General features: G+C 46.8%; 1 protein-coding gene and 1 long non-coding RNA gene across 6 annotated transcripts; both read right to left on the bottom strand.

The window, feature by feature from the left end:
* Nucleotides 1–20,885: 20,885 nt before the first annotated feature.
* Nucleotides 20,886–38,398, bottom strand: LOC123332636. Its single transcript, XR_006549556.2, has 3 exons — nt 32,309–38,398; nt 25,064–25,149; nt 20,886–22,538 (listed from the first exon to the last, which is right to left on the bottom strand). It is a non-coding gene; the product is annotated as an uncharacterized LOC123332636 (long non-coding RNA).
* A 3,256-nt stretch (nt 38,399–41,654) lies between these two features.
* Nucleotides 41,655–69,671, bottom strand: PMP22 (peripheral myelin protein 22). Of its 5 annotated transcripts, none has more exons than XM_006079433.4 (5): nt 69,522–69,671; nt 65,234–65,350; nt 63,926–64,025; nt 49,538–49,678; nt 41,655–42,974 (listed from the first exon to the last, which is right to left on the bottom strand). In XM_006079433.4, the coding sequence occupies exons 2-5, from the start codon at nt 65,309–65,311 to the stop codon at nt 42,811–42,813; spliced, it is 483 nt and encodes a 160-aa protein (XP_006079495.1). In that variant the 5' UTR covers nt 65,312–65,350; nt 69,522–69,671; the 3' UTR covers nt 41,655–42,810. The 5 variants fall into 5 exon arrangements, with proteins under 5 accessions (XP_006079495.1, XP_044795178.1, XP_044795177.1 ...); XM_044939243.2 differs by lacking the exon at nt 69,522–69,671 and adding an exon at nt 67,270–67,288; XM_044939242.2 differs by lacking the exon at nt 69,522–69,671 and adding an exon at nt 66,894–67,070 and having other exon boundaries at nt 65,234–65,345.
* Between the last annotated feature and the right edge of the window lie 2,418 nt (nt 69,672–72,089).

Genomic DNA, 72,089 nt, shown 5'->3' with positions numbered 1-72,089 from the left:
CCCAGGGATCAAACCTGAGTCTCCTGCATGAGCAGGCAGATTCATTGGCACTAAACCACCTGGGAAGTACACCAGATCCTGATGGCACCCCACTCCAGTACTCTTGCCTGGAAAATCCCAAGGACGGAGAAGCCTGGTAGGCTACAGTCCATGGGGTCACAAAGAGTCGGACATGACTGAGCGACTTCACTTTCAAGCCACCTGGGAAGTCCACCAGATCCTGAATAAATGGGTACAATTAAGTTTCTGAGCCTGGAAATCAGAAGATTTGAGTCTGAACTCATGTATTCATCCAAACAGATGCTTGGAAAAATATCTACCACCCAGAGTTCCTACCTGAGACCACCCACTGGCTCCATCCATCTCTGGACAACATCTCTCAGCAATTGTTGGAAAAAATGTCCCCAGTGTCAAAAATCTATTCTTCCTGAATCCTGAACAAGAGTTCTAGGAGGTCATAAGTCCAGCCAACAGCTGTCCCCCCACAAGTTTTGTGACACCCATGCTGTGTTCTTTTTTCTCAGATGGAAGCCAACCAGCATTTTTGAAGTTGAGAATTTTCCTATCTAAATGCAGTTTTCAGGCCTAGCTTATACCACGAAGCTCACACTCCCTTGTGGCAACAGCGTGCTGGGCTGAGGAGGCATGGCTCTGGGACAGTTCACATGATCTCAGCACCCTGCACTGACTCAATGCTCTAATTCTCTGTGTTCTGTACCTGTCCCGTTCCCAGACCTCCAAGCTTCCTCCGTCCTTCACAGGAGTTTTTGCTGAACAATCTACCTTTCACTCTGTGATGTGAAAATCAGCGGTCAGCAGGTACCAGGAGTAAGACATGACCCCCACTCTGCCCCTCTCCAGAGCCTCACCCATAGCAGCATCCACCCCAGATCAGCCTGTACGAGTCCCTCTTTGTTTACAACACCCATAGGGTCGCATCCCAGCAGCAGTGAAAAACTCCAAAGGCTGAAACTGGTTTTGAAATTGACTTTGAGGAGGCTGACACATGCCACTCGGGGCTGATTTAACACCAGGTCCTGGCATCTAAATGGCCCTTTGTGATTAATACTAGTCATTTGTTCAAAGTTAACAGCCCCAGAGTGACAGCCATAGATAAATGAACCACATTAGAAAAACAGTAAAGCAGGCGTTTATAGAGTTGAGTCATTGAAGAATATGATTGTAATCGAGATCAGCTCTGCCCACCATACGCAATGAATGAATCCGCTCTGTTGAAGTCATTTTTACCCAATACCTTTTCAATTGTCCTGAAGTTGTCCATATTTATCTTGATTAAAAAACAAGCCAACTCCTAGTGACATTAATGGGTTTTATGTTCTTAGAAGTGAGTATTATAAGCAGATGGAGACAGTGGGAGGGGATGGGAAGAAGGCTTTGCATTTCCATCTGCACGGTTTATCACAATGGATCCAAGACAAGGGAGAAGGGGTTGCCATCAATTAGGAGACCAGTTACCCTCTAAGACCTCTAAGGACATGTGATCAAACTTGGCTTTGCCTTCCTCTGCTCACATCTGCCTGCGCCTGGTTAGAGGGTCTCTGTGTGGACAAGTAAATCTGGCCACAGACCATTGCTTTCAATGCCCCTCGTGGTGTTGCCAGGCCACTTACAGGAACAGAGAGTTTAAATCATTGTTGGATTTGTTACCTTAGCATCAAATATTTAAACAGAGAGTGGAGGTGTAGTCTTTGAAGATCACATGCTGATTGGTTCCATGCATCTGGGAGAAGGCACTCGTATCACTTAGAAAGTGACAAGGCAGGGAGGGACCTCACCCCATATTTGATGGGTGAGGAAACTGTGACCTGAGGGGTGAAACTTATTAAGCCAGACAGGTGGGGTGTCAGGGCCACAGTGAAGGGTCGGACCCCCAGCCCCTAACCCATCTCTCCTTTCTCATCCTCCAAGCCCCCTCCCACTACACAGCAAGGAGGAGGAAAATAGTAACCTCAGGGCAGCCATTTGAGTGGGACTCACCTGATACGGAAAGTCAGGACAATAAAACTCTCTGTTTTGGGCCAATGTAGGGGCTCGGCCCCTGCTCCTGCTCCTGCTTCTCCTTCGGAAAGGCAGGTCACCTGGATGGTGCTGCACTGCATTTGATGTGATTTTCTGAGTCAGCAGCTTAGACGAATCAGCTCTGAGGTCCCGGGGATCCCTGTGGTCCCCCTTCCAGTGGGCTCCATGGTCTAAGAACAAAGCCAAAGCCAGAATCTCTCGGACAGGAGGCTTCCCCTCTGTCTGGTTTCTGAGATTTCAAACACTGCCTGGCGCATCCTCCAGCGTTTCCTGGCTCGGCAACTTGGAGATGTAAATTCCCCAGTCTGTCTCTCCACCCACAGCCACAGAGTGATGGCTTTCACATAGGAGACCTTGGTGGTGACAGAGGTCTCCCTGTCAGGAGACCACCCATGAACAGGAGTGGCAGCTGTGATGGGAAGAGGACCGTGCAAGTGGTCCCTGGGCCAACAGAGGAGGAGAACCTCCTAAGGAAGACCTTGACCCAAGCCACACCATGTTTTAGCAGAAACAACTCATGCCCCACTCTAATCTGCCCAAATTTTCTGAAGGATTCTGGGAGTATCCCCCTGCCTCTGGGTAAGATGAAGAGGCTGTACTAGATGGTGGCGTTACCCATGGGATGTGAACTTTAATTAGTTAGGGGCTTCCCCAGTAGCTCAGCGGTAAAGAATTCACCTGCAATGAAGGAAACAAAGGAGACACAGGTTTGATCCCTGGATCAGGAAGATCCCCTGGAGGAGGGTATGGCAACCCACTCCAGTATTCTTGCCTGGAGAATCCCATGGACAGAGAAGCAAAGAGTTGGACATGACTGAAGTGACTGAGCAGAGTGGCATGGAGTGTAAACAGGCTGGTGGGAGGCAGCAGATCTGGGGGCCACTTTCAGAAACTGCCAAGCTGAGCTCTGGCTGAGCCGCCTGCCTTCTTGAGCACGGGAGGGTGTCACCAAAGGTTCACAGGGAACACTCAGGAGGCCCCTGTGGGCACTAGCACATGGGCTCTCCTGCAGAGATGGGATGTGAAAGGAGGAGAGGGGTGTGCTGGCTGGTGGGTCTGTGGGCAGAATGAGAGGCAGGTTCCTCATCATGGACAGAGGAGCCTGGTGGGCTACAGTCCATGGGGTTGCCTAGGTATAACCCAGGCAAAGATCAGGGAGCCAGTGGGAGAGGAGATAATTAAAGCCAAAACAAATGCTAGAGCTTAAAAAATAATGAATGGACTTCCAGAAAATGACTCACCAGAACTGAAGCACGTACACACGTGCAGTGCTGCTGGAGCCCCGGAGCCGGAGGCAAGAGAACTCTTTTCTGTATTCAGGCCAGACTAGGGGCTCTGAGCGGAGAAGGCAATGGCACCCCACTCCAGTACTCTTGCCTGGGGAAAACCCCATGGACAGAGGAGCCTGGTAGGTTCCAGTCTCTGGGGTCGCTAAGAGTCGGGCACGACTGAGCGACTTCACTTTCACTTTTCACTTTCATGCATTGGAGAAGGAAATGGCAACCCACTCCAGTGTTCTTGCCTGGAGAATCTCAGGGACGGGGAAGCCTGGTGGGCTGCCATCTATGGGGTCGCACAGAGTCGGACACCACTGAAGCGACTTAGCAGCAGCAGCAGCAGCAGGGGATCTGAGAACCCCTTCTCTGTTCCAGCAGCAATGTCCCTCCTCAGAGACTTTACGTGCTGCCTAGACTTTCAAATTGTGGTGCTGGAGAAGACTCTTGAGAGTCTTTTGGACTGCAAAGAGATCCAACCTGTCCATCCTAAAGGAAATCAACACTGAATATTCATCAGAAGGACAGATGCTGAAGCTGAAGCTCCAATACTTTGGCCACCTGTTTTGAAGAGCCGACTCAATGGAAAAGACTCTGATGCTGGGGAAGACTGAGGGCAGGAGGAGAAGGGGGAGACAGGATGAGCTGGTTAGAGAGCATCACCAACTCAATGGACATGAATTTGAGGAAACACCAGGAGATACTGAAGGAAAGAGGAGCCTGGTGTGCTGCAGTCCATGGGGTTGTAAAGAGTCAGACACAACTTAGCGGCTGAACAGCAACAACAAGGGTGCCAGCATTAAAAACCACCGTCTCAGCTTGTAATTGTGTTGTTTGTTCAGATCTTTCTTGTCTGCTATTGGACTCTTGCCAGTAGACTAAATTCTAGGGTCTGCTTGTCTTGTTCCTGGCTATGGAGACAGTGCTGGACCTCAATGAGCTTCTGTGGGATGATGAGAAGGTTTCACTTAACATCCAATCTCTTTGGGGAATATTTCACTATTTTCACCACTGTTTACTTCCACCTAAGTTCAGGTGCTGGGCTTTGCCTTCTGAACCACCACTGTTCAGCTGAGTGCTAAGGACACCCAGCCCCATTTCGGGGATGTAAACAGTCCTGAATCGTTGAAAGGGACAGCAGGAGAGGAGTTGGCCTCGTAGGGCATTTAGAATGGACTTGACAAAGCCTGGAGGTCCAGGCCAGCATCCTCTTTAGGGTAATGCAGAATAGATATTCAGGCATCTGTTGAAGGAAGGCCTTCATCCCCAGCAATGAAAACTAACAGAACCGTGACTCCTCAACAGGAACGTCGTACAAAGTGGTACTCCCTTTGAAGCTGAGTGGTATTCAGCATCAGTGGATGCTGAGGAGTGGTCCATGAGAGATAGCGCATCTTCCTCTGGGCTCCAAGCCCTGCTCATGGATGTACATCCAGTTGTAGATGCCCCTCCAGCCATGATGACCCCAGTAGGCACTGTGGTCCAAACTTCCCCAGTTTCTTCCAGGGCTAAGTTCCTTACTCCCCCTACCACGTCCTGCCCTGTCCTTGCCCAGGGCCACCTTCCTTTGCCCTCCCAAGGCAGCCCACTCCTTTCAGAGTGTTTTCCTGGCCTGTTGTTAAAGCTTAAATTTCATGCTGTGCTTTTCTCAGGTCTGCCCTTCTGTTTCTCAATTTGAAAGTTTTTTTTAAAAAATGAACATTTGGTCTTCTGTTTACATTCCCATCATAACAACTCCAGTTCTATGCAAGGTGATGTTGATGTACATGATTGATTAGAGAACAAGACGCTTACAAGAGAATGAGGGAAAGAAATACCAAAAGATTAAAACCTTCAGAGTGTCTCAATACAGTCAGACTCATTTGATGTCGTGTGTTTCAAATATATTTTACCAGTTTATTGGGTGGTCTGTGTGTATGATGCTGCATTTTTGTTTGTGGTGCATTTTTTTAATAGAAGTTTTCTCTTTATAGTTTTTTTTAAGAGGATAAAGTGTTTAATATTTTTGGAATCAGATCTGCTTTTTTAAAGTTTCTTATTGTATGCTTACAAAGACATTTCTTTTTCATTTTGAAAAAATTCACAGTGGTACTGAAATTTTTTATGGTAGTGAATTTTTTTTGAATTCACCATTTGCATAGAGAAATAGCCATTCCTCTGTCATTTAATCCCTACAGCTAATCTTTCACTGCAGAAACTAAAAAGGCTAGATTCTCACTTTCCCTACTTCCATTGTTTTGAGAGTGGTCATGTGACCCAGCCTTAACCATTGAGAAGAAATGGAGATTATTCTGGGGGTTTGGGGGAGAGAGTTCCTCTGTGATAACAAGGAAGAAAGCTTCCCCAGGGAGGTGCCTCCCATCATCCTTGCTGCTTCCTTCCTTCTCATTTTTAGAAGCAATTCTGCCTAAAAAATGATGCCTCGTACTATGGCAGCCACATTTCTTCCGTGAGAAGATGTGACTGAACCCAAAAAGCCAATCTGATGAGGATGGATAGAGCCTGATAACCTGTTGGGCCCCTTAACTAGCCTGCGACCCACTTCCTCCAGCATTCTTGTCATGTGACATAGATGAAAACATCTTTGTCCCAAGCCTCTATGACTCAGGCCCCTTGTGATTTTCAGAGTTTGGGGGAAAGACCTGCGCTGGAGATCCATATTTGGGAATCATCAGCATCTAGATGGTGTTTAAGACTATGAGCCTAAGTAGACTCCTACAGGGTTACAGTGCTTCTTCCCAGGTGGCTCAGTGGTAAAGAAACCGCCTGCCAATGCAGGAGATGCAGGGGATGCAGGTGCGAAACCTGGATCTGGAAGATCCCCTGGTGATGGCAACCCGCTCTAGTATTCTTGCCTGGGAAAACCCATGGACAGAGGAGACTGATGAGCTACAGTCCATGGGGTCACAAAGAGTTGGACACAACTGAGCAACTGAGCACACACGTATTTGAGTAACAACAGATCTTTTTTTTCAAGGCACTGGGACATATGGAGACTTCCTTGTTGGTCCAGTGATTAAGACTCCACTCTTCCAATGCAGGGGGCATGGGTTCAATCCCTGGTCTGGGAACTAAGATTCCATATGCCATGTGGCACAGGACTCCCCAAAAAAATTAAATTAAAAAAAAATTTTGATTACAAAAAGGACACTGCGTGTATTAGGAAGGCATGGTACCATTGGCTGCCTGGTTCACAGGTTATTGACCCCTTTCTCCCACCCACAGCTGGAGGGCCGACTTAGCCACAGGACTCTAAGCCCAACCAAGCAGGCACTCAGTTATCATAGGTCTAATTACCAAGATAGGATTTGCATCTTATGCCCCCAGCCGGAGACTCTGATACTTCAGAGTAACCAAGAGTTTAGCATCCACAGTCTAGTACATGCTGCTGGGGCCCTTCCTCCCAGCCCACGTGGAGGACTGTTGCCCACTAGATCCAAATCCTCCTGACCTGCTTCCTCACTGCTTGCTCCCCACCCCCCGGAAGTTATTTCTTCAAGGATTTCCAAAGGCTTGGGCCTTCTCTGGGAGTCCAGTGGTTAAGACTCTGCATTGCCAATTCAGGGTATGTAGGTTCAATCCCTGGTCAGGGAACTAAGATCCTACATGCTGTGTGGCATGGCCAAAAGGTAAAGAAAGAAAGAAATGCCAAAAGCTAAGCCTGTAGAGTAAGTAGATTCCTCTGAGGCACAGAGTATGGGGTGAGATATGAAATGTTCCCTATGTTGGCTTCAGTGAGAGTGTTATGCATGATGAGGTGAAGTCTGAGTGAGGTGAAGTCTGAGTAAGGCAGAAGGGAGAACTCAGCTGGTTTGCCCCCATTCATGGCCCATCTAGCTTGCTCTTCCTTCTAATCTTGGGTTGTTAATGATGCTTATTTTTAATCTCACTCTGTCTGCAAAACAAAGAATGTCTTCTAACGCATATATACCGAATTTAGAAAAATGGTACTGAAGAATTTATTTACAGGGCAGCAATGGAGAAACAGACATAGAGAATAGATTTATGGACATGGGGAGAGGAGAGGAGAGGGTGAGATGTATGGAAAGAGTAACATGGAAACTTATATTATCATATGTAAAATAGATAGCCAATGGGAATTTGCTGTATGGCTCAGGAAACTCAAACAGAGGCTCTGTATCAATCTAGAGGGGTGGGATGGGGAGGGAGGTGGGAGGGAGATTAAATGGGAATGGATATATGTATACCTATGGCTGATTTATGTTGATGTTTGACAGAAAACAACAAAATTCTGTAAAGCAATTATCCTTCAATAAAATAATAATAATAAACCTACCAACAACTACCAAAAAGAAATAAACACAGTTGAAATTTTGGAAAAGAAAAAAACAAACAGCTTGGGTGGGAAGCTCAAAGAAATTCATAAGGAACTGCTTTAAGTTGCCATCTTAAGCCATTTCAAGTACAAAATAGTCATTCGGCAAATAGACAATGTTAATATTTAGGAATGCAAAGTTCTAAACTCTCATCTCCAAGCCAAAGTTCTAAAGTCAACAGAGAAATTCCGGATGGTGGGTATTAAATTTCCTGTCTCAGATCCCTAGACATTTTATAAACTATCTCATTTATCTGTCCAACTACCAAAAAAAAAAAAAAAAAAGTTTTTTCCAGACCCTGTCATGGAGTAGGTACTGAATAATATTTGTTGAATGAATACATTTCAGAGTTTACAAAGACTACATAGATTATGTAGTCATGTTCTATTATCAAGGGGAACTAGAATACAGAGATGCTAAGCAAATGGTCCAAAAATTCAAAGTCAACAAAAACGATGACTCTATCCTGAATTTCTAAGTGTTAGGTCCTGTCTAAGGGTTTTACAAGTGTAACAGGAGTAACTCTGCATGCACAAGGACTGACATGCAGAAAATACCCATTTCCCTATTGTCTTTAAGTCCAATAAAACCCAAGTTTGAGGCCTGAGACCACTAGGCTGGTGGAAAATTCGGTTATCTGGGGATCCTTCTTCCAAGAATTGCAACAGAACCAGGAAGGTCTGTGAAATACTGAAGTTTCAGAAAGGAGGGGCTTCCATTTCATCCTAGCCCTGCTGGAACCCTCGCTGTCTGAGTCCCTAGTGGTTTATTAAGATTTGGAGGCTCTCTGCTTCCGGGCCACCTGCAGGGGGTTTAAGAATCAGTGCCTGGGCTAGGGGCTTCCCTGATGCCTCAGAGGTAAAGAATCCGTCTGCAATGCAGAAGACACAGGAGACGTGGGTTTGATCCCTGGGTCGGGAAGATCCCCTGGAGCAGGAAATGGCCACCCACTCCAGTATTCCTGCCTGGGAAATCCCATGACCAGAGGAGCCTGGCGGGCTACAGTCCAGGGGGTCGCAAAGAGTGGGACACGACTGAGCAACTGAGTACGCACACACACCTGGGCTGGAGGTGGTCTCCCTAAGCATCCTGAGGAGAGCCTCCTGACCTTCACTGTGACTTGACACTTTGGAAGGAAGCTTGTGACCTGGTGCTTTTACCCCATCCTGGCTCTGTCCTCTCCTTTTCCTGTAGAAACAAACTCCGTCTCCTGAGATCCCTCAAAGAAGATTCCTTAAGTGGCTTTCATCGCTGAGCTCAGGCTTTAGTCACACAGAAACTGGGAAGGGAGAAGACCAGTGGGCAACTTCTGCTGTCATTGAAATCCTTTTCCAAAGCCAAGAAGCATGAAAGACGGGTTTCCTTTGGCAGAATGGATGTGGAGGCAGGGGGACACAGGAGGAAAACCAAAACCAAGTATTTCTCAAAAAAATATACTGCCAACACCCAAATGGGAGGGGAGTTGAGGCAAGAATGTATACATATATAAGTACAGCTGAGTCCCTTTGCTGTCTGCCTGAAACTATCACAACATTGTTAATCAACTATACTCCAATATACAATCAAAAGTTTAAAATATATATATACTTCCAGACTCACATTATTTCATTAAACTCCACAACAGATCTGTGACAATTAAGGTCGTGTCTGATTTTCAGATGAAAACTAAGAAGCCCTGCATAACTTACCCAAGTTAAGTCATCTGGTAGGTGGCCAAGAAAAGATTCAAGTTCAAAATCTGCCCGACCTCAAGCCTGCGTGCTTTCTTCTGTAATGGCTTTGGGAAAATGAAGGGACTCTGGAGGGGGAGCCATCAGGACTCGGTGGCAGGAGAAGTGAGCCCATTGTGAGATAGACAGACAGGCATGCTGTGTCTGCACTGGAATTTCCCTGGTGCACAGAAAAGGAGGGTAGAAAGAAGTCTGAGGAGCCCAAACAACAAACATGAGTTATCAAGTGGGGACACTTGGAAAAGATGGTGCCTTGGACCTGGTGCCCTGGCTCTTGGGCTCTCCATCCTGAGCTGTTCAATGTGCCTCAAAAGATGAGACATGTTCTGCAGCCATATTTCAAGCTGGGATTTTTTTAATGGATTCCAAATGAGAATACTGTCCTCTTTGTGGGACAGTCTCTTGTTTTAAAGCCAAAGCTTTACTGTTTGATGGAGGAAATGTTGTCAAAATATGGTTCCCATTCCACATCCATCAGAAAACACATGGGCGGGATATAAAGACTTCCTGCATGTTGCACACACACACACACGAATAACTTTCCTAAATAATTTGATGATGACATTTGGAATTGATCTCATACATATTAAACCCTCTGAAAAGTCCTTGTCTATGAAGAGAGGCTTTAAATATTAAGCTTCCTTGCCTGCAAAGGTCAAATACACCCTCTTGTGGTTAAATGGCATATTTTATTTCCAGATGATTTCTGTAACAGAGCTCAGGATATGAGAGTTTGACGAATAATGAGAAATGGAAAAGAAAGAATGCAACATATCATGCAATTTTTCAAATATCAACGATATCTAACTTAAGGTCCCCCATAATCTCCAATTTTCAGATAGAAAAACTGAGACTCGGGAACCTTGCCTAACCTGTCGGAGCTAAGCCACATCTGGAGATAGAGAAGCAAAGCAAAGACTTCAATTGTCCTGCCTCTCTACTACAACAGTTAAGTCACTAAGAAAACTAATTCCCAATAATTATAGTGTTAAGTATGGAGAAATGATGACATTGCCCTAACGTTAATGCAGTCATGCAATGAGTGACTTGCGATAAACCAAGGAAGCGATTAGCGATCCAAGATGAAAGAATCCTTGTTTCATTACTTATCTTTCCAGCTAGTATTTGCTGTCCATTAGTCAGTCAATCCTGAGCTTCCCCAGGGGCTCCCAGGTAAAGAATCCACCTGCAATGCGGGAGATGTGGGTTTGATCCCTGGATTGGGAAGATCCCCTGGAGGAGGGCATGGCAACCCACCCCTGTGTTCTTGCCTGAAGAATCCCATGGAGCCTGGTGGGCTGCAGTCCATAGGGTCACACAGAGTTGGACATGACTGAAGCAACTTAGCACACGCATGGAGTATAATTGCCTTACTGGAGTAGGTTGTCTACATAAATGAGGAGTTTTCTACCTTTTCTACCGTCTGGAATCATTCAGATAAATACACATATTATTGGTTCCACTGTATTGATCTCAGTTACAAGATCATTTGGACCTCGTTTCTTTTCCACAGTAGCTTCATAATCCCTATTTCTGTCTATTCTGTGATTGTTCCAGCCTTCCTAACTTCTCTTGGGTGCATTTCAGAACTGTATATTTTAAGAGGAGACTTTCTGTGTTCTCAAGATTTTTTATAATAAATTGCCAGATTGTTGTACATTATCATCTCTAATATTTTTAATCTCTTCCACCTTTGTATCTGCATTCTTGTTACTAACATATTATAATGTTGCCTTATTTCTTTTTATTTAATCAGAATCAGCAGGGAAATATCTATTCTATTAGCCTTTTCAGATACCAACTTTTGGTTTCATTTATCTTTTCAATTCTTCCTCTGTTTTCTAGTGAATCAGCATAAGCTTTTATCTTAATACCCACCTCCTGCTTTCATATGGTTTACTTTGTTTTTCTTTTTCTCATGTCTGAGGTTATACACTTTGTTCATTTGTTTTTGGTCTTTTCTCAAAATTAAAGATAATATCGCAGACAGTGATACACTTTTCTAGAAACAAGTCTGATCCCTTAGGTTTCGGGAATGAAATATATTCTTGGTTATTACATTTGAGGAAAAAAATTTTTGGTTATAAATTCTTATTTAGTAAAGGGATTACTTACAAGTGTTCCTATATTTATGAAAAAATCATTTGGGGTCTGTTTTTCATTGTTGATTCTTAGTTTTATTGGATTAGGATGAAAGAATGTAGTTTGTTAACTTTCTACCTTGGTAAATTATTAAAGTTTTTTTGGTCAAGTATATCACTGAATTTTTATGTGTTCCACAGACATTTTTTAAAAAAATCACATTTCCTCAAAGAAAGCATGTTGTCCCTCTATCAGTGTGTATGTATGTGGTGTAAGTGTATGTACCGCACACCCAGGTTTCAATTGTACCTTAGTTTACAAATTGTGGTATTCAAATATCATGAATACCTCCTGATAGCTTGCTATTTGATTTGCCAAATTTTTCATTTCCTACTATAATTACACTTTTATAAATCTCTCCCTGAATCTTCACTTCTTCAGAAATTATAATGTTTAATAAGTGCTGCTTACATAACCTGATCTCCACCCAGAGGGCGGGACTCCACCTTCCAATGCAGGGGGCATGGGTTCAAACCCTGGTCAGGAAACTAAGATCCCACTTGCTGCATGATGTGGCGAAAAAAAAAAAAAAAATTCTTTTTTAACGGGCAAAATTTTCTGCTGTTCCCCCTCACCATATGTTTCAGTGTTTAAAAACCGACACCATAATTCCTCTTTGATGAACTTTTAAAGGATAGATGAGTCTGTTTGGTGACTGTAGCCATGAAATTAAAAGATGTTGCTACTTGGAAGGAAAGCAATGACAAACCTAGACAGCATATTAAAAAGCAGAGACATCACTTTACCTACAAAAGTCCGTATAGTCAAAGCTATAGTTTTTCCAGTAGTCATATATGGATGTGAGAGTTGGACCATAAAGAAGGCTGAGAATTGATGCCTTCAAACCGTAGTGATGGAAAAGACTCTTGAGAGTCCCTTGGACTGCAAAGAGATCCAACCAATCAATCCTAAGGACATCAACCCTGATTATTCATGGAAAGACTGATGCTGAAACTGAAACTCCAATACTTTGGCCACCTGATGGGAAGAGATGACTCACTGGGAAAGACCCTGATGCTGGGAAACATTGAGGGCAGAAGGGAGTGACAGAGGATGAGATGGTTGGATGGCATCACGTCAACTCATCACTGACGTGATTGAGCAAGCTCCAGGAGATGAACACGACTGAACAACTGAACAACAACAACAAAGCATGTTCAACTGTATGTGTGCTAGGTCATGTCCGACCCCACGACCCCATGGACTGCAGCCCGCCAGGCTCCTCTGTCCATGGGATTCTCCAGGCAAGAATACTGGAGTGGGTTGCCATTCCCTCCTCCAGGGGATCTTCCCGACCCAGGGATTAAACTGGCATCTCCTGGGAGTCCTGCACTGGCAGGCAGATTATTTTATCGATAGCACCACCTGGGAAGTCGTTCAACCTGTAACATTGTTTAAAAACTAGAGAAAATAGATTTTCCCACTGAAGTAAAAATTTATGAGAAGACTGAGAAAACCAGAACAGACCCTGTACCAGAGAACAAACTGGACCAGCCACCACAGAGGAACTACTAGAAGAAAGGAACTGGTTTCAAATGATTCACATCTCAGTTCAATATATCCTTTGGGCTTCCCTCGTGGCTCAGATGGTAAAAGCATCTGCCTGCAATGCCGGAGACCCAGGTTCGATCCCTGAGCCTGGTGGGCTCCAGTCCATGGGGACGCAGAGTCAGACACGACTTAGAGACTTCACTTTCACTTACACTTTCAATATATCCTTGAAGAACAGAAAATGCATGTGAATGTTTGAACAATCCAGGCCTTGTGTCTCAGTATTGTCCAAACATTTTACAATGAACATTGTAGATTATTTTTTGTAATCGAATAGAATGGATACTTTATTATACAAAATATATTGAAGAATGCCTCAGTTCAGTTCAGTGTCTCAGTTGTGTCCGACTCTTTGCGACAAGATGAAATGGGATGATAAATGGAATGAAAAGTGGGTTGTCGGAATGGTCTGTTTGGAATAATCCCAAGTCATTATAAACACTTGCATTGAAACAAGCTGGAAAGAAATATAACAAGGTTAACAGAGGTCATTTCTGATGACAGAATGACCTATTTGTTTTTTCCTTTGAGTTGGGCTGTATTCTGCCACTCTTTCCACCATTCACACATAACATGTTTGCAGCTATAAATAAATCAATGATTTGTTAAAGACGCTGATCCCCTGAAACTAAGAGCTGAGGACATGATCGTGTTCATTGTCTCAGAAACCAGCACCTACTGCAGGGTGATCAAGTTTTGTACAGAAAGTTTCAACCATGCTGTTTCTGTCCATCCATTAACTTCATCCAACAGGAAATTTAAAAGGAGAGGAGGAGCAAAGGGTGAATGTATCTGGGGAATTCTGGGCAGTCGTGGGAAGAAAAGGGTCAGCCCAGGTGCCCTGAGGGCAGTCACCAGCAGTGAAGGGCTCCAGCATCTCTGATGAACTCATTTTGCAGGCATTTCTAAGAAAAAGTCAACAATATAAAAGATGCTGCCTCACTGTTGCACTCCAGCCGAACCGTGATGTGGATCGTATGGTGGCAGTCCTCAGATGCAGAAGGGAAATATCGGATTTTTCAAAGAGGTAGAGAGCACATTTCTTCACCCTGGAATTTCATTTAGTCCAGCTACCCACGCATATTAGTTTTGTGCACCATCTGGCCAATGAGTCCCTCTGCCTTCTCCGGACACATCATCACGGAGCGTCCCAGCCCAGTTATGGCAGGGACACACCCCTGCCTCCTACCCCTGCCAGCCCTGCAGAGACAGCAGCCCTTGCTCCCGAGAGGACGCAGAGAGGAACTGCTCATCTGTCTCCATCAGGTTGTTTCTCCCTGATACCCAAACATCATTAACTCAGAGACAAATTCAGTCAAACCAGCTGCATGGCTTCCCATGGACACAGAGGCAAACATCATCCCGGGAGCAGAGGTGCCCGGGGGCATTTGTCCATTACACACATCCTCCTGCTCAGCCCACCTCTGCTTTCCTGTGAATGGAACATCTGGATCGAGTGATGCTCCGGCGCTGATCGATCTTAAGGCTGGAAAAAGCAGGTAAGACCCGCCCATCTTCCCAACGCCCCCCGGCCATTGCAGCCTTCTGTGCAGGGAACAAATGTTCCTTGCCTGTCATTTTCTTTCTCTTTTCTTTTTTTCTTTCTTCTTTTTTATTAAAAAAAAAAAGAATTTAATGGCAGAAGAGGTGTCTGACAATCTCCTTAACTCAATTCAAGAGTCATTTCCACATTGGACCAAAGATCTAAATGTGAGACCAGATATGTGCGGCAACATGGATGGACCTAGAATCTGTCGTGCTGAGTGAAGTACATCAGACAGAGAAGCAGAAATATTGTATGACATCCTGTTATATGTGGCATGTAAAAAGAAATTATACAAAAGAACTTATTCATGAAACAGATACAGACTCAGAGAACAAACTTATGATTTCCCGGGCGGGTAAATGGGAATAAAGGATAGTTACAGGGTTTGGGCGCAGAAGGCAATGGCACCCCACTCCAGTACTCTTGCCTGGAAAATCCCATGGATGGAGGAGCCTGGTGGGCTGCAGTCCATGGGCACGACTGAGCAACTTCACTTTCATCTTTCACTTTCATACATTGGAGAAGGAAATGGCAACCCACTCCAGTATTCTTGCCTGGAGAATCCCAGAGACAGAGGAGCCTGGTGGGCTGCTGTCTGTGGGGTCGCACAGAGTCGGAAACGACTGAAGTGACTTAGTAGCAGCAGCAGTAGGGAGTTTGGGATGGACATGTACACACTGCTATATATAAATGGATGATAAACAAGGACCTACTGTATAGCACAAGGAACTCTGCTCAATGTTATGTAGCAGCCTGGATGGGAGGGGAGTTTAGGGGAGAGTGGATACATGTATATGTAATGGCTGAGTCCCTTTACCGTTCACCTGAAGCTATCAATAATGTTGATCAGCTATACCCCAATACAAAATAAAAGGTTAAAAAAAAGAGTCATTTCCTTTTTCAAAGCTGCCCCAATTCTATTGCAGGTATCCTGCCCTTTTGCACCTATCTCCTCCCCAGAAGTTTGTACAAACACCCTGTCATCAGTTGGCCTCCCCAGTGGATTGTGAGCTCTTGAAAGACTAATAGTTACTGCAAAGGGGAGCCTTTACTGCACTTAATATTTATCATGTCTACTACACTTACATCATTTAAATCATCATACATAGACTTCCCTTGTAGCTCAGTCAGTAAAGAATCTGCCTGCAGTGCAGGAGACCCGGGTTCGATCCCTGGTCTGAAAGACCAGGTTGGGAAGATCCCCTGGAGAAGGAAATGGCAACCCACTCCAATACTCTTGCCTGGAAAATCTCATGGATAGAGGAGCCTGGTGGGCTTCAGTCCATGGGGTCACAAAGAGTTGGGCATGACTGACTAACAGATAGACTAACTATATCATTATACTTACATTATACTTAAAACACAAGTATCATTTCTTGCAATAATCTACAGGTCCATTCTATCACTGTTTCCATCACACAGATGTGTACACTGAGGTTTAAGCAAATGAATTAACTTGCCCAAGGAGCCTAGCTACTGGTGGCAAGTGGTAGACTGCACAGCCCAAGCATGGCCTTAGCTGGTTGCTAAGAGTAGGAAATTCACGGACTCACTCACATGGACCTCGCAGTCTGCCTAAGACAGAGAGAGAGATCCCCAGGATATAATGATGGACTGCATACCTGACACATTTATAATAGCAGCAAAACCAAAGATCTTCTAGGTGAGGAAGCAGAAAAGCTTCAGGAAACTTCAGGGTCAATGTTACACCCTGTTTACTTCTCTGACCACCCTCTTCTTTTTTGTCATTTATTTTATTGAAGTATAGTCTATTTACAATGTTGTGCTAATTTATATTGTACAACAAAGTGGTTCAGTTATCCACACGCACACATATATATACATTCTTTTACATATTCTTTTCCATTATGGTTTATCACAGGACACTGAATATAGTCCCCTGTGCTCTACAGTAGGACCTTGTTGTTTATCCATCCTGTAAAAAATAGTTTGCTAATCCCAAATTCCCAATCCATCCCTCACCCTTCAGTTCACCTCAGTTCAGTTCAGTCACTCAGTTGTGTCTGACTCTTTGCGATCCCATGAACCGCAGCACGCCAGGCCTCCCTGTCCATCACCAACTCCCAGAGTCTACTCAACCCATGTCCATCGAGTCGGTGATGCCATCCAACCATCTCATCCTCTGTCATCCCCTTCTCCTCCTGCCCTCAATCTTTCCCAGCATCACGATCTTTTCAAATGAGTCAGGTCTTCTCATCAGTTGGCTAAAGTCTGGAGTTTCAGCTTCAACATCAGTCCTTCCAATAAACACCCAGGACTGATCTCCTTTAGGATGGACTGATTGAATCTCCTTGCAGTCCAAGGGACTCTCAAGAGTCTTCTCCAACACCACAGTTCAAAAGCATCAATTCTTCGGCTCTCAGCTTTCTTTATAGTCCAACTCTCACATCCATGCATGACCACTGGAAAAACCATAGCCTTGACTAGACAGACCTTTGTTGGCAAAGTAATGTCTCTGCTTTTGAATATGCTGTCTAGGCTGGTCATAACTTTCCTTCCAAGGAGTAAGTGTCTTTTAATTTCATGGCTGCAATCACCATCTGCAGCAATCTTGGAGCCCAGAAAAATAAAGTCAGCCACTGTTTCCACTGCTTCCCCATTTACTTGCCATGAAGTGATGGGACCAGATGCCATGATCTTAGTTTTCTGAATGTTGAGCTTTAAGCCAACTTTTTCACTCTCCTCTTTTACTATCATCAAGAGGCTTTTTAGTTCTTATTTGCTTTCTGCCATAAGGGTGGTGTCATCTGCATTTCTGAGGTTATTGATATTTCTCCTGGCAATCTTGATTCCAGCTTGTGCTTCCTCCAGCCCAGCATTTCTCATGATGTACTCTGCATATAAGTTAAATAAGCAGGGTGACAATATACAGCCTTGACGTACTCCTTTTCCTATTTGGAACCAGTCTGTTGTTCCATGTCCAGTTCTAACTGTTGCTTCCTGACCTGCATACAGCTTTCTCAAGGAGGCAGGTCAGGTGGTCTAGTATTCCCATCTCTTTCAGAATTTTCCACAGTTTATTGTGATCTACACAGTCAAAGGCTTTGGCATAGTCAATAAAGCAGAAATAGATGTTTTTCTGGAATTCTCTTGCTTTTCCTATGATCCAGTGGATGTTGGCAATTTGATCTCTGGTTCCTCTGCCTTTTCTAAAACCAGCTTGAACATCTGGAAGTTCACAGTTCACGTATTGCTGAAGCCTGGGTTGGAGAATTTTAAGCATTACTTTACTAGCATGTGAGATGAGTGCAATTATGTGGTAGTTTGAGCATTCTTTGGCATTGCCTTTCTTTGGGACTGGAATAAAAACTGACCTTTTCCAGGCCTGTGGCCACTGCTGAGCTTTCCAGATTTGTTAACCCTCCCCCTTGGCAACCACAAATCTGTTTTCTGTGTCTGTGAGTCTCTCTTTATTTCATAGATAAGTTCATTGGTGTCCTATTTTAGATTTCACATATTATTGATATCATATGACATTTGTCTTTGTCTAACTTACTTTGCTTAGTAGGACAATCTCCAGGTGCATCCATGTTGCTGCAAATAACATAAATATTTCACTGTATCACATCTTAATCCAGTCATCTGTTGATGGAGATTTAGATTGCTTCCGTGTCTGTGCTGTTGTGAATAGTACGGCTATGAACACTGGATCTGACCACCCTCTGCCTCTTGGCTTACACAGCAGCCCCTAGAGTACCTACTACACAGAGCAATCACATATGTACATATCTGTGTGCTCATTCCTTCAACTGTCTGCCTCCCCATCTTGACTACAAAGTCCTCAAGAAGACCTGCACCCCTGGAGCCTGGCATGTCCTCTCTCGTTTAATAAAAAATGAGGGACTGAATGAATAAAATGCACCCAGTTTCATGCATTGGAGAAGGAAATGGCAACCCACTCCAGTGTTCTTACCTGGAGAATCCCAGGGACGGGGGAGCCTGGCGGGCTGCAGTCTATGGGGTCGCACAGAGTCGGACACGACTGAAGCGACTCAGTAGCAGCAGCAGCAGCAGTTTCTCCCAAATGCTCCCAAATATTTTTTAAACAAATGATGATGCTGGGAAAGATTGAAGGCGGGAGAAGAAGGGGTGACAGAGGAGAGATGGTTGGATGGCATCACAAAATCAGCGGATGTGAGTCTGAGCAAACTCCAGGAGACGGTGAAGGACAGGGAAGCCTGGCCGGCTGCCGTCCATGGGGTCACAGAGTCGGACACGACTGAGCAACTGAACGACAACAATGATGCCAGAAGCCTCCTGCATCACTCTGGCTGGACAGCATCCCCTCGCCAACACCATCCAATTTCCTCTTCCCACTGTGCTGTGTCTCCTTCCTGTGGGGAAGTTCGACACCACCCTTGAGGAAAGTGAAGTGAAAGTCGCTCAGTCGTGTCCAGCTCTTTGTGACCCCTCTTTGTGACTATATAGTCCATGGAATTCTCCAGGCCAGAATACTGGAATGGGTAGCCTTTCCCTTCTCCACGGGATCTTCCCAACCCAGGGATAGATAGAACCCAGATTTCCTGCATTACAGGCGGATTCTTTACCAGCTGAGCCACCAGGGAAGCCCTTGTTTTCACAGGGAGTGGGTCCTCCAGGAAGAAAGGGAGCCTCCATCAATTCCTCTCCTCCCGGGGGTGGGGGCCTTGCTCCTGGAGGTCTGGCCTGATTTGACTTCAGCGAATAAAGACATGTGACTCGTATGTATCCTCCAATATCCCAAAGCAAGCATCCTTCACAGTGTTCTTCTCTTTCCTCCCACCACGATCCTTGTTCAGACCCTGCCTCAGGTTCAGACTGTGCAAAACCCCCTAAGCACACATCAGAGCATCTCCCACAGAAAGGGAGCTGGGAAACGGGTCGATACACACCCCCTCTCCTGACTTCCTCCGAGGCTAGATTTGTAAAGTGACCTGGGGGACGCCAGAGCCTCAAGCTGACCCTAGGCCCCCTGAGTCCTTCAGGCCTTTTGTTCTCAATCTCGCTCTCTCATCTCTTAAGATCACTTTACAGGCTGTCTCTTTGCCATGCTAATAAGCAGAATTAGGCTCAATCAAGAACAGAGGAAACTGCACATTTTTAAAACATCAGGTTGACCATGAGCTGTGTGGAGCTAAACGCTTCCAAGTCCTACAAATGTTTCCACTCAGTCCAGCCAGACGGGGATCCGCGGGGCCAGTCGGTGGCCACCCGCACCACCCAGTGGACACAGCCTGGTACTGCACCCACGAGGTACAAGAACCCAGGCCAACATCCGCCTGCAATTTCCTTAAGGATATTTCCACCAACGGCCTCCCGCCCCCGTTCTACTCTGTGTCCGTGAGCTGAGCAGATCAGCTAGACTGGAGCGGTATTGCTGCTGGGATAGGAGGGAATTTCAACATTCGTGACTGTTCATTTCTCTTTAAAATGTGGAGCAGTGTTTAGAAAAGGCAATTGAGAAGTTGCTTATTATTAACTCCTGGTATTTAGAACCTCCTATGTAGTGATTACCTCCTCACATTCACCTCCAAGTCCCAAACCCTAAGTCCTTCATACAGGTTTCACTGTTTCTCTGAGCCAGGTTTTTACAATACATTCAGCATTCCTAATTCTCAGTAGGATAAAGCAGAGCCAAAAAAAAAAAAAAACAAAACATTTAAAGAAGTCCCTCCCTGACTCCCAATCTCACAGGTGTACAGGGTCGTACACAGGTCCACCTAATGATCTACAGTGGTTGTAGCATCATCTAGAATTTCAAGAAATCTATTTGTAGATGTGAAAGTACAAAAAATGAGGAGTTCCCTGGAGGTCCAGTGGTTAGGACTCAGCTTCCACTGCAGGGAGCACAGGTTTGATCCCTAGATGCTTGCTCCTTGGAAGAAAAGTTGTGACAAACCTGAGAGTCTTCTGAGAGACGCTTGGACAGCAAGGAGACCAAACCAGTCCATCCTAAAGGAAATCAACTTGAATATTCATTGGAAAGACTGATGCCAAAGCTGAAGCTCCAATACTTTGGCCACCTGATGCGAAGAGCCGACTCACTGGAAAAGACCTCAATGCTGGGAAAGATTGAGGGCAGGAGGAGAAGGATGCAACAGAGGATGAGATCGTTGGATGGCATCACAGACTCAACAGGCATGAGTTTGAGCAAACTCTGGGAGATAGTGAAGGACAAGGAAGCTTAGTGTGCTGCAGTCCATGGGGTCACAAAGAGTTGGACACGACTTAGTGACTGAACAACAACAACAAGAAGCTAAGATCCTACAAGCCATGTGGCGAAAAAAAAAGTGTAGAAAATAAAAATACATCTTAAATGACTGTCCTCACCCCTTCTCAAGTTGTAAGCTAAAAATTTTGAAAAATGAACCATAAGTCAGGTGCAGAACCTCTATGGATAAGTTTAAAATTCTCCCCCAAATCATGCAAGTTAGCCTGTATCTACCCACACCTACAATTCTTCTTGTGTTCATCAGAAATGGCCATTTGTTATGTGAATGGTTGTAGTGATCCACCAGCAAGATACTTCCTTCCTGTACCCACTGTTTCTCAAATGCTTTTGGTCAAAAACATTTTGTGTGCCCAGGGGCCATGTTCGGGGCTTGCATGTCCTGAACCTGGCCATGTTTGCCTGCCTGCATGCTAAGTCTCTTCAGTCATGTCCAACTCTTTGCAGCCCTATGGAATTTACAACTCTATGGATCGAACCCATGTCTTCTGCATTGACAGCCGGATTCTTTACCACTAAGCCACCTGGGAAGCCCAAAATCAGCTGTACTTCAATATAGAATTTAAAAATAAAATAAAATGGGGCTACAGATATTCACCTCGTGAGATGGTGTATGTAAGTGCTGAGTCCTTGCTGGGTTACACAAGTGTGTGTGGTGAATGAACCCTTGCAGGTACAAGGTTGGGGGTGGTGGGTTGTGGTCACTGTCGCTCTGAGAGATATCGGACTTTCTTAGCCTTAATACCTCTCCTTTTTTGCTTTTGTCTTCAGCTCTGGCCCTTTCCGAGATTTCTCCTGGGTTTGAAGTCTCTCAGTCCATTAAGGATGACCCTAACCTGTCTTTATGATTCCCTGCAGTTACTAGCCTCATGCTTATCAGTGTTGTCCACACCTCACTGAGCTGTTGCTCCTCTTTCTTAAGGAGGAAATTGGTTTTAAAATTCACCTGGACATGTAAAGGGACAGATTGGACCTCAAGGGAATCCCCGAATTGGCAGCTTGGCGCCTGTCCGCTGCCATCACTCCCAGGGACCACAGCCCCTCTGCCCCCCGTCTTCCTGGGGCTGCTCGAGCAGCTGAGGTTGCAGCCCCATGGCCTGCACTGCTCTGAGCGTACCTGTAGATAGAACGTCTTTCAAAACAGAGATCACCAACTTTCCTCTCTGTGAGAAGCCTCCCTAACTTTTCTGATGAATGAATTCTACTGTGTGTGCATATATGTATAATACCCACTAACATACAGGGCTCCCTAGTTTTTTGATGAATGAATTATATAATATATTACAGCTTTAGAAGACTGCATAATACACAACTATATAATAGGGTTAAGCCTTAAAATGTATTCCAATATATAGTAGATGCAGACAAATACTGTTTGATTCCGCTTATATGAAGTACCTAGAATAGTCAAATTCATAGAGTCAGAAAGTACATCGGTAGATGCCAGTATCTGAATTTTAAAAGCTGGCTGTTTCCAGAGCTCCATGTTCAAGGCATCTGATGAGAATGACTGTGAAATACACAAAATGTCTCTGCCAGTTTTCCTTGAGTCTGATCTGGGCACCCAGACTTAAGACCCGTGACAGATCCATGTTACCTGGTGAAACGCCTGAAAACTGAGAGCTTATCGAGAGGGACCCTTCATCCAGCAGCAGCTCTCCTGATTCACTAGCGAGTCCACATTTGGGCCTTTGAAGGAGAAAAGACAGTAAGAAATGAGGTCAAGCTGGGATTTTTCAAGCTGAGTTAGCGCCTTGGAATGAAGGTATAGGAATGTCTGTCTCTCTGTCCTGTGAAAAATCTGCCAGGGGCTAAACCTTGTTGTTAGACGGACCTCAACAAGCAAGACAGGTTAGCTGGGCTAGGGAAGAGGCCAGGCCGGAGAGAGAGGGAAGAAAAATATGGCTTCCTGTGGTTTTCTGAGGGTCACAGCAGTCTTAGGAAGTAGGGATACTGGGGCCAGCTAAACATATGCTAATAAAATGCAACTTTTCAGAGGGCATTTGTTGAGTTCCTTATTAGCACCAAGGCCAAGGGCAGTCCAGAGCTCACGCAAAGCAGGTCTGAGGGTTTCCTTTTGTTTGCTTCAAGGTCCTCCCAGCAGTGGGAGTAGCCGGGTGAAAAGGCTGGCCTTGAAAAGGAGCGGGACCTGTGAGCGATCCCAAGTCCCTCTGGCTTGAATACCTGCCTTTGTCTCCAAAGGGCCATGGCTGGGCTCCCCGAAGAGAGTCCCAGTAACGAAGCAGTTGATTAAGACCTCATTAAAAGTTCATTGACATTCATCACGACCTGGAGGCATCCCAGCAGCCCAGTGAGAAGGAACAAGTGAGGACCAGACCAGCCAGAAGCTTGAACCCTGGGTCTGAACGCTCTTTCTGCCACCTCACAGCGTTCCTGGGTAAGTGTTTTGATCCGTTCTGGGTGACTCCGATTCAACGCTGCTGGGAGCAAATTCTTTGAAAGGTTTGGTCCTTTTGTGCATCTTTACTCTTAGCATCACCCCCTTCCTGTCTTCATCTGATCATGGTCTTAGCATTACCCCGTCATCTGCTCATGGCAGGCCCTTTAAGAACAGCCAAGACACGCATTTCTTGCATCACAGCACTGCAAAGCTTCCTAAGACACCAGGACCTCTGAGGAATACTACCGGGAAATATGGGGGAAACAAGAGCCTCTGGCCTCTGGCCTCTGGCAGGTGCTGAGAGGACCTACCCGGGCCCCCAGGAGGGAGAAAGTGCAGGCAGAGTTTAGCATCTCTGCCCGAAGGTGTCAGCTATGCCCTTCTGCCCAAATTCAAGCTCCTGGCCTCAGATCCAGGATCTAAGGACAACAGCAAATTGCAAAGTGTCCTCTAGGGACCTCTAACAGACGTCTAGCCTTTCACCACAGGGCTGGGGCAGGGAATTCTGGCTGCTTTCCCCCAAAGAGCCCAGGATTCTTGCAAGACCACCTTATTTTTTTTCAATTTTTAGTAAAATAAAGTTGATTTACTATGTTGTGTCAGTTTCAGGTGAACTGCAAGGTGATTCATATACATACATATATATATATACATATGCACATCATATATGAGTCAGAATTCATCATATGTGAATCCCCAGCTCCTAGGTCCAGGGGATTTCCTAAGCAAGAAGCCTGGAGTGGGTTGCTATTTCCCTCTCCAGAGGATCTTCCCGACCCAGGAATCGAACCCAAGTTTCCCGCATTGCAGGCAGACTCTTTCCCACTGAGCCACCAACGAAGCCCCACAGCAATGTTAGCCAACACGTTTATCAGGGCACATAATTGTCATTTCTTCTTTGTGTTAAGAACAGTTCAAATCTAGTTTCTTAGTAACTTTGAAGTTACAGTGTTTTTGACTATCATCGGTATGCTGTGCATGAGATCTCTCAACTTATTACCAACCAGTTGCCATTTGTATCCTTAAACATCATCTCCCCAAATCCTCCGTCCCCAACCCCTGGTGACCACCAGTCTGCTGTGGTGGACGACCAATCCACAACTCAGTTGTTTTTTTACGTTCCATATGTAAGTGAGATCATACAGTATTTGTGTTTCTCTGTCTGACTTATCTCACTTAGCCTAACACCCTCAAGGTCCTTCCATGCCGTTGCAAATGGCAGGATTTCCTTCTTTTTTATGACCGAATACTATTCCATTTTCTACCTACAGACCACATTGTCTCTATCCAGTCATCAGCTGACAGACACTTCGGTTATTTCTGTGTCTTGACTATTTTGGCTAATGCTGCAGTGAACATGGATCTGCAGATATCTCTTCAAGACAATGGTTTATTCTTTCAGATAATGCACTCAGGAATGGGAATGCTGGATTGCATGGTAGTTCAGTTTTTAAGGAATCACCATACTGTATTCTATCATGGCTGCACCAATTTCCATTCCCATCAACAGTGTATAAGCTTTCCCTTTTCTCCATATCCTTGATGTTGGCATTTTTAAAGGCTAATCAATTAACAGTTTGTCTTCCTCCAATGAATAATAAAATGAATGAATAAAAGATAAGAGGAATTAGATGGAGATAAATATTAGCTTGATTACTGATAAAAAACTGATTGGATGGCACGGCCTAGATGCACAGCTAAATGGTTTTGCTAATTCTTTGCTGCTGAATTCAATAACTCGCCCCCCAGTCACTGGTCCAGCGTGGAGCCCAGAGGCCCCCACTGTGATGCTGGAGAAGCGGGGGAGGCTTACCTTCCACAGAGAAACTCATTCCGAAACCAACCCAGCAGCTTTAGTGTCCTCTTCAACACATCCGTGAAGCCAGTCATTTCTCCTCCCTTGGGAAGAACAGAATAAGGAAGGAAAGAATGGGAATTTTCCTTGAAACATGAAGAACCAAAAACACAGTGTCCTAAAAATATATATGCACTTTGTCACTCAGTCGTTTCCACCTCTTTGTGACCCTTTGGACTGTAGCCCACCAGGATCTTCTGTCCATGGGATTCCCTAGGCCACTGGAGTGGGTGGTCATTTCCTCCTCCAGGAATCTTCCAGACCCAGGAATGGAACCCAGGTCTCCTGTGTCCCCTGTACTCTTGGTGATTCTTTACCCCCTGAGCCATCAGGGAAGCCCAAATACAAATATAGAATTGAAATAACAGCCAGCCCAACTCCACAGCATTATTTGCTAATAGTATCCTTATCGAGTTCTGAATTCAATTTGCTAGTATTTCATTTCAGTGTTATTGCATCTCTCTTCAGAGGTCAGGTTGTTCTCCACCTGTGTGCTTTGTGTAATGCTTATCAGATTGCAGTACCAGGGGTGTGACAGGACTTCCATCGGCCCCTCCAGGGCCACCTCCACCTACCTCCACCCGCTCTCTGCCCTGGGAGGCTGACTCACAAGGACCACATCAATGGACTCCACTGACCTGTGGCTTCCAGTTGCGTTTGGCCAATGGGGAACCAGGAAGGAAATTGGAGGGTGGGAGAAGAAGCGGGTGAGGGCATCTCTTCTCCCAGGCCTGCCCTGCAAGGTGTCAGTAAGCTGACTGGATCCCAGGAGCAAAGATCATAGCTCCTACCAGGCCCTTCTGAGAAACTCTGACAAGGCCTGCTTCCCGGTCCCTTTAAGCCAAGGTGGGGAGCAGGACTGCATTGCCACCTAGCGCTTCTGAATCTTCCCCACTCCTTAACTGAGCTCTCTTCAAATTAGCCACTGTAAGAGTGACATCTCTTTCCTGCTGGGAACCTGGTGGACGCCTGTGGTTAGGCTAACTTAGTAAAATGAGTTGGAAAGCCTTCTATTTTTATCTATGCTCTGGAACACATGAAACAATGCAAGAATCTTCTAGTCTTGGAAGGTCAAAGAGCTAGTCTTCAGTGCCCCCTTGGCCTAGTATTTTCGGGATGGGACAGTCCTTTGACAAATGCTTAAAAATTTTCTCATGGTGATTGCTTTATTTAGGTCTCTGCTTCTTGCGTCAACATCTGAATTTCCAAGGAAAGCATCTGTTTATAAGAATTTGAAGTAGATTTGCATGGAATTGTTTACAGAATCCTCTCTTTGCTCTTTTAACCCACTCAGAATCTATGGTCACCTTCCCCATTTCTAATGTTGGGTATTTGTTGTCTCTTATTTTGATTAAGTTTATTGTGTGTGTGTGTGTGAGATCTGCCCCAGGTCACGTGGATATTGAACCAAAATATTTTCCCTGTAAATGGCAGTCTTTCCAAAGTCTCTGCCTGCCAGTCATCCTGGGAAAGAATCAAAATGAACCTCAGATCCAACCAGGGTCCCCTCCAAGGTGAAAATTTCAGGACTCGACTGAAGAAGGAAGTTCTTTCACAGTTCTGGGTCCTTAAAGCCAAGTCATACCTCGGGTAGAGCCTGTGATGTGGGTGATGGCTCTTGGCCAGATCACCAGGCACATGAGAGAGAGGGCAGGAGAACCCCCACTCTGCTGATCAGGGTCCCTTGATCTTCTGGGCGATAATACTTTTAATTTTCATCAGCGTGAGATGCCGTCCCAAACCAGAAGGGGTTTGCCTAATTCATCATGCTCCCTGGCCACACAATGGGAGCCCTGACAAGCAGAACACTGGGCACTGAGAGAAACGGACATCCCGAACGCTCATGAATTGCAAATGCTTCTTCGTTAAAGGATGCTTTCCTGCTTGGGACCATCTGCTTGATGTAACAGGGCCCGGGTCCTCAGGCTAGAAACATCTGCCACTTTAATCATTTTACCTCTTAATTAAAGCACAACCACAAGGGGGCCAAACATAGCTATGACCCGGGACATGTCAGACCTCAGCCACACAGAAGAGAGCATGCATCTGCCTGGACAAGCCATGAATGAGAGCACGTAGGTGTGCTGTTCACCCAATACATGTGCTCCCCACTGAGATAAAACAAATGTGGGCAAATGGATCCCCTTTCTCTATTAACTTTGTGTATTCTTTCAAAGACACTTTGTCTTCCAATTTAATTGATCTTCCACCCAGGGCCCCCTGACCAGTTGTCTCTGAGCTGCTCTGCCCCGAGGCATCTTTGTCAAGTAGTTAATGATCTATAAATAAACACATTAATACACAGGGGAGATGCCATTTAAAGGAACCCCATGCTAATCCTCTTGTACCACAAAGAATTCTTTTATAATGCAAATAGTCACCCTTTAATTGATCTATTTTGTAAGTTCAGATTTTCATATCCATTTCCCACGCGGTGTCAGAGAAACAATGCGTGGAAACACTCCAGTGCGTGCCCAGTAAAGCACTTAATAAGTGGTGGGTGACACCATTATTTCTCACTTTGGGATGTGCCCATATTGTTTTGAGCTTAGGTCAAATTGCAAGGATGCCACAGAGATTCTGAGTGTACATCTGTCTACCCCACCCCGTTGGTCTGTAGTCTCTCTAAGGACCTAGATGCTTAGATTTAATTCACTTTGCTTCTCATTGAGCTGTTTTGTCCTTAGTTCTGTACCCCAATTGGTAAAATGTTGATATCAATAAAAATCATACATGTATCTTTTAATATTTAAAATGCTAAAAAAAAAAAACTATACATGGATATATACTCAAAAACACTATACAAGATACCTAAAAGAATTGAAAGCAGGATCTCAAAGAGATATCTATACACCATGTTCACTGCAGCATAATTCACAATAGCTGACATGTGGAAGCAGCTCAAATATCCATCAGTGGATGAATGGAGAAGCAAAGTGTGGTCTAAACATACAGTGGAATATCGTTCAGCCTTCAAAAGGGAGGAGATTCTGACATCTACTGCAATAAGGATGAACGTTGAGGACATTGTGCTGAGTGAAATAAGCCATCACAAATGAACATGGCCTCATTTGTACCTATTGTGGTCAGGTTCACAGAGACAAAGAAAACTGGTGGTTTCCAGGGGTTCTCGAGAGGAGGAATAGGGAGTTAGTGTTTACTAGTTTAGTGTTTCCACTTTTCCGAGATGGAAAGAGCTATGGGGATGGATGGCAGAGATGGCTGCACCACCTTATGAAATATTTAACACCACTGAACCGAATACTTAAAAATGATTAAGATGGCAAATGTTATGCATACTTTATCAAAAAAAAATGCGGAAAAACACTCCAAAAGATCATTGTTTAGACAAACACTATAACAAAGTAATGTGAGATTGGTAATAAATGTAAAAATTAAATATATAAAAACAGTAGCACAAAATGCAAAAGACACAGAAGGGCCACAAGAACTTGAAACAGATCAGAGTAGAGTAGTTGTGTAACAGAGCAGGACCCACTTCCCAGGACAGGTCTTCCCCCTTAGCCTCTGCTTTAGCTCCTCTCAGAAGTACCCAGATAATAGCATTTGATGCAGATTTCCTGAGTTGTTTCAGTTCAGTTCAGTCGCTCAATCATGTCCGACCCTTTGCGACCCCATGGACTGCAGTACGCCAGGCTTCCCTGTCCATCACCAATTCCCGGAGCCTACTCAAATTCATGTCCATTGAGTCAGTGATGCCATCCAACCATCTCATCCTCTGATGTCCCCTTCTCCTCTCACCTTCAATCATTCCCAGTATCAGGGTCTTTTCCAATGAGTCAGTTCTTCACAGCAGGTGGCCAAAGTATTGGAGTTTCAGCTTCAGCATCAGTCCTTTCAATGAATATTCAGATGTGAAAACCTCCCACCAAATGGAAGATGCTAGACTACTTGAGGACCATGAGCACATGGCCCCAGGCCACCTGGAGCCTCAGGACTGAGAAGGTTAACCCCTGTGACATCACCCTCTTCTCTCACCCATCAGCCAGAGAACTGTACCAGCTGATCACATACCACCCCTTCCCTCACTTGGCTTTTTAAAACACTTTGCTGAAACCCTTCAGAGAGTCAGGGACTTTTGGGGACGTGAGCCACACCTATCTCCTTTCATGACCCTGCAATAAACCTTTCTCTGCTCCAAACTCCAATGTTTTGGTGTCTTTGGCCTCACCGTGCGCCAGGCATGCAAACTTGCATTAACAGTAAACTATCTAGTGTCCAGACTTATTATAAAGCCTCAGAAATCAAGATAGTGTGTTTTAGCATCAAGATAGACAAATAGATCAAAGAAACCAAGTCCAGAAATAGACCTATACATGCCGAAAAACTGATTTTCCACACTAAGGAAATTTAGTAGAGAAAAGATTGTTTTCAACACACAGTGGCAGGACAATCAGATAGCCACATGCAAAAAAAAAAAAAAAAAAAATAGATGAAAGGAACTTTGACCCACACCTCACACTATATGCAAAAATTAACTCAAAACAGATGAGAGACCTAGATGTAAAACCCCAAACTATAAAATTCCAAAAGAAAATACAGGAGAAAATGATTACGACTTCAGGTTTGGCAAAGGTTTCACAGCCACAAACACCAAAAACATAATCTATACAATTAAAAAATCTGTAAACTGGGCTTTGCCAAAATCAAAAACTTCTGCTCTTTGAAACACACTGTTAGGAGAATGGAAAAATGAGCCACAAATCAGGAGAAAATATTTATGAATCCTACACCCAACAAAGGGCTTGTAACCAGAATAAATAAAAATATATCCAAAGCCAATAAGAAGAAAGCAAACAACCCCATTCAAAAATGACAAAAACATGTGAGCAGGGAGTTAAGCAAATATATGCAGCTTGAAAATAAACACATTAAAAAATGTTCAACCTTGTAAGTCATTCGAGGGTGTGAGTTAAAACCACAATGAGATACAACTACAAACTGATCAGAATGTGTAAAGGAAGAACTCAGTTATCTACCTCCTGTGTAGGGAAAAACCAAGTTCTATTTCTTCTCTGTACAATGTACACAGATAGCTGACACTGTCAATCCTGACGCTTCTGGTCACCAAATGAGTGAAGATTCCACCACCCCCAACAATTCTCGATGACATCAGCTGGGGGTCCCATAATTTAACTCAATTCTGACACTAGTTACCCAGAGATAGTGTCAGATCACATGGGTTAAGGGCTCAGTCCCACAAGACACACACACACAAACACACACTCCCCCTCAGATCCCTGGCAAGACCAGTGATAACCTGGACTTCTGACCAACCAGCTAGAGATGGGAGATTTCAATGAATTCAATTAATTTGCTAAAGTGGCTCACAGAGCTCGAGAAAACAATAGGCTTAGGCTTATAGGTTTATTACGAAGAATATGATAAAGGCAGAGACATCACTTTGCCGCCAGAGTCTGTATGGTCAAAACTATGGCTTTTTCAGTAGTCATGTACAGATGTGAGACTTGGATCATAAAGAAGACCAAGCACCAAAGAATTGATGCTTTCGAATTGGAGAAGACTCTTGAGAGTCCCTTGGACAGGCAAAGAGATCAAACCAGTCAATCTTAAAGGAAATCAACCCTGAATATTCATTGGAAGGACTGATCCTGAAACTGAAGCTTCAATACTTTGGCCACCTGAGGCGAAGAGCCCACTCATTGGAAAAGACTCTTTTGTTGGGAAAGATTGAGGGCAGGAGGAGAAGGGGGCAACAGAAGATGAGATGGTCGGATGGCATCACTGACTCAATGGACATGAATTTGAGCAAACTCCGAGAGACACTGAAGGACAGAGGAGCCTGGTGTGCTGTGGTCCATGGGGTTGCAAGAGTTGGACATGAGTTAGGGAGTGAACAACAACAGGTGAACACGCATGGAGAAGAGGGGTTGGGGCAGGGCACAGAAGAAACGGGGCTGAGCTCCACACCGACTCCACCTGCATCTCCACGTGTACATCAACCCCAACCCGGAAGCTCTCTGAGCCCTGTAGTTTGGGGATATTATGGGGCCTTCCTCACATAGGCATGATCCATCATTAACTCCATTTTAGTCCTTCTTCCTTCTCAAGAGAATTGTAGTAGAATGGGGGAGCTGAAAATTCCAAGCTTCTAATCATGACTTGGTCTTTCTGGTGGCCAGCCCTCATCCAGAGTGGCCTCATTAAAACAAAAGACACTCTTATCACCCAGGAAATTCCAAGAGTTTGGGAGCTCTGTGTCAGGAACAGAGGTCAAGGACCAGCATTAGAATGAGGCGCTCCTAGTGTTCTTATCACTTAGGAAATTACGAGGGCTTTAGGAGCTCTATGCCAGGAACCAGGGGGCAGAGACCGACATATATTTTCTATTATCTTCCAAAACTGCTAAAATCAAAGACTGATCTGATGATGGCAAGAATGTAGAGGAATCAAATCACTCTTGCCTTGCAGGTGAATGTATAAAATGATGCAGCCACTTTGCAAAACAGTATCGCTCCTTCTTATAAAGGTAGACTAACCCTGACCTGAAAGTCAGTCACTTTATTCCTACACCCCATGCCGCAGCCCATGGGGTTACAAAGAGTTGGACACGACTGAGCAACTGAACAACAACAAAAAGGAAATATCAATATGTACTCATTCAGACTCAAACATGAATGTTCATAGCAGCTTGATATATAATGGTCTCTAAACAGGAACAATCTTAATATCCATTAACAAGTGAATGGACGAAGTGTGGTAGCCAAACAATGGAACACTTGTCCATAACTAAAAGGAATGAACCACTGACACATTTTTTAAATATATTTTCACATATTTTTTAAAATGTATAATGAAACAATGAAGTTAATTTCAAAAATATATTTAACCAAGTGTATCTAAAATATTATCATTTCAATTTATAATGTGTGTGTTAGTCGTTCAGTCATGCCCAACTCTTTGTGACCCCATGGACTGTATCCCATCAGGCTCCTCTGTCCATGGAATTCTCCAGGCAAGAATACTGAGATGGGTAGCCATTCCCTCCCCCAGGGGATCTTCCCAACCCAGGGATCAAACCTGGATCTGCTGCATGGCAGGCAGATTTTTTACCGTCTGAGCACCAGGGATATTTTTTTCAATATATAATAAATATACAAAAACCCTGCACATGAATTCAATGTAAATTATTACTGAAGTTAAAAATTCAGTTCAACATACCGACCACATTGCAAGCGCCCAGTGGACACATGTGGCTGCTGATTTCTGGGCAGGAGAATGCAGATCGAAACCACTTGAGAATACACACTTTCGCTGGTTCTGTATTTATGCAAAAACAAAGGTCAGTTTAATCTTCCCAGTGCTTGCTACCCGCCTACAACGAGTGATGGTGAGTCCACATTTAGCAGCTAAAAGGCAGACATCTCTTTTCTCCTCCCGGTGTCTTAACACTTCATTTTTAGAAAGTGGTGGCCGTGGCGTTTGGGAACAGCTGGGTGTGTCCAAGTGGTCCTGATCCTTTGAACTGGCTGTCTCTCCCCACTGGAAGCTGCTAGAGCTCCCAGAAAACAATCATTTACTTTTGCAACCTCAGGTTCCCCCTCCGCATCCACCTCCATCAGTTCAAAGTGAAGAATTACAAGGAGAGGGGGCTTTCCACACCTCTTTCTAGGGGGGGTGTCTGCAAAAATAACCCCCAACTCAACAACCCCTCCTCTTGCAAACCCTATTTCATTCCCTCCAGACCTCTGGAACGTCCTTCACCCAAAAGGCAGATCACGTAAGAGATTAAAGGAAAAAGGGCAAAATCAATAGGAAAAAAAAAAAGGGGGGGTTTAACAACAGCAAATGTTTCTTTTGTCAAACCAGAAATGAGAGTAACTCTCAGGAGAAGTCCAATCAATAGAGACCAATTGAAGATAACCAGTTCAGCCCAGAACATATGGATTAAAATCTGAAACTGGATATTGAGGGTTATGCTAATGATTTTAGTTTGTATCAGACAAGAATTTATAAGATTACATTGGTGTACATATATTTACAGGAGATTTTTTTCCCCTAATTAAAAAAAGGTTCCAGTGCCTTGAAGTAAGAAAAGGCAGCATTGGATCTGTCTTTGTGGGTTTTGCTTTCTAAGACATTTTCCTCAACAACTAAAATGAGATCTTGTGTTCACCCTCTGAACACTCTGTCCTTCCCACACCCTCTGCCCCAGTGTTTTGGGAACAGGAGAATGGTATGAGAACTCTTCAACTCCCTTTGATACCAAATGATAAAATTATGCACACAATGTAAAGTGGGGGAAAAATTATATAGAGTATTACACATGACAATTGCCTAATTATTCTTCCTACGGTTGTCAGCAAGCTGCAAGGGTGAAGCAGAATTAGAGGATCTCAGGGCAAGAATTTAGGACCCCAAAGGCAAGTTGGGTTTAATAAAAGCAACAACAGCAATAATGCCTAACATATTATAAGGCTCTTATTATTTGCCAGCATTATGTCACCTGATATTCAGTATCCAACCCTGTATAGTAAATACTGGCATTCTCTTGGAAAGGTTGCACAATGCATCCAAGTGACAGTCAGTGAATGGAAAAGCTGGGATTTGAACGTTAGGCATCTGATTCTGAACCTCAGGCTCTTACTCCACCACCTTCAATTCATTCCCACCACAGGGCTCAGAATGCCCCTCTGGAGGGGACTAGTGAGGCCTAGACTGAGCCAGGCTCCTCTGTCCATGGGATTTCCCCAAGCAAGAATACCGGAGCGAATTGCCATTTCCTTCTCCAGGGGATCTTCTCGACCCAGGGATCGAACCCAGGTCTCCTGTATTCCAGGAGGTCTCCTACACTGGCAAGCAGATTCTTTACCACCTGAGCCACAGGGATGGCCAATTACCAGGCACCAAAGCCAGGGTCCTGAACCCTGGGCAATTCCTGCCCTGGGGTCTAGATATAGAAATAGTCATTTGGTTCGTTTCTGCCAAAAAAAAAAAAAAAAAATTATGTGCTTAGTCTACACATAGAGCTGGAATGGTGGGGAGTGGAGCTCAGTGATAGAGCGTTTGACTACAAATGGAGCTGGAGGTGGAAAAATTATGCTAATGAATTCTATTCAAAATCTTCACTTTGTGCATTTTAACGAAGATAAAAGGAACACTCTATTATCCAAGCAGGGGCTCCCCCTGCTGGAAATCTACTTTGAAACCCATACATTGTAATTGACTCCTTGAATTACCTCCTTGGGAATGGAATGAGAAAAGCACCCATAATTTAACCTTGCAAGACTGACATCCCCTGTCTATGTGGGTAATGAAAGCCTTTCTGGTAGTTATGAAGCCGAGTTGCTGATTTAGTAAAGTGAATGTTCACTTGCTCTAAGATGAATAGGGTGAGTATAGAAAGATGCTATAAGTCTTAGGGAGGCACTCTTGGAGAATGGTTTTCTTGTTGTTAGTCTTAATTTGGCAGGCAATAAAGTTATCCTGGGATATACCTAATGGAAACCAAAGGAGCACAAAGAATAAAGGGAATGATTTTTCATTCAGTTAGGAAATGTGTCTTGGCTGCAGTCCATCGGAGATGGGGACTCACCGTATATTTCTCAGAGATTCAGGTTCTGATAAATTGTGTAGGAGCCTCAAGATGATTCCATGCGTCTCCAGCTCTTAAACCTACATGCCTGCCCTCTATGGATCAGTGGGTTGAAGATTTTACGCTGTAAATCTGAGTGCAGTAATAAAGCCTGGGCATTTTAAAGTTTTGTTTTTGCTTTCTTCTTGGCTCCATTTGGAATTCCAAAAAGAAAAGGACCAATTTAAATTCCAGACAAGATCCACTTGAAATTCTAAACATGTGGAGTTAAATTTTGGAGTCCACTGATCAGACTGTGAATGACAGCGTCTAAACGTCACTACCAATTATGTCAGGCCGATAAGTCAATCGATTGTGAACTGTCTTACAATTTCCAGCAGTCACTTGCCCAGCAGTGTGCCTTACATGAAAACTGCCAACTGTACAGAAAATGAGAATATCCATACAGTACCCCAGAGAAACAAGCTAATGTTTTCTCTGTACTAATACGGATGGAATTCATGTCACTTTTCCATCCTACACACACACACACCCCCCCCTAAAAATCAATCTTATTTACAAATGTAAATACCTTAATAAAATGTAAAAAGCCTTAATAAAATGTAAGCAAAAATAAGCCAAGAAGGAGCGTCCCTGGTGGCTCAGGGGTGGAGAACGCACCTTGCACTGCAGGAGACACGGGTTCAATCCCTGGTCCGGGAAGAGCCCATATGCAGGGGAGCAACTACGCAAGTGTGCCTCAACTAGGGAAGCCCTAATGCCCTGGAGCCCACGCTCCACAACAGGAGAAGCCACCGCGACGAGAAGCCCCTACACCACGACTAGAGAGTCGTCACACTCATGGCAACTAGAGAAAAGCCCTCAAAGCAACAAAGACCCCAAACAGTCAAAAATAAATAAATAAATAACCCATCAACATCAAAAGAATGCCACTTTCCCAAAACTGACCTTTATTTCATTTACAAAATGAATGAGTCAATATTAAGAAAACTATTGATAGGATTCCCCAGAGTAACTGGTTAAAGGTATAACAAAATTAAGTCTTCTTGATAAAGATTGTGGAGAAGGAAATGGCAACCCACTCCCATATTCTTGAACAGAGAATCCCATGGACAGAGGAGCCTGGTGGGCTGCTGTCCATGGGGTCACACAGAGTCGGACACAACCAAAGCAACTTAGCAGCAGCATCAGATAAAGATTGAAAACATTGGGTAATATGTAATATAAATTCTTGGTTAAAATTCCTATTAAGCTGAGAATCAGAAATATGCACTTACCAAAATAAATTATGTTTAAACAAGTTAACTATAAGCATCAGCATTTCCATTAAATTCAGGGGGAAAAAAGTGAAACAGTGTTTACCATCCCAACTATTACTTGGCATGTGTTGAAAGATCTAGAAAATCAATCAAATAATTTTAAAAATGAAGAACTGTAAATATGGAAAAGGAAAAAAAAAGCACATTACATCTCTCTTTTTTTTTCTGTTTTTGCATTGCTGTGATTATCTATGTAAAAAGCCAAGATAACCAACTGAATAAATATGGAAAACAATAAGGCAATTCAGCCAAAGAAACAATTATAAAACTGGTTGAGAAAAATCCATGTTTCCAACACACACACAAGAGCTAACAATAAAACACCACAGAATAAAAGAAATTCATAAAGGCTATAAAGCATGTAAATGCCTAGAAATAGAGTTAATATAAAAGTATAGGACCTATATAATGGAAACAAAAAAATGTTATGAAGGTGTAAACAAGGAACAGACTCATTAAAGTTTGTTCAGACTGAGAACGTGCCTGAGACGATATCAATATCTCCCCATTGACATTCATTTATACATTTAAATTAACTCTTTTGGAACTTCCCTGGCAGCCCAGTGGTTAAGACTCTGCTCTCCCAATGCAGGGGGCCTGGGTTCAATCCCTGGTCAAGGAACTAGATCCCACATGCCACACCAAAGATCCTGCATTCAGATAAATAAATAAATATAAAAAATTAAATGACCTCTTTCAAAATAAATACTGAACTTTTGTTTTCGGAACAAAAGGGCTTTCTTGTAGAATAGCTTGTAGCATCTTATAGAAAGACAGATTCTTCTGGCCAAGAATTATTAGAAAATCTGGATTAGATTTTTCCTTCTGTTTGACGGCATCAAGAGATACCAAGGCCTCCAGGATTCAGGAGCTCGCAGGTGTGAGACGAAAACCCCCCCATTTGGACCAGTCCAACATCTGAATTCCTGCTGAAAGAATTTGCCAATTAATAAGCAACAGACCAAGAAACTGAAAAGCTGCCCTGAAACCACTTGCTGAGGGCAAGAAGGCTAACATCGTTCTCAGGAGCTCAAAGAGCTGGGAGACAAAATTGGAGTTCAGGGTTGCTAAGACATGAAGGGTTTAAGGTCCTGGAGAGAAGACAATTGCAAAGAAGCCAGCCTCACCCCTGTCTGCACTCACCGTTTCCTAAATGGTACCCTCCCTGAGTGCAAAGCACAAAGAAACTGTCAGGAGGGTGGTTTTGAATCAAATTTCCATTGCTACAAATTCTTAAGATTGCATTATTTCTCAGAAGAGCTCAAGGATGGAAAATAAATGTCATTAAAACAATCCTCTGGGAAAACTCAAGATTCTGAGTGAAGAACTATGTTAACTGTTCGTCTCCAATATCCTGTTGTGCTTTAAATTGCTCAGAAGGAGTAAGAATCTCTTCCCTTTAAAATATAGATCCAAAACCACAGGGAAAAAAAAACAAAAGAGGTATTGCTTTCCAGAGAGAACAGACTGAATGAGAAAATTAGGAACAGCTACAGCAGACAGCTGTCCCTTTTCTTTTTTAGAAACTTTATTGAGATGTATTTCTCCTCCTATACAATTGACCCATTTTAAGCATACGATTCATTGGATATTAGTATATTCACATCTGTGAAAAGGAATGCAACCATCATCGCAGTCCATTTTAGAACATTTCATCAACTCGAAAGGAAACATCACACATGTTAGTTTTTACAACCCTACATCCTCACCCACCTTTTCCCAGCTCTAAACAACCCATAGGGGACTTTCTGTCTCTAAAGACTTTTCAGTTGGGAATTTCATGGAAATTCAATCAGTCTTTTATGACTAGATTATTTCATTTAGCATAAAATATCCTAGGCTCATCCATATTGTAGCACATAGCAGTATCTCATTTCTTTTCGTAGCCAAGTAGTAGCCCGGCACATGGACACTTTTGTTAATTCATTCATCAGTTGATAGACATTTGAGTTGTTTCCATCTTTTGACCACTATAAATAATGCTGCCATAAACATCCAAGGAACATACAAGTTCCTGCTCAGACATATTTGCTCATGTCTCTTACATGAGTACCTAGAATTGCTGGGTCCTAGGGCAATGCTATGTTTAACCCTTTGAGGAACTATCAAGGTTCTCCAAAGTGGTTGTGCCATTTCCATTCCCACCAGCAGCATACCAGGTTGCTCAAGGATGGAAAGCTCCAATTTCTCCACCTCCTCATTACCCTGTGCTACCATCACACTTGTCAACCCAAGCTCACCTAGTGGGTGTGGACTAACAGCACCGAACCGTGGTTGGATTTGCATTTCCCTGATGACCCATGATGCTGAACATTTTTTTCAGTTGCTTATTAGCCATTTGTATATATGTGGTTGTTCAATCACTAAGTCATGTCCAACTTTTTGTGACCCCGTGGACTGTAGCCCACCAAACTCCTCTGTTTATAGAATTCTCCAGGCAAGAATACAGGAATGGGTTACCATTTCCTCCTCCAGGGGATCTCCCCGATTCGGGGACTGAACCCAGGTCAGCTGTGTTGCAGGTAGATTCTTTACCATCTGAACCACCAAGAAGATCCCTTAATTGGATGGTTTATCTTTTTATTATTGAGTATAAGAGTTTTTATACTTGCTGGAAGCAGGAGAAGGGGATGACAGAGGATGAGATGGCTGGATGGCATCACCAACTCTATGGACATGAGTCTGAGCAAGCTCCGGGAATTGGTGATAGACAGGGAAGCCTGGCGTGCTGCAGTCCATGGGGTGGCAAAAGAGTCAGATACAACTGAGCAACTGAACTGAACTGACTGATAAGAGTTCCTTATATATGTTCTGAATACAAGTCAATTTCCAGATAAACGATTTACAAGTATTCTCACACTTAGAATAATCTATAGCAGACAGGTTCCCAGATCAGAAAGACTGGCTTGTGGATGAAAGATCCATCAAAGTCACATACAAAGGAACTGGTAGCAAATACCTGATTCTACTCAAGTGTTTTTATTTTAACATGCGTCTGTATTTGGCAGTCCTCATGAGGTATGATTAGAAAATAAAGCTCCCTGTCAGAGTTGGTGTAATTTTTTTGGAGACTAAAGCTGGCCACAGCTAGTACATTTTTTAAAATATGCATGTCCTTTTCTCAGCAATATCCTTACCAGGAATTTTAGCACTTGGATGTACTCTTAGAATGCACCAATACTCACGTGTAAGGATGTTCACTGACGTATTTTGGGTAATAATAAAAACCAGGACACAAGCAAAGTGCTTATCATTGAGGAGTTGGGAAATCAATGTCTGTGCAGCTCTGCAGTGAAATACTATGTGGATTCTGAAAGAATGAAGCAGAGCTCACTAAAAATAGAATAAGGTATATGTTGCTATAGAAAGATCTCCAATTTATATCCTTGCTACAGGGAAAGAACAGCATGGTGTAGAATAATATGAGTACTTTGCTCCATTTCGTGGAAATCTTACAAATATTCGAATAGATATCTATGTGGGTATCCCCTTTATCCTGGAGGAAATCATAAGCCATGTCTTCTAGTTACCTTTGGCAAGAGACTACAGGAAAAAAAAAAAAAAGGAGGAAAAGAGGCTTTCGCATCTTATCTTTCCCTCTGGATAACTTCAGGATGTCATGACCCTAGACTTACTTTTTTTTAATGCCAAAAGGTTTATCTGGATGGAGAAGTAAATGGCAACTACTCCCATATTCTTGCCTGGAGAATTCCATGGACAGAGGAGCCTGGTGGGCTACGGTCCATAGGATCACAAAGAGCTGGACACGACTGAGTGACCAACACACTTACCTGGATGGTGAGATTTGGGCCATTTCTGGTTTTCTTCTTTGTTCTTAACTGTATTCATTTAAAATTTCTAGTTAAATGTTATAAAGAAAGCTTATGAAATGAAAGTGTGTATCTTCAGTGTTCGAGCTCATGAAGTGAAATTTCCAGTTTTCAGTCACCTCACGGCCATCTGTGCCAACTTACCCAATCGATCCAAGTCAAAGCAGAGCGTGTGGGTTACTATCAGAAACCTTGGAAGGGAGAAGGCCTTCCATCACAGATGTTCAAAGACATGGGAGCATGAGGTGCCTGAAGGTGGCCTCATTCGACATCCTTGCTACTCAGAGTGTGATCTGGGCTGGCGGCACCGGCATCTCTCAGGCTCTAAGTTGGAAATACAGCACCTCAGTCCCCACTCAGATTTTACAGGACTACAGGACTCCCAGGAGATTCACTAGCAGGTTCAAGTCTAAAAGCCCTGGACGAGCTCAGAGCTTGTCACCCCGAGCTGAATGCTGCAGTCACTGGCGAGGTTCTTCAAGACTATCCAGACAAGATGGGTCCCACCACCAGCACAAGGAACCTGCATCTCTGGGTGAGCCCTGCACAGGCGATTCTAATATGTAGGTATTGATTCCCCAGAACAGCCAACATCTTCCAATACACCTCTAACATGACTTTGGGGATAAGCATTCATTTATAGAGTGTTGTCTACCTGCTGGTCCCTAGGCTAAATGTTTTATACACGTTGATCACCTCCTTTTAATCTCCACAATCCTGTAAGCTTGGAATCAGCATCTTCATCTCACAGATAAGGAAACAGAACCTTAGAGTTTAAGGAAACTGTCCGGCCTCACATAGCTGGTAAGGGGCAGAGGGCAGGTTCAAAGCCAAGGTCTCTAATTTATGTGTACCCTGAATATTCATTGGAAAGACTGATGCTGAAGCTGAAGCTCCAATACTTTGGCCACCTGATGCAAAGACTACTGGAAAAGACCCTGATACTGGAAAAGATTGAAGGAAAGAGGGGAAGAAGGTGGCAGAGGATGAGATGGTTGGATGGCATCATTGACTCAATGGACATGAATTTGAGCCAACTGGGAGATACTGAAGGACAGGGAAGCCTGGCATGCTGCAGTCCATGGGGTCACAAAGAGTCAGACACATCTGAGCCACTGAACAACAACAACATTGTAACATAGTTAATTCTCTGCTGTGCCTCTCACTAAAATGTCACCTTGGAGATCAAGAAGTATGTCCATCAATATATGTGCTGGATAATGCTGAAGAATAGCAAGGTCATCGTTATCTCAACGTACTGAGTAAAAGAAAATGTGAGAGTGAGACACAGCTTGGGACCCTGGAGCTGACGGCACAGTGACCCGGCTCCCTGGGGACGGCATGGGGAGGAGTTGGTTCTGACTAACGTCTGACCTGAAAGTCTGGCCTCAGATCATCATCATGCAGATGACCCACTGACAATCCACCAGATCACACCTGCCCCCCCAAAGGTTAGGGACCGGCACTGCTCATGCCAACATCTCATACATTACGTGAGTGTGTGCGGTGCTCCAGACCCCATGTGGGTCATCAGAGACCAGAACAGGAGAAAGATGGTTCAGCTAAATAACACTTGAGTCCCTCCAGCCCACTTGTAGGGTCTGTTTCAGCCACAAGGGCTAGCCTTTCCAGCTAGCAGATGTTTGCACAGGCTTCTAGAAGGTGTAAGATGCCCCTGGGAGCCTGGACAAAGGTGAAGATTCTGGTTCCTTAGCACCAAATTACAACCCAGATTATCTACCCAACAGCAGCTTCACAACCCTCTTCCATCTGCTCCAACATACACCTCACACCCTCACCCACAAAAACCCATGAGAGCTCAGTGAGTTACTCTGATGTTTATTTTAATGCATCTTAGTCCACACAGTTGGTATAAAATCAGAAAAAGCAAAGCAAAAAAAAGAGGGAAAAAACAAGGTCTGGAGTCTTGGCATCAGAAGGGCCCCGTATATACATCTACAGTTGGTGGCCAGTACGAGTCATTGCCAGACAGTCCTTGGAGGCAGAGGACAGTCTAGACTCCGCCATATCCTGGGATCCCACCGTCCCAGGGGGTCTAGAAGCTTGTCCGGATGCTCCGACCATAAGGAAATGTGGGAGTGATAAAGGCGGTGCATTGTTACGTATTATAGTAATAACAGCAGCCTAGCCAGGTACAAAAGCGGTTATAAACCATGTATATTACACAGAATTATTCAGGTCTCCATTCAGCTTTATGTTGTAAAATTGTTAATTGAATTTCCAGTGAGGCGTTTAGATGATTAGTGATCGTAAGGAATGGTAAATACATAGCACCACTTCATAGGTTTGTTGTCACCGATTTCTAAGCTAGACGCGCGACTGGGACACCGCGTCCTCTCCAGGGCAAGGACTCCAAAGCCACAAGCCGCGATTCTCCGAGGGCTCCAGTTTGGGGGCTTTGTTGAGTGCAGGTAAGGCTGCACACAGAGGCGTGGGCAGCGCGTGTCTGTGACACACGGCGGGTCACCCACAGTTAAAGGCTTTGGGCCATTGAGGGTTTCTACCCACACTTTGGTTTTCTAAATGAGGTGGAGTGGGAGGGAGGTAACTTTTTCAGATGAAGGGGAAGGGGCGTGATGAGCTTTCTTTCTTTCTGGGCAAAACAAACAAAGAAAAACGAAAAAAAAAAAAAAACTGAGCTTGATTATATGGTTAGGATGTCAAGTTCCTTAGCTACTTTAAGGTTCAACCCAAGGCTGATGGTCAACACATAAAGCAAACAATACTATGTACATATATGTAAAAAGTGTTATAAATAGGTTTTATAAACCGTCGGTATTATATACATCTTCAATCAACACTAACCACCCCCCCACCCCCCGCGCTGCTTTCTGTTTGGTTTGGTTTGAGTTTGGGTTTTTTGGCTAGCTTGGTTTTTTTTGTTTGTTTTCCTGGCTTCTGGTTTGCTTCCTCCCTCCCCACGTGAGCTCAGAGCCTCGGCCGTCCCATCCCCGGGCCTCATTCACGCTTCCGCAAGATCACATAGATGACACCGCTGAGAAGTGCCAGGGGGAAGGCCACCCAGGCCAGGATGTAGGCGAAGCCATAGGAGCCGTCCGAGTTGAAATGCCATTCCGGGTGCCGGACCGTGTAGATGGACGCCGCGCTCATCACGCACAGACCTGGGAAGGAGAGGGACCAGTTGGGAGTGGGAGGGGTCACCACGGGGCAGGGACCCTGCACCACCCCCAACCCAGACTCCCCAAGACCCTGGGCACCTCCCCCACCCACTCTTCTCTTCCCCCAAACTCCAGCTCACCTCACACTTGCACACACACACATATATACATACCACACACACACACACACACACCACACACACATACATACCACACACACACAGACACACACACACACACACCACACACATACACCACACACACACACCACACACAGACACACACCACACACACACACACACACCACCACACACACACCGACACACCACACAGACACACACCACACACAGAGACACATACACCACACACACACACACACCACACATACACACACACACCACATACACACACACAGACACACACCACACATACACACACCACACATATACACACACACCCCACACCACACCACACACACACACACACACACCAGGGCACCCTTCTCTCTTTCTTAGGGAGAAGGATGTAGGCTGCAGGGAGAGAAGGCAAGTCCATCTCAAGCAGGAATCTGCCACCAGACCCAGAACTGTGAGGAGGAAGGGGAAGGTACAGGAACCAGCAAACAGTCTCTCTCTGTGTCCAGTCCACCTGACCCAGGTCACGGGCCCCTCAGCCTCTCTCCTGCTTCATCTCCCTTAACTGTCACCCATGGCCAGTCAACACGAGGGCACCAGTGAGAATTCAGGTATCAAGAGAAGCCCGTCCATCTCTTTGCAAGGATGGCTGGCTGTGGAGCCCCTGGAAGCTGTGAAGCGTTCCATAGATGGGTGGTAGCGGTCTCTGAAACCATGGAAAGCGACACTTTATCATTATTTGAGTGGCACTCATGCCAAGCACAGGGCAGAAGGCTGTGCTGACCCCCATGGCAGGATCAATACATCAGAGACAGAGCAACAACGCCCGTGGGCACTGCTAGGCAGACAGAGGAACACGTGGAGGGGAACAGGGTGGTGGGGGAAGAACACAGGAGGAAGGACACAGCCAAGAGAGAAGGCCATCACGGACAAGCTTCATGGCGCTTGGTCCCTTTCAGCTACCCGTGGTCCCCCAAGGTTGGTCTGCAGCCCAGACGAAGGTAAGAAGGTCTCAGATGGGCAGGCTGGTCGGCCCACCCCTGCTTTATTGACCATGCAGCCTTTGGGGTGGGAGGGACAAGAAAAACCTCCACCTGGGACCTCACACAGCAGGCAAGTTCCAGCGTGACGGTCCCTGCCCACAGGGACAGTCAGCATCCCTGCGGGGAGGGGTCCAGTGAGGTCAGCACCCCAGCTCCAGCAGCACAAAGGCCACTCTGTCCCCTCCTGAACACAGGGGCTTTGACAGGCTCTAAGTGACTCTATTATGAGTCCAGCAAGCATGTGGGATGCCTGTGGGTCCAGGGCCCCCCAGGCTGGACCACCTACATCTAACCTCACTGCTATTTGGGCTATTTCACTGGACACTGTGGCTCTGTCTGAACAAAGTGCAGAGGTGGGAATGTGTCACGTTCAGCACCCCGATAAGACTGTCCTTCTGCAAGTCCGAGAGAGGAGACTCCCACTGCATTGCCCCCCCCCCACCTTGAGGGAGCCACACAGCAGGCCTGAGACCCCCAGGGGGTCAGCTCCAGGACCTTCCACCTCCTGAAAGCCTGGGAGACGTGAAGACATCTGTGTCCATGGGGATGTCGTAGGTGGTGGACTGTCATGGGGGGAAGTGCAGTGTTGACCTGCTGGAAACACGCTGTATTTGCCTCGAGGTCCATGGCTCACCTCAAGTGTGCTAATTCATTGTCTGACCTACCTAATGAGGGCAGAGCTCTCAAAGGGGAGGCCTGACCAAGGGAGAGGGAGGTTTAAACAGAGCATCTGAAGGGTAGGATAGTGCCCAGCCTCTTGGCAGGGCTTCCGGATGGGACCCATGTCCACCCAGCATGGAGAAATGCCATGACACCTGTGCGGACCAGCTGGGCCCAGAATTCCCCAGCAAACAAAAAACAGCAAAGGGAGAACCCTCCATCTGTGACCTGGGGGAGCAAGAGAAACAGCACGCACAAGTGCAGTGACTGAGTCGATGGCTTAATTGTGTGACATCCGCCCTGGGAGAATCTCAGAAGTAAAGGAATTTGTGCTTAGCTTCAAGAAGCCATAAGCTTGTACACTTACAAACCAAAGAGAAGAGACACTACTTGATAATTATTGTTGTCGGGAGACTGATGTTTTAGGGAATGTATCATTACGAGGCTGTCTGTGTGCAAAGCAACAGTCGTGCCCTGGAATACAGAGCACGCAGTGTCATACAGGAATCCCGAAAAGTCAAACACCTCCCCCCGTAAGGGGACTGTGGCTCGCGTTCTCAGCCACCAGTAGATGGGGATGCATTTATGAAGGTTCCCGTGGAATAGGTAAGCCGCTGTCCCTCCTTCCACTCTCAGCCTCCGAGTGACCCCTGCAGCCTCACACATCACCCCCCAGCCTTACAAGATGCTCATCTTGGCCCGGCCAGGGTGACAGCTGGGATGAGTCACCCAGAACCAGCGTTTCTAAACGTGGTCTCCGACTTAAATCGACTTTGAACCACTCAGAACAGAAAGGGCACTGGGTTTTTATTCCTCCCCCAGGTTTTTATTCTAAATGCCCTTTTGTTGCTGTTCAGTAGCTAAGTTGTGTCCGACTCTTTGCGACCCCTTGGACTATAGTCTGCCAGACACCCCTGCCCGTGGGATTCTCCAGGCAAGAATACTGGAATGGGCTGCCATTTCCTCCTCCAGGGGATCTTCCCAACCTCGGGATCAAATCCACGTCTCCTGCATTGGCAGGCGGACTCTTTATCATTGAGCCCCCTGGAAAGCCCTTTTTAAAAGCAGCCCCTTTAAAAAAAAATGGGATTCTGATGTGCAGCTAAGATTGAGAAGCACCAAAGAGGATGACGGGGTGCCTCTAGAAACGTCTTCAGGAAACAGCCAAACTGAGAAATATGTAATCAAGGAAAGATAGTTCTTACAGGTGAGATTCTCAGCTTATTATATGTGGAGAAGGGATGATGCAGCAAGACAGGCAGCGCCAGGCAGAGACAGCTCCCAGGTCTGTAGTCAGTGAAAGAGCTCCACACAACCTTTCACCTGCCTTCCCTGCACGCTCAGGTGCGTGTCTGGAGTCCACATAGCCAGGCCCTCCAGCTGCAACAGCCCCGGGGATGCTCAGCGGATTCTGGGGGCTTCCACCCAACAGGTTGCAGTATTTGAAGAAGCATCTGCCCAGCCCTGAGCGGACCTTGCCTGCGGTGGCCGACCTGCCTGTGGACCGCACCCCGCAACTGTGGACCTACTTCCTTCTTTCCTCCCTTCCTTACTCCGTTCTACTCTTCTTTTTGTTTACTGCTTGGCTGTTTTTGCTTTCTGATTTGCTCCTTGATATTTAGGGGTAATTTCTCGGGCTATCACCAGCCTTTGTCACCAACAACCCTCCCCGAACTGTCTCCCTAGTTTGTTGCTGTTGTTGTTCAGTCACCCAGTCGTGTCCAATTCTTCGCAATCCCATGGACTGCTGCATGCCAGGCTCCTCTGTTCTTCACTGTCTCCTGGAGTTTGCTCAAATTCATGTCCGTTCAGTTGGTGATATCATCCAACCATCTCATTTTCTGCCACCGTCTTCTCCTTTTGCCTTCAATCTTTCCCAGCATCAGGGTCTTTTCCAATGAGTTGGCTCTTTGTATCAGGTGGCCAAAGTACTGGGGCTTCAGCTTCAGCATCAGTCCCTCCAATGAATATTCAGGGTTGATTTCCTTTAGGATTGACTGGTTTGGTCTCCTTGTAGTCCAAGGGACTCTCAAGAGTCTTCACCAGCATCATAGTTCAGGAGCATCAATTCTTTGGCGCTCAGCCTTCTTTATTGTCCAACTCTCACATCCATACATGACTACTGGAAAAGCCATTGCTTTGACTAGATGGACCTTTGTTAGCAAAGTGATGTCTTTGCCTTTTAATATGCTGTCTAGGTTTGTCATAGCTTTCCTTCCAATGAGCAAGCATCCTTTAATTGCATGACTGTAGTCACTGTCTGCAATCTCCCTAGTTACTGGATCCTTTAGATCATGAGATGAGAAACACACAAGAGCAGGGTTGTCAGATGCTAAAAGTTACGAAATCTCTAAGGGAAGTCCCCACTGTCTTAGATCCCAACTAGAGTGGAAAGATGCTTCAGCAAGTTCAAATGCAACATTCTAGAGAGCTGAGGTTTCTTAGACCAGCTCTCGGGTTCTTTTGCCCAGAGGAAACAAGCACGGAACACTCTTAGACGTATCGAGTACACCTGCTATTCTGGATCAACATTTCTAATTCAGTAACTTCCTATTCACAGACAGACGCTAAGCTGACAAACCAATAACCGAAAATGAAGTCTCATGAGCGATAAGAAGCTAGATCTGGAAGGGATAATGCAAGAACAAATCAAGTGCTTCTAAATTCAGAGGTTTTTGTGGCAGAGTACCAAACAGCTTGGACTGAGTTCGGAGAAGAATCCAAATGGTGAAACAAGTAGGAATCAGTAAATAAACTTTATATTAGAAACATTCAATGCCTAAGAATGTTCAGGCTGCAAGGAAGTACTCATCTCTGGACTCCAGTTTTGACTGAAAATGACCTTGCTAAAAAGACACTGTTAGAGAATTTTAAGCTAAAATATGTCAGAGGAAAAAAAATAACATACTCCCTGCCTTGAGATGCCCCTTCAACAGTAATAAGTTCACTCCGTTTTCAGTCTGACTACTCATCAGTTCTGACACATAGACTCATTCATCACAGATGTTTGGGACCTTGGGGATCAAAAAGGATGTAGATTTGAATTCATCTTCCATGGTCAATCAGGTTCAATGAAAGATCACATAAAAAGTAGCTTCCGCCTTGGATCTTGTGTTCATTGAAAACTGGAGTGGATTCTGAATCTCTAAATATATTCATTCCACGTGGGATGGGAGGAAGTGGGGACATCCCAGTGTGCTTGCATGAGCTGCGCTTTCATGTAGCCTCTCCTAGTCTCAGCTTATTTATCAGTAACATAACAAGAGTGTACAGAGTAAATATAAGTATTTTATGAAACTTCTGCTTCCTACGTCTGTGTCCCTTTTTCTTGAGGACACAGTCATTGATACAAAGGAGATGATCACCTCTGATATCAAACGGTAAATAGGGACCCAAAGAAGAAATCCCAGAATACATCCTAGTTCTCTGTTACTTTTAGAAATGGGGTGACTGATGGTCTCTGCTCCTAACATCCCCAGAGATGATTTCTCACGGCGGAATTAGTACTTTAATAAAGCTGGAAACACCCGAGAAGCTTAGCTGGTACAATGAAACCTGGGCAACTAGCCAAGCTCTATTTGACTTTGAAATTCCAAACTGTGCACATTGACCTGCTGCATTTAGGGATTTGAGGAGAAACGGTTTTCTAGTTTACTTCCTTTTTCCAGGGAAAGGTAACTCTCTGTCTTCTAGAAAAGGGTCGTTGATGTCCAACTTGAGGCTGTGTCTTGTCATACAGCCCTGCATAAGCCATGAGATCTGCCTGTCCGTCCATCCATCCATCTAGGACACGTGGGCTGTTTTCAACCCTCCAATGACTGCTTGTGATCCAGCAACTAAACAAGAGATGCTACCCACTGCCCAATCAGGGGTCAGAATTGAGAATACTTTACAGTCCCCAGATGTACTCCAGCACATACGGGGTTTGTGGGTTATTATCCTGGACTACAGAATCCACCACATCCACCTCCTATGTCTCTCTGGTGCCCTGAGGACTCAGTCAGCTGGTCATCGATGGACAGAAGGATAAGAGGCAACAAAGTGAGACAAGGGCCAGTATCCAGAGACAAGAGCAGGAAGGCGTCACGTCTAGGACTCTGCACACAGACCGTGTGAATAACCTGTGCGAAGGGAGTTGCTCGAGGCAGTTCAGGAGGGGGCAGAGAAGACCTTGGTGTCATGGCCCCATGTCTGGAACTGACCATGCATTACATGTTACACAAAAGGAAGATGCTGGTAAACAGGAGCCCAGTGGACCCCAGGGACTGGAGTAAAGGAGAGAAAGATTTGGCAGGTGGCTCCACCACTGCTTAGAGAGGGAGACACGTACCCTAGAGCAATCTGGGCAGTACATAGGGGCCATCTCCACACTGGAGCAGGGGTGCTTCCCAGGGCACACAATGTTAGCTACAGAAATCCAGCCTCCAGACTGGCCTCTGCTCTATGGACACTTTCAACATTTACCTCCGAGGATGCATCCTGGACTGTAGCTCTGTCCAACGGTTAGGGACCCTCCTTCCAGAGCCCCCAAGTCCTATTCCCCATGTACCCCTTTCCATGGAGAGTTTCCAGATTCACACCCACACACACCCCTGTGCTGTATGAAATCCATCCAGGGGGAGGACTCACGCACGTCAGTTATTCTGGAGCCACGCCCACCTGGCTGGCCATCCTGCATGCAGTCTGGGGGACCCTAGCCCCCACGGGGACTTGGTCCTCTCCAACTTACCAGCGAGGATCTGGAAGACCCCAGTGATGTAGAACCGGCCGCCCTTGGTGAGGGTGAAGAGCTGGCAGAAGAACAGGAACAGAGACAAAACGCTGAAGATGATGGACAGGATCATGGTGGCCTGGACAGACTGTAGCCATTCTAGAGGAGGAGACACGGGGTTAGGAAAAGGCGGCACGGGCCAGCCAGAGGGGCGGGGCTCTGCCAGGGGGCGTGGCCTGGGCAGCAGAAAGCCACACCCACCCCCTGGAGCAGCAGCCCTCTTCTGAATGAAACTCAGGCTCTTCACTTTCCCACTCTTAAAAGTCATTCTTGATTTCATGCTTTCTTTTGGAGGAAAAAAAAAGAGGTATTAATATATGTTTAATTGTAGACATTTTAAGAAAAGGCTGTAAGAAAATACTCAGTCCCACCACAAGGAGCTAAAATCAAGTTAAAATATATTAAATTTCCTTCCAGTCCTTTAGCCAAATGAGTTACTTACACAGATATGCATGTGTTCAAGGGGCTCTGAACCCTGCCCTCTGCCTCCTCTCTCTCTCTGTCCTCAGGGGGTTTGAAGGGCTTCTTGGAACCCCTGGATTCTGAGAATAGTTCCAAACCACCGTTCAAAATGTCAGCATCCCCCAAGGAGTCAGAGAGATCCTGGGGATGGCTGGGAGGAAGAAAATTATGTTGGAGCCAAGACTAATTTTGCAGAACGTTGGAAGAAGATGCTGATGGGAAGAGCATGCTTTATTTAGCTATGAACCACTCGCTCAGCCACACTGTGTCTGTTCCCAGCTCATCTCAGAGCAGTCAGCGCTCAGTCTGGTCATGAGATAGGAACACAGATGACAATTCCTTATCTTAGCTGAACCACCAGCCTTAGATCAAATCTCCAAGCGTCCAACTGAAATTCAGGCAAGGAAGAGAACTCTGTAGTGCACCATCTACTACAAGTGAATGTCAATTCCAGAAGGAACCGACAAGAGGCAAAAACCTGGGTTTGGCATCAGAGACAGGAACCCACCAGGTTCCCTCTGGAGACCTCCAGGGGCCTTGTCATCCTTCCTTCCTGCATCCCTCCTTCCAAGTGCCAAAGAATCCTGGGGGTGGGTGCTGCTCTAAACAAGGAAGATCAGAGAAGACCCAGGGTCTGCTCCTCTACAGTCAGGAACAGACTCATGTGCATTGGCTTAGAAAAATACATGCCTATGCTTAGCACGGTAGAAAAAACTGTGAAATCTGGATGGCTTACATCAATACCTCACTAAGATGACCCTGGTTTGAGTTGCAAGTAGTTCATGAAAGAATTTTAAGGATGCTGATTAGGTCAACTGTGACTAGAGTTTCATGGAAGATTGGAAGAATCTTCTGGAAGCATTTTAGAGTTGGAAGAAGCCTGTGGGATCAGCTAACCCAGGCCCTTTGTACTGAGAGAGATTTCCAGAGATGTTCGACTGAGCACCATTGGCATGGCCAAGGTTAGGAGGCCCTTGTTCTAGTCTGGTGATTTTTCTCCCTTGATGGACCATATGCTTTTTTTAATCTTTGCAATTTCTTTGTCAATTAAGGTTAGAAAAAGATATCTAATGGGCTATGAGCCATCCTGACTTCATTTTCATATCTCTCATTGAACCACTCTACCCAGTGTAGTAGGAGAAGGAAATGGCAACCGACTCCAGTATCCTTGCCTGGAGAATTCCATGGATAGAGGAGCCTGATGGGCTACAGGCCATGGGGTCACAAAGAGTTGGACATGACTGAGTGACCTTCACTCTGAGAGACTATCACTCACTCACTCACTCACACCCAGTGCAGTGGTTCTTCTGGAGGAGCAGTCTGCAACAAAGCTACTGCCGCCATAATATTATCTTTTTAATATTTATTTTTATTTATTTATTTGGCTCCACTGGGATCTTCAGTTGCAGTATGTGGGATCTCGTTCCCTGTCCAAGGATCAAATCCAGGCATCCCGCATTGGGAGCATGGAGTCTTAGCCACTGGACCACCAGGGAAGACTCTATGTTTTGAATAAAGCAATTATCCAGCAGTCTGGTAAGTGAAGCTGGCAACATAAAGAAATCTGAGCCACAAAAATAAATCTAGAACTAAATATAGAACTAAAACAGAGATCATGAGGAATGTCCTTCAAGGCACACCCTTAGAAGGAGCACGGTTGGTGCAGGTAACATCCTAGATTTCTTTATCCAATTCTGAGATCTTTTCCTTAGTCTCTACCCCCACTCTCATTAATAACAGAAACTTCTGCCAGGCCTCACATTTAGAGAAAACTCAAAATCATACAAGTGAAAACTACATCAATAGGAAAAGTCTCTTAAATTTAATAATGTCACTAAATTCTTCTCAAAACTTCTTTTACCAGGAACTTGAATTTTAATGCCAACCTAATTACAACTGAGTTAATTTTCCATAAGTTAGCTCTCTAATCAAACCAGAATTAAGGAATCAAGGAAGTTTTTATTCAGCAGGCCTTGGCTAAAAATCTACTGTTTTGAGCTCTGGGAATACAAAGTTGAAGAAGAAAGTTTTCAACCTGAAGCACAATAACACATACATGATGAAAGTAGGATAAATTCAACTATATTATCAATCACAGTAATGGAAATCATTATAAGATGTAGAATTCCATCTTGAATTATGTAATTCCTATCTAGAGTCTGATACGAGAGAGATACCTAAAACCAACAACAGTTAAAAGTTAAAACGTTTTTTAAAAGAGGCACCAGGCAAATATTAACAAAAAGATATAGTAATAATAGCATCAGACAACTGGAATTCAAACTGAAAAAGATGAAGATGGCCAAAAAGGGATATTTCATAGGATATTTCATGATATTTCCAGTTTATCATAAAGAAACAAAAGTCATAAACCTCTGTGCACAGTGTGACCTGGAAAAAATATAAAGCAACAAATGACTGAAGTATAAGATGAAACGGATACAGCTACAAGCACAGTGGGCGACTTCAGCATACCTCTCTCAGAACAGGTAAATCAAGTAGATCAAAAATATGATAAGATATACATTATTTTATGTCTCTATAGTGATGACGATAAAATTTTCAAACACATATGGGATAGTCTTACCAATTATGCAGTAGGCAACAACAAAAAACCCTCAATAAATCTCAAAAGAAACAAACCAGCCAAAATAAATTCGGAAATGTTAAAAGACTATTCCAGATAATTCCTTGGATAAAGAAATCAAGATGAGAAGTAAAGCTTTCTTCAGCAAGGAATGCTACAGACAGTATGTACCTTAAACCTACAGGCTGTGGCCCCAGCCAGGCCAGGTCATGTGCTCCATCAAAACAGGCCTGGGTACCCCCTGCTTAACTGGCTAACAAGAGGGACCAGCTACCTCAGAGGACTGTGTAATGTTCAAATAAGAATGTTGATATAAAAGCTCTGTACAATACAAATAACCCCATTAAAAGGCTGAGCTCAGGGGCAGAGTAAATTAGTAGCTGTAGACTTTGGTGGAGGGTGGGGAGGGGGTCCTTAGGGTATCTTTATCTGGGCCACACCCAGGAATAAGGTGGACAACTGTGTCCACATAAGCCATTATAGGGTGCCAACCAGAATGCTGTTTGAGAGCAGAGCCCATTTCAATACAATTCTGATACCAGTTCTTATGAGAGCTTCAGCACAGAGGCTGGCAAATTATCTGTGAAGGGTCAAACTATAAATAGTTTAGGCTTCTCAGGTCATATGGTTTCCACGGCAACTGCTGAAGTTTGCCATCTTAGCACAAAATCAGCCTCATTCGATATGTAAATGAGTGGGTGTGGCCTGTTCACCTTAACAAAACCTTATCTACACAATCAGGCAGTGGACCCAACTGGATCTGCAGGCCATTGCTTGCCAACCTCTGTTGCTGCTGTTCAGCTACTAAGTCATATCCAACTTTGTGACCCCCATAGACTGCAGCACACCAAGCTTCCCTATTCTTCACTGTTTCCCGGAGTTTGCTCAAATTCATATCCATTGAGTCAGTGATGCCATCCAACCATCTCACGCTCTGCCACCCTCTTCTCTTTCTGCCTTCAGTCTTTCCCAGCATCAGGGTCCTTTCCAGTGAGTCGGCTCTTTGCATCAGATGCCAACCTCTACTATAGCCAAATACATCCAATGTACAGAAAACAGTGATTAGAGTGGAAAGACCTGGATGCAGAGGAAAATGCTGTCCACTGCAGTCCTGTTTTATACAAAGTCAAATTAATGTGAGGCCAACATGCCAGGTGGCAAATCTGAACTTCTACCCAAGCCCCAGGCCAGTGATACTCTTTTTTCTCAAATTGCAAGTTCAAGGTCATTGGCAGAGCCCATGACCAGCACCCACGGTCATTCTCCAGGCCTTGCTCAGTGCCCGGCAACTATTTGTGGAATGCCCAGTGACAGCGTTTTAACCTCCAACGTTGGTGCTGAGCCCGGGAATTAAAAACCCCCGAATTCCTTGCAGACCTGCTCTTCTGATGAGCCTGTCAGGTAATAGGGTTGCTGACAGCTTTCTGACGTGGGCTAGGCCATGGCGGCCAGCAGAAACCCGCTCCTCCCCGCCACAGAAGGGAAAGCTGCAGATGCCCAATGACCAAAGGTCAGATTCCTACCCCACAGCAGCTAAGCTATGAAGGAAATACATCTGCCCCCTCAGCTGTATTCTTAGCCCAGGGCCAACGAGCCAGCGAGTGAAGGGCTCAGGGAGGCTGCAACGCTCTTCAATGCACCGGCCCCTCTGCGTCCTTCTGCCTCCTTTCCTCCCAGCCTAGAGGCATGCCCGAGCACCTGCCCCGCCAACCTCAAGTCCCACTCTGGCAATTCACAAAAGCTCTCTGACTCCATCAAGAGTGAAAGGAAGGGCAGTGGCAGATGGGTCAGAGCATGAACTGGGGAGGCCAAGCCAGGAGGAAGGAGCCACTGGGGTGAATCACCACTAGAGGAGTGAGAGCCGTCCTGTCCAGAATGCCAGGCCGTCTTGCAAAGCAGCTGACACACCCGCTAACCTCCCTTCCCGCTGTTGTTGTTTGGTCACTCAGTTGTGTCTGATTCTTTGAGACCCCATAGACTGTAGCCCTCCAGGCTCCTCTGTCCATGGGATTATCCAGGCAAGAATACTGGAGCCAGTTGCCATTTCCTTCTCCAGGGGATCTGCCTGAGCCAGGGATCAAACCCACGTCTCCTGCATTGGCAGACGGATTCTTTACCACTGAACTAGCTGGCACCCTCCCCACTGACATCCCACAAATTGCCACTTTCCTTCCTTCTTGGGATGGATGTCATTCCAGAGGCTGCTGACTTGCGAGCAGCCTCCATCCTATCCACGAGGACTTTGCTGTATGTTTGCTTTGCCCACTGGCAGGAGCCTGAGCAGGGACCGAGTGGTCCCTGCCCAGGGTTCCAGCTTCTTCCCATCCAACCCAGCTGGGAGCTCTGAAATTGGGCCCCGGCTTCACTTTCCCTGGGACCCACAAGGATGCAGCCAGAGGGGAAAGCCACATGGGGTCTTTCAGCCCACAGACCCCAGCCGGAAGCTCACAAGGATGAGGGAGACCATGGGGAGGCTCTTTCAATGCTAATCCCGGGGGGCATCTCAACTCCAGCTAAACCTCTGGCTGATGATGAGTGAACTCATGTTCCAGGCGCTCAGGCTGCACCTGACACCGTCACTTGGTTAACTGCCCTCCTGACCAAGAGGCTCCCTCATGGGCAGAGGAATTTGTTCCAGAGTCTAATTTATATGTGTGGTTTGACACCAACAGTCTTATTCCCACTAGTCTTCAAACTGGAACAGGGAATATAATACAGTCATTGAGGTTCCGAGGTTACTGAAAATGTCCAGCTATTTCAGGCTTCCTCCATTCCCTGGTTGGAAAACTCTAGTAACAGGAGGGTCAGGTTAGGCTGTTTCCCAAAACATTGTTGATTAAACAGAAAAATGGAGGGCTTCCCAGGTGGTGCAGTGGTAAAGACTCCACCTGCCAATGCAGGAGATGTGAGTTTGATCCTTGGGTCAGGAAGATCCCCTGAAGAAGGAAATGGAAACCCACTCCAGTATTATTGCCTGGGAAATCCCAAGGACAGAGGAACCTGGTGGGCTACAGTCCATGGGGTCACAAAGAATCAGATACAACTGAGCCATCTAACACACACACACACACAGAAAAATAAAGTAAGTGGCTTCCATGGTCAAGTATATTAACGTCCCTCCTTGGACACTGCAACGTACAGTAAGGTACTCAAGGTTCCGAAACGTCTTACCATTAAAAAGAATAGCCTGAGTAGATTTGAAATAGTATTTTCCAAATTGATTGATCAGAGAACACTTTGTGTTGGTGTTGTCAAGAACACTTGAACATGTGGAGTCTGGCCACAGACAGTGACTTCAGAAAGGAAGAGAAGAGAAAGACATTTCAATTGCCCAGGGGAGGTAAGGGATGTACAGAGGAAAAGGGGATGCCTGGTGGAGGAAGGGGTTCAGGATCTTTAGGTTTAAAAGGCATTCTCCATATGCAAACTATCAGAGACCTTCTGTCCAAGCATCATGGAAATTAAGAGCCACTAGCTCACCAAGCTCAGTAAACCATGCACTCTCCTCTCTCCCCACACCTACTGAAGTTCTACCCAGTTTCCAAGGCCCAGCTCAAAGGCAGTGTCCACTCAAGATCCCCCCATGTCACAATTATATCCTGAATGGGAAGAGGACTCAGGATGCGTGGGACATGATGGGCAACCACCCCAGGTCTCACCTCCACAGTTACCCTATTAAGCCATGAGGACACTTGCCCCAGGTAACCAGCTTTTGAGAGGCAGACCCCATGCAGAAAAGCAGGGACTCATGGTGCCAATCCACTGGGCTGCTGAGAAATTCAAAGTGTTAGTCACTCAGTCGTGTCCAACTCTTTGCGACCCCATGGACTGTAGCCCACCCTTCCACTGTCCATGGGATTTCCCAGGCAAGAATACTGGAGTGGGTAGCCATTCCCTTCTCCAGAGCATCTTCCTGACCCAGGGATTGAACGTGGGTCTCCTGCATTGCAGGCAGATTCTCAACTGTCTGGGCCACCAGGGAAGCCCAAGAAGTTCAAAAGCATGTTTGAACTCTAAGGAGTTAAATGATCCTTCAGCCTTTCTTTAGGTTTGGCATCCACAGAGCCTAGTGGGGAGGAGAATGAATGGGGTGGCCACAGGAGAGAGATCCCCCTCTCTGTGCATCTACCTGCCAGGCCAACCACAAGCCAGCAGCTGAGCAGCACCGGGAGGCCGATGCCCATAGTCCAGAGACAACATGTTACACAGGCGGGGATGGGGGGCAGAGAACTGCCACCAGCAGCAGGAAGGTCACTGCAAGGAGGAAGCACCATCTGGAGAAGGGGAGACCCCAGAAGAAAAAACCACAGCTTCCAGGGACAGAACAGGGATTTAGACACCTTGAGGATGAGGTCCAAGCCTCCAGGTATGAATGAAGACAACCAGAAACCACTGAAAATTTAGGGGACTGATGTGGCCTCAGCTGAGTGATTTCTTTCTTTTTTCTACGTTGCTTTATTTTTTTATTTGCTGTACCATACATCATGTGGGATCTTAGTTCCCTAACCAGGGATCAAACCCATGCTCCCTGCAATGGGAGCTCAGAGGCCTAACCACTGAACCACGAGGGAAGTCCCACAGCTAAGTAAGTTCTTAATGACAGTATCCCACAGCAGTTCACTCCCTCTACATCATGGGCCCCTCCTCCCCAACCTTTCTGCCAGCTCCCTCCTGCCCCCATCAGCCACCAGATGTCACAAGACTCACACTGGACCCCTTGCTCCTTCCACCTCTCCTCTCATCAATTCCCCTCCAGACATTAAATACCCTCCTGCGGACACCGATGACCCCAAAGCTGAATGTCCATGCCAGACGTCTACCCTGAGCCACAGATTGCTAAATCCAAGTGCTTTGCTGACACTGTACCTTCTCAATGTATCAGCCAGAATGCGTCTTCAAAACACAAATCAAATCACACCCCTCTTCTGCTTCAGACCCTTCCGTATGTCCGGGCTGGCTTTTTCAGCATCAGAGCCTGTCCCCTCCTGCCTGCAGCCTTGCACTCAGTCATGCTGGCCCAGCACTGGTGGACACACCAGACTCCTCCCTGCCGAAGGAGCTGGCCCTTTCCAGTACCTCCTGGAATGTTCCTCCTGTGGTTCTTCATACAGCTGGCCCCTCCCATCTTTTAAGCCTCCGCCCATGTGACTCTGGCAGGAAGAGGCCTTCTGTGACCAGCTGCTTCCTCCCTAGTGGCGCCCTGCTATCCGTCGCTCTGGCCGTCTCCTGCAGAGCACTGTCCGCTGCCCGCAGTGACTCATTCATTGTCTTTCCTCCATCTCCCCCGAGTAACTGTGAGCTCCATCCTCTGGAGCAGGGACTGGTATTTCTTGTTCAGCTCCATCGGCTCGGTTTCTGGAACAGTGTCCAGTACCTAGCACATGCTCAGTCTAGTTAAAGAATGGATGAATGGACCACTCTGATAGCTCTTTGAAATGAAAGGGAGTCTCTTGAAAGGTAGTGAGTCCCCTGTCACTGGTAGGATGAGCATATAATGGGTACATTGCAGAGGGGTCTGAAGTGAGTGACATGGGGCAGGGGGATGGGTCTGATGACCTCCCGAGCCCCTGCCAGCATCAGAGTCTATGTGTGTGCTGATGAGCACATACTCAGAAGGCTTCCTGCCAGGCATCCTTTTCTTGGGCACCAAAAGACAGCATCCATGCCCTCAAGCTGCCCCATGGCCAATCCCAGCTTCTGAACTACAAAGGATGCTTTCTCAACACTGGTAAAATCTCAGGAAAGCAATTTACATTTTTTAAAAAGCAAAGACTGAGCATCCAGCACCATATGGTGAGACACAGGTCTGCACAAGCCTCTGAATTTACTCCTAGGTGCTGGCATCTGATGAGAGACTCCAATGGTTGAAACATCAGCATCAGGACGCCTCGTCCCACCCCGCACCTCCCTTGCCCGCCGGGACCTCCGCATCCCACAAGGGCGTGTAGAATCCAGAGCCACTGCTGGGGCAGAGCTTGTGGGTTAGCCCAGGAAGCCACAAAGATGCTAAATTGCAAAACATGAGGCCCTAAGTGCAGAGGGCCTCCTATGTTTTTAAAACTGTTGACCAAAAGCTGAGCCACAGATGAGGAAATGGTCTGATGTCCTTGCCAAAGTGGCAATGCCACCAAACGGATAAACAAGATAAACCTGGCGATCACAGGAGACACAGAGCGCTCAAGTCAGGGAGGGGCTCCTGAGACTGGCCAGACTTATTGTTTTCTGACTTTCAATCCAAAGGACTGGTCTAAGGCTGCCCACAACCTACTGCTAGCCATAAGGTCGCTACTGCTGGAAATAGATAGGATTTCTACTTTGTAAGATTTCTGACATATTCTGCCTTATAAATGCACAGGATTGTTACTCCAACTTGGAATAGAACAGCTGAGAAATGCATACAAGACAGAGCAGGTATAAATTAAACCATGATACTTAGAACCCCATCCACATGCCCCAGAGTCCTTCCTGGGATCTAGAAGACCCTGCAGGCTGGCTTGCTTCTCCATCCCCTGTGTTCTCCGTACATCAGCTTTGCCAGGCTCCTTCTTGCCCCAGGGACCTTGTCCTCAGGAAGTCCCACTGTCTGGAATCTGCCCCCTGATGTCCCTGTGGCTGACTCCTTCCCGGTCATCCTCAAGAGATCATTTCTTCCCCACCCCAGTCCCTCACCACACATCACCCTGCTTTATTCTCCTCATCCTTCCTATCACTGCCTCCTGATTATCCACATTTATTGACTGATCTGCCCAGTAAAATGGAAGCTCTCATCCACTGGCACCCTCAGTGTCTGCAGTGGAATCTTCTGCAAGACAGGTGTTCAGTGAATAGTCCTGCATGAAAGGGCACAGGAGAGAAGGGAAGAGACCAGGGAGAAAGGGGAGAAGGGAGGAGAGGGGGCATCCTGAGGCAGGCAGTCCAGGCAGGCAGTCCATGATCACTGAAGTTAGAGAAGGCTGAAATGCCAAGATGAAGGGGAGAAGAGATGGGGCGAGGTTTAATAGGAGCAGATCATTCAGGTAGACGTATGGACCTTAGCAAAGATGTTCATCTGAAGATGGAGACCAAAGGGACCTCTGAGAGGTTTTAAATTGAGAGTGATATGACAAGGTTTGTATGTTTAAATATCATCCTGGATTCGATGTACAAAATGAAGAACAATGAAGAGAGAAAGATCAGGAGTAAGCAGGCTGCTGCAGAGGCCCTGGTGCAATGTGGGTGGGGATGACGAGTGACCAGTGGGACCAGAACGATTCTGAGAAGGGAGAGGAGACACATCCAGGCAGACTCTGAGTGTGAAGCTCACTGGACGGTGAGACAGCCTCCACTAAAATACTGGAAACTGTCAAAGGGGGAGACTGGGTGGAGGAGGACGAAGGCTGGCTGGTCTGGGGACGCCTCTGAGACATCCCAGCAGAACTGTCCAGTGGGTGGCTGGCCAGGCTGGTCCGGAGGTCAGAAGAGAGGACTAGACTGGGAGGAAACAAGGATTCAAGAGACATCATGAAACAGTAAGAGCTGTTAATGACTGGGGAAGTGGAGAAAAAGAGAAGGAAGTCAAAGGGTCATCCGACTGCCAACACAGGTCACTGTGCTGCTGAAGGGTCCCAGGACACGGCAGAGATGGACTGTCTGCAGAATCCTAAAGTAATCGGGCTCCAGTCTGAAACAGCATAGGATGCACCAGAACTATTGTCAGAGTATGACTGGGTACGGACAGATGTGGTCACTGCCTTGAAGAGAAGCCAGGCTTACTGGGAGGTGCTTGCTATTAAATTTCTGTGAATCAAGAAGTCATGCTTCCCATGACGTCAAATGACTCCATGCTCAGCCTCCCTTGACGGTAGGTGTGGCTCTGTGACTGACTTCCAGGAAAAGACAAAAACAGAGGTGTGTGGTCTATCTGAAGATGTTTCATTAAAAGGGAGGGGGACACATTCTTCTCCTCTCCTTTCTCTATTCTGCGGCTTGAAGCCGAGATGAAATGGCTGGCGCTGTGGCAGCTGTCCGCTCCATAAGGATTAGACAAAGAAATGAGGTAGAAAGTGCCTATGGCTCTGACAGTTTCCTGGAATTGCCATATCTATGTTAGGCTGCCTATTTCCATACTTCTTTTGAAAGAGAGAGAAATAAACTATCTTATTTAAGTCACTACCATTTAAAGATGTTTTGTTTGGTGGGGTCAATCTTAATCTCAACTGGAACACGTCTCTCCATTACCTTTCCCCTTGCTTTAGGTCATGTCATTGCCTCGACAGGGAATTGCCTCCTCCTTGCCCGTGTTTATTTAAATCCTGCCCATCCTTTGGAGGATGGATCAAATCCCACCTCCCACAGGAGACCTGCCTTCCACTTCCTCCCCTGAACTCCGGCTCTGCCTGCCTGCCTCCACTCCTCGGGCATCTGGCCTATGCTGTCTTCATCTCCCCGCAGTGATCTCTTGACTCCTCACAGAGCTCAGGACTATCAGGACCAAAGTCCAGAGTCTACAAGTCCTTGTATGCCCTGGGTCAAGAGGCATTCAAAACAAGGTCATGATAAATATTCCCTCACTGGCCTCCTTCACCTCTGCCTGCAGCCAGGATCAGGATAGAGCCAGGGATTTATATTCTAAATGTATGTAAATGCATTTAGATAATGGAAAAGCAGACAAAGCTGAGGGCATTTATTAAGAAATCTAAAACCAACTCTAATACAAAGAGGGAGTTCAAGGAAAATCTGTCTCCATCCAACTAAGTAACATAGATGTTTGACTGCCATGCAGTCAATGTGGTAACAAGCACCATTCATATAAGAAAAAAAAAAAAGTGGATGCTCTGGTGCATCCACTCACACAAAGATATGCCCCTTCAAAAAAAATAGCAAGTCATGTAAACCAACGCATTTTCACATAACAAACTTGTTGACATATTCTTCACAAACAAGTATCAATAAAAAATTACTTTCAATGACTTAAATAAAAGGTGTGTTTGAAACATTCTAAGAGCAAATACAAACCATGGTGACTGGTTTATGACTAACAGGGTTCATCTGTAAAGGCAGTCTAATTTTTTTCTTAATTACGTATTTTTTTCACCTCTTGTTTGGCACAGAAATGGTTAAACCCAGTCCAAAAGGCAAAGGAGGCCCAGTGGCTTCAAATCCATCAGAGCTTAGGCTGTAACACAAGCTGACCCATCAGAAGATGAGAGCAGAGATACTGACCACTGGGGAAGCTGAAATGGGAACATCTTACTTAGAAGTTCAAGTGCAAACAAACACAGCTTGTCCAGAGCGCCTCAAAAACGCCCTTCCTGGGAGAGACGAGAAGGCACGTGTAGGGGAGAAGCAGGATCTTGGAACCGCCCCCCTCCCCTCCCAGGAAAGCAACAATGTGGATTTGGATAAAAACCCGAGATGAAACACTCCAAGGTCACTGTCAGCAAATCCAAGAAGATGAGGTTGAACACAAAGAGCTAGCTGAGCGATGGGAAGTTCCCGACTGAAACGACACTGGTGCCTCTTTGGGAGCTGCTGGGAGGACAGTATAGCAGCCATTCCTAACCTACCGCGGGCGATGCAGAAGGCAGGCCAGCAGCATACGAACATCGCTGCCCTGCTGCAGGACAATTTAGATCCCTGCTCCTCTGCCGACTCATCCCTCTTGAAACCCAGCCGGGTTGGAACATGCCTGCCAAAACTGCCCCTTCCGGGCCTGTGAGTGTAGAATCCCCAGCCAACTCCACATGGCCACACACCACTTAGGGGAGGTGCGAGTGGGTACCCAGGGTCCCAGGGAAAGCCAGCCCTTGTGGGCGGAGTCACCACGCATGGCCGCCAGGTGTCAGTAGGGAGCAGAGCACCTCCCACTCTCAGCCTTCGGGGAACTTCAGCCAGACCTTGCCCAGGAGACACCGGATGCTGCGGCTTTGGGGCCAAGCAGTGCTCCGGCCACATGCTCAGACACTCCTGAGGGTTTCGGTTACTTGGCTACCAACTCACCACGCAGTCTCAAGGGTGGTTTTAATTCAATATTCTTCACAGACTCAGAGAAAAGAATTAAGGACTGCTCCCTTCCACAAGGACTGGGGTCTCTTTTCTTGCCCCCAGGAAAGCAGACACATAAAACAGTGTTTTCTACTGCTTGGCTATCCTCCTCGAGTAGTTCTAGCAGTTTCTCTTTATGCTGAGGTTAGAGATGTTTGGTTGGTGATGCTTCAGGGACAGTTTGGGTACACAGCCCAGAGAAGGAAAGCCCAGCAGTGAAACTGGACGGTGAGAAGCCAGAACCAATGGCCACTGCCCTGCCTGCCTTGTTCAGCTGCATCTGAAATGGTTTCTCTCACTGGCTATAGCATCTTCAACGGAAATATTTGATCAAGGGGCAGCTGTGGCCACATTGAAACCTCATGTCCAGGCTGAGGACACATCCTTTGGAACATGAGACTATGAAGAGCCTGGCCCACTGTGTCCTCAACACCAGGCACTGCGGCCCCTGCCGGGGTCCATGCTGCCACCAGACACTTCCCAGCCACCAAAAAGACTGCATCGTATTTATTACTGCCTCTCTACATTCACAGGCCCCATGGCCCTGCTGAGCCCTCCCTCCCTCTGGATACTGCAAGGATCTAAGAGTGTGCTTCCACTGCCAATTAATCCCTTTAACCCAAACCCAAGAAAGCCTGGATTCCAACATCTCACAAGCAAAGATGCTGAGGACAGAGTAAAAATACCCCCGGGCTCAGCTTGGGGACATGCAAACAGTGTCAATGCCCCATCTTGCAACAAGGAATCACTCTACAGCTCTGATGGCTATATGGGATCTCTGAGGCCCAAGACCCAGAGAGGAAGTCCTGTAACTGGAGACCAAAAGGGGCCCATGGATCCCCGGGACAGCCCCTCCATCACTGCACCAGGAAGACCCAGGGCACTCCTGGATATTCCACCAGCAAACCAAACTTGCTTGTTGGATCGAAACTCCCAGCAGAATCTGCCTGAGATTTTGCATCATCATTGCTTATCTGCATCCACATTTCTTCACTCACTAAAAGAATTACACTAAGTGATGAGCAGGAACAGGAGGGCACGTCTAGGGCTTCTCTCCAGGTAGAGAGAATGCACAACAATTCCCTGAGATCTCAGCTTAGCCAGTGAAGCTACCGCCCCTCTCCTTTCATCTTGGCTTCCCAGCCCCTGGCCACATCTCACCCCAGCCCAGCAACACCGCTCTAGCTTCCAAGAACAAGTGCTTCTAGGTCTGGAGAGAGAGGCACGTCGCAGACAGACCAGGACGAGTTTGTGGAACAAAAAACCATCCTTACCATTTGCTGATGACGAGAAACAGTGCTGGACACTGCCCATCAAGGAGGTGCTACAGTTTTGCCAGAGGTCAGTCGCATGTCCATTGCCCACCATCCATTGCTAGAAAGAACCAGATGCAGTAAGTCAGAGGAGGCAGTGAGGAGTGACAGAGACGGGGAGGGAGAAGACCAAGGCAAGGCAAAGAGCAGCCTCATCGACTGTCCAGCCAGAGCCCACGGTGCTAGAGAAAGGGGAGAGGTGGTGCTCTGGCCCAAACCTTTTTTCGAGGGGAGGGCCAGGGCTTTGCAAGTAAAAAGCACTTTGTAAGTGGAAAAGAACCTCACAAATATGAGTTGCTCTGTGCCAAGGTGTGTACGGCAGTAGAAGGAGCCGTGGACTTAAGCCAGGACACCTGCATCCAAGCCGTCTCTCCTCCCCTGATCTCCTGAGTCCCAGATCCCGTGCCACGGCCACTCTGAACTCATTTCCTTATTGGTAATTCCCGTCAACCTACTGTTAAGATGTTGGGAAGATGCTGGTAAGTGATGAATCAACTCATCAGTCCCCAACATAATTATTTTTCAATCTTTGAACCAAGCAAGAACATCATACCTGGGACTTGTCATATATTAAGAAGTTAAGACCACAGTCACATGACTGCCCAAGTCTGGGCTCATCTTTAAGAAAATAAGTTTAAAACCTACTGAGCTGGATGTTTGCTGATTTTGTAATGCAAGTTATCCCAATGATCTGTTTGTACTGGAGGAGGCTTTTCTAAGAAGGTGCCCTGTCCACAGCACAAAACAGACCTGGGACTATGAACCATTAAGGAAAATCTAATTTTAACTTGCCAGTTTCAAGTCCTAAAGGCCGTTTCATGAACTAAGTCACCCATCTGATGAATGCCATTTGGAGAAAAAACAGACCTTCCTAAATTCTCCACTTCCTTCCTCAAGGACAACCACCACCGCCCCCCATCACCTCCCCGCCTCCCCCACCCCATCAAGAAAAATGTTAAACAAGCTTATCACACGAAGGGGGTAGGGGGGGACCCTGGATCTGCACTCACATTCTTTGGCTTAAAGAGAGGCCTGTGTGCTGACCTAGCCCAGCGCTTGCTTGCTTCCTCCCCACCCCTGAATCCACTCTGATATTCTCAAAAACTACTGAAAAGGCACGGATTGCCAGAAACTGCAAAAGGCCCAAGGATGTCTGAGACTCGCGATCTGCAAACTTGAGGGGGCGTGGCGGAAATCGTGGTCCGGAGGCCAAGCTCGGGGCGAGCTCCGGGCGCCCCAACCGCGCGTGCTACCCGGCCGGACACTCACGCTGACGATGGTGGACACGAACAGCAGCACCAGCACGGCCACGTGGAGGACGATGATACCCAGCAGCAGGAGCAGCATTCTGGCGGCGGGTTCTGCTCAGCGGAGTTTCCGTCTGGCCTGACAGGAGACACAGCCGAATTGGACGTGAGGTCGGGCTGACTGGCCCGAGCGGGCGAGCGAGGGAGGGAGGGAAGGAGGGAGGAGAGGAGGGAGGGGAGGAGGGAGGGTCCTGCGCTCGGAATGCCAGGGCCTGGCCCGCCGCCCGCCCACCCGGCCCCGCGGCCGCCGAAAGAGGGCAGCAGCCGACTGTAGCATCCCTGCCCCGCAGCCCGCCGGGCCGAATATCTTTTGCTTTTGGAAGAAAACAAGCGGTACGCACGACGCACGTCGAAGTCTTCCCGGGAGGGGAGGTTTTTCCAGAGTGCCAAGCAGAGGCTGCAGCGCGCCTCCACCCACCCGGGCGCTCCGGGGGCGGCCCAGCTTGCGGAAGGGGGGCAGAAAAGGGAGAGCGAGCGCTCTCCCGGTGGAGTGGAGGTGGGGGCGAGGGGCAGGCAGGGGCCTAGGTCTCTGCGAGAGGCCCGGGGATCCAGCGGCGTGCTGGGAGGGAGAGCGCGCGGCGGAGAGCCGGGTCCCCAGACCGCTCCGCGTTTCGTTAGGCTTTGAGTTTCCACTCAAGTTTGGCCCGCGCAGGGGAGCCGCCCCGACCCCACCACCGCTTGGCAAAGACACCCGCGGCCCCGGAGAGAAGGCGCAGAGCCGAGGGAGAGGAAAGAACCGCCCGGGAGAATTGCTGGGGCCGGCGCCTCCTGCCCTCCCCGGGCGCTGGTCGGGCCGATGCGCTCAGGGCCCAGGCTGGAGGGGAGCAAGTGTCCGTGCGAAGGAGAGGCGGAGGTAACGGGGTGAGCTCCCCGCCGCCAGAAATAAGTGCAGCAGCATGGAGCCGGCAGGACCTCTTCTGTCCGCCGCGGTGCGGTCCTCACCCCACACCTCACATCCCGCGTCTGATCTGCGGAAGGATCCGCACGTTTGCTAAGACGAAGCTGCGTTTAGTAAACTGTTGAAGGACAGAGTCTTGGGCTAGAAACAACGATTCAATAACTTCAGTGTTTAAAGTACCCAGTCGCAGGCCCCTCCGTCCTCTCCTTCAGCAACACTTAAAAAAAAAAAAAAAAACACCCTGGAACGTGCAGAGGAAATAAGCAGGGTTTTCTGACGTCTCCCAGAAGGTTTAAATTAAATCCAGTGACTCCTCATGCCGAGGAGGCGAGGGGAAGTGGGGGGAGACAAGAGAAAGATGAACGGGTATGTAGCTAGAAATTGGGGGGCCCCGGGGACCCTATACCCTGAAGATGTCCACCGCAGGGACTGCTTTGCCAGCGAGTCTCCGAGTAGGCGACTCTCCAGCGAGACGAAAAGTCCTCCGCCCCTGCCCCACATCCAGACATCAGCACCCGCGCCCCCGGCGGTTCACAGACCCGCAGGTTCTCCATAACAGACCCTTACAAGCCCCGCAGGAATGACGCCGGACAGGCGGTGTTCTGCCAGCGATCAGGGAACACGCCAGCCCGAAGCCCCCTCGCTCCGCGTGTTCTGGCGCCGTCGATGGAAGATGCCCACATTCCTCCTCCGTCTCCTCCACTCTCCCGGCCAAAGCACTTACGGCCCAAAGGATAGCTGTCCCCGATCCTCAGAGATCCTCAGAGCTGTCTCGGGCACACACTCCGTGCGTCCGCTCAGCGGCTGGCGTCCGCAAAGGCAGCTGCGCTGCGGGGCTACGCGCGCCAAGCGAGGGGCAGGAGGGAGGCTCCCGGCGTTCCCCTTTAACGGGAACAACGCCCTGTCTGCGTCGCTGCAGTAGGGTGTGTCCCTGGGTCAGCGTGTGCAGGGGGGCGGGACTCGGGGAGGGGAAAGGGCAGCGGGAAGAGAGGGAGGGCAGGAGACAGCCTGGGCCTTACGCTGCGCCCCGGGAGAAAGTCGATGACGGCAAAACTGCTGTGACTTATCCTGGAAACTAGCAGACCGCGCAGCTTTCTCACCTCCGTTTCCCGTGGTTTCGCTGACTTTACCGAGACCAAGAGTTGACCGATATACTGGCCCCTCCGCCCCCTCCGCCCACGTGGGAAAGTCGACCAGAGGTTGCCCCCGCGGGTGCCCAGCGCCAGGCTCTGGGACGCACGCATTCGGACCGCGCCCACGCGGAGGTCCAGCCTGGATGCCCCTCCCACGGATAGGGGGAGATGGCACTTAAGCGCAGGCAGACATCCCTCCCCTGGAGTCCTGGCGCCCCTGGCCTGCCCCTGCGTCCTAGCGGGGCTCACCCGCACCAAGCCCGCCCGCGCGATCCCGTCTGCGCCCAGGCGATGCGCCAGGTGCCTCGGATTCCCGGGACGGATCTAGCGGGCCTGCTAGGGGGAGAGTTGGAGGAGGTGGGGGAGAAGGCTGCCCACTGCAGGACAGCGCGCCCGGGGGTCGCTGGACAAATCCAGACCACAACCGGGTACGCTCCAGACGAGTTTGCTGGCTTGGTGCCCGGCCTGGGCTGGCGTCCCCGGCCATAGGGTGGTGAGTTGGCCATTTGAGGTGGGGGAAGAGCAGCCAGGGAAATCAGCTGATTCATAGTCGGCTGAAGGCGGTCCGCCCAGCGTCACGGGGAGAGAGGATAACCCTTCCGGGCGCAGGGTGGGTGCGCCCCAGTAAGAGGGGAAGACGCTCTGGGAGCCCGCCTTGATGCAGGAACGCGGAGCGGGAAGGTGGGCGTTACAGGTCTGCGTGCCAACGCAGCAGGTCACACACAAGTCACCAGCACCTGCCAGAGCTCTGTGTCACAGAACATCACCGCTCTGAATGACTCAAATACCCTCATCTACTTATTTTACTATCTGAAAGCGGCTGCCTGTGGCAGCTAATTATACATTCTTCAAGCAAAGATAATTTGGAAAAATTCTTCAAACAATGGTCTTTCAAAAATCCTTAAATTAAAAAGACGAATCCTTGGGAAATTTTTGTTCCCTGCCCAGTGATATGGCAGGTGGGTTAGCAGGATTCTGAGGTGGTCTGTAAGGGGTGTGGTCCAGTGGTTAGGTGTGGAGGCTCAAACAAACCTGATTAGCCTGCTTACTCAGGGCTGTGGATTTGGTCAGTTTGCTGAGGTACCGGGTGCTTCAGTTTTCTCATCTGCAAACAGGACTAAGAATGCCCATTTTAAAGGGTTATGGTGTTGATTAAAAGAGATAGTTGTGAAATACTTAGCATAGTGTCTGGAACCAAATAAAGGATCAGTAGTACCCAGGAAATTGTCACTATTATTATTAATATTATTTCACATTTAATCCTCACAACAACCTTTTAAGGAAAGCCCGACCCCCTAAACTAACATCGCTTATCAGCCTCCTAGATTGAAAGCACATTTGTAGGTAGAAGGACTAACTAAACAAATGGGAGTGATCACTTTCCTCCTGGGTCATATTCTAGGATGGGTTTGCCCTGGGAATTATTGCCAGGGCAATTGCCTGGGAATTTGTGCCATCCAGACTTTTTATTTATTAAACCAACATTGACATGATCACCAGGTTCCCCAGGATTGTTCTAAGCACTTTATAAATATTAGCATATCTACTCAGGATTTTCTTCCTTTCTTGTCTTTTTTCCCAGCTAAACTTCTGAATGAAATATAGACATCTAGAAAAGTGCACACATGGTAAGATATAGCTCATTTCTTCCTTTCCTTTGCACCCAAGGTTTTAGTCATTAACCAGCTCGCACAGTAGTCACAGTACAGGACATCTGAACCCACCCGTCCCTGTCAGTCACTTCACTGCCCCTCGCCTGCCTCCTGCCCGTTCAGCCCCCAGCTGTGGAAGACAAACGCCGCTTCCTAGGGTGATGTCACCAGCTCGGCCACACCCAGGTCCCGGCCAGGGCTCCGTTACAAGTGAAAGCCTCTCCCCAACCTGCTTACAATCCGAGGTCACCTGCCAGCTGTGTGCGTGGGGCTGTTTTCCATCAGGGCTGGCGTGTCTGGTCCCCTTCTTCCCTTCAACTCTGGATGTGCCAGGGTTTCTAGGTGCTCCCAAAGGGCCCTTCTGGCCTCCCCAGCCAGAGTGTATACCCAGCTCTTAGCCAAGGATTTTAGAAACCCCTGGATTCTCTGGTCATTTCCAACACACACGCGCTGTCTCCCCTGCGATCCTTTCCATTTGTGGTTTGCAGGGTGTGGGGCTGGGCAGCAAGTGCTCTGTAAATCATGAGCACACACCATCCAGAGGCACAGTCTGCCAAGACAACTCACCGGGCCAAACAGGGTCACCCCTTCCTCCACGCGGCTCTCTTCACACTCAGACGCGTGTCAGGCAGGCCCCTCCCAGGACAGGGCAGCTGAGACACCAGCAGCTGGCAGGTTTAATCCTGCTGCTTCCCACCAGGATCCCCGAAATGCGCCCTGGTGATGCTCCCCAGTAACTGAAGCCAGACCAGGCATCCATCCAGTTTATTCAGGGGCTGGTCCAATGCTGGGATATGTCATGGTGGCCTGAGAGCGTCTCAGCCTCTACTGTTTAAAGAGACAGCACCCAGCTTTGTGTCACCAGAACACAGTGATCTCAAGAGGCCCTTAGAGTGTGGGGAGCCTGGACTGGAGGGAGAGGAGCTTCAGGTGTGCCCGAAAGCTGGGATGCCGAGGCCATTCTCACCCCCAGTGCCAGCCTGTGTCAGAGCAAAGAGATCACCCAGTCCTCAGTGCCCCCCCACCCCCAGTGAAGTCTGCGAAGATGAAACATAGGGTTGGCCAAAAGGTTCATTCAGGTTTTTCTTTTACAGCATATACAAAAGCTCAAACGGACTTTGAGGCCAATGCAGTACACTATGTGTATAATGTGTGTGCAAGTAGGTTTCATCCTTTATCAACGACATCATTTTAAGGCACTCAAACATTGCACAGGTCATCTCTTCACAAGATCTCAGCAGGGAACCAAATCAGGGCCCCCGCCACCTGCCATGACTGTCTAGACCTCTCTCCACCCTGTCACACAGGCAGACATTGAAACGCAGCTCCTGGAAATGGGTTCCTACAGCTCTGTCTTCCGTGGGGTTTTAATCGAGTCAGGATTAAATGTTGACCTTCATGAGATAATTCAAATAAACAAGCCTCTGTTGCAAACATTCTAACCTGTCGGGCAGGACAATGGAAAAGCTGCGGAGAGGCACACAAAAGAAAGGAGGGTGTTTCTCAGACTCTTTGCAGCTTGGACGCCTTCAAACCCTCAGAAAACATTCTGCAAGGGGTGGGAGAACTGGGAGACTGGGATTGACACGTATAACAGATTGATACTATGTTTACGATAGATAACTAATGAGAACCTACTGTAGAGCACAGGGAATTCTCCTCAGTGCCCTGTGGTGACCTAAATGGGCAGCAAATCCCAAAATGAGGGGATATATGTATATGTATAGCTGATTAACTTCATTGTACAGCAGAAACTGACACAACATTGTAATACAACTGTACTCCAATACAAATTAATTTTTAAAAAAAAGAAAGAAAATGTCCTCCATCTCTACCAAGTTCTCTAGGTGGAAGCTTCCGGGCAAGGGGGCTTGGTTTCAGTGAATGAGTTTCCTGAAATTCTGGCAGTTTCTCTCCCTCTTCTGTGAAGGATCCCCCGTCTGGAGCACCCATGCATGCAGGGAGGTCCCGCTCTGCCACAGACACTTTGTGTTCTGTTCTGCTGGACTCCACAGTCAGGAGGGAGTTCTGCCCCCAGGCAGCATCTCCCCAGTCACAGGGAAACAATTTAGTCTGTTTTCATATCTCAGATTTCAACTTTGGCTGCTCCTCAGAATCAGTCCTTGATTGGGAATGTCCTTGCCCAGACCCAGAGCCACACATGGACGCGGTGGTCTGGGAGGGGGCTCAGGTATAGGTCATTTCTAACATTCACCGGGATGTTCCAGCATCCAGTCAGATCATCACATGGCGTCAGTTCGGTTCAGTTGCTCAGTCATGTCCGCCTCTTTGTGATCCCATGGACTGCAGCACGCCAGGCTTCCCTGTCCTTCACCATCTCCCAGAGTTTGCTCAAACTCGTGTCCATAGAGTCAATGATGCCATCCAACCATCTCATCCTCTGTAGCCCCCTTCTCCTCCTGCCTTCAGTCTTTCCCAGTGTCAGGGTCTTTTCCAATGAGTCGGTTCTTTGCAGCATATGGTGTCAGGTGGCCCCAAATCGAGGTAAGTCCCAGTGCAGGCTGCAGTGTTACACAGCTGTGGTCAGTCTTGGCAGGCATAAGAGGGGCTTGTATGTATACCTGATGTGTGTGTATGTGTGTGTGAGAGAGAGAGACAGAGACAGAGAGAGAGAGAGGAGTTCCCACAGTCCTCTGCTGACATGGTGGTGATGGGGACCGATGAGCACGGTGTCTCAGCAAACCCCACCCCCCACCCAGACACCCCGCCTTCCTGGATGCCCCCAGGATCTGACTCTGAAGACTGCACTGCAGAGGCTGCTGCCACTCAGGCCAGGACTCAGCCTGGAGATTCCTGCTTCAGGGCGTAAGAATTCAAAGGAAGGAGACTGGGGCAAGATGGGGTGTGGGGGAAATCAAGGCACGGTAAGACATGGAGTGACTTTCTCAAGATGCCCCATGAGGAAACGGCTGAGGACAGATTCAATCCGGGTACCTGGCTGCAGAATCCACTCTTGGTACCCACTGCTTTTTGGAGCCTCTTATTGGTGTCTGGGGCCTTCCTAGTGGCTCACACAGTAAAGAATCTGCCTGTAACACAGGAGACCTGGGTTTGACCCCTGGGTTGGGAAGATCCCCTGGAGAAGGGAATGACAACCCACTCCAGGATTCCCAT

Source organism: Bubalus bubalis, chromosome 3, assembly GCF_019923935.1.
Source record: "Bubalus bubalis isolate 160015118507 breed Murrah chromosome 3, NDDB_SH_1, whole genome shotgun sequence".
Lineage (NCBI taxonomy): Eukaryota > Metazoa > Chordata > Mammalia > Artiodactyla > Bovidae > Bubalus > Bubalus bubalis.
The sequence above is the reverse complement of the archived record's forward strand: the minus strand, read 5'-3'. Positions and strand labels throughout refer to the sequence as shown.

Coding starts and splice junctions, on each gene's coding strand:
- PMP22 (XM_006079433.4), bottom strand. CDS start 65,311: ATGCTGCTCCTGCTGCTGGGTATCATCGTCCTCCACGTGGCCGTGCTG. Junction 49,679..63,925: donor TTTCTCGTCATCAGCAAATG/GTAAGGATGGTT, acceptor CTCCTCCTCTAG/AATGGCTACAGTCTGTCCAG. Junction 42,975..49,537: donor GGTCTTCCAGATCCTCGCTG/GTAAGTTGGAGA, acceptor TCTCCTTCCCAG/GTCTGTGCGTGATGAGCGCG.